Raw genomic sequence first — 70979 nt, forward strand, 5'->3', positions numbered from 1 at the left:
AAATAAAAGTAAATCTTTTTTTAAAAAAGAAATAAGTAAGGATACAAACAAATACCTCTTCAAAGATGAAAGAAAATGAATGGTTGGCAGGGTTGGAGCAAGGGGGATGGGTTTCATCACAGAATGGCTATAAAGCTTCCATTTTATACTACCTAACTCCCACAACTGACTCATTCTATAACTGCAACTCTGTACTCTTGGACCAGGGTCTCCCTAGTTCCTCCATCCCAGACCCCGGAAGCTAGCCTTTCACTTCTTGCTTATGTGACTATGACTTTTTTTAGCCTCCACATGAGACTGGAATCTGTGCTTTCCCAATATCAAGACCTTTTTATTTTATGTATTTAAGCTATAATGGGAATTAAGCCTGGGGCTATATACCCAGCCACTTTTTTTTAACATATAAAGATTTATTTTATGTGTATGAGTATTTTGCCTGCACGTATGAATGTGTGCGTGCTGGTGCATGAGAAGGTGAGAAGAGGGTTAGATTGCCTTGGAACTGGAGTTACAGAGGGTTGTGAGCCACCACGTGGCTACTGCAAACCAAACCTGTATCCTCTGCAAGAGCAGTAAATGCTCTTAATCACTGAGCCCCACCCTACCCCACCCCAGTTTTTCTACCATCCAGACTGGCCTTGAACTATGTATAACCCTTGACAAAGATGACCTTGAACTTCTATGGCTTCTATCTCCCAGGTACTGTAATTACAGGTAAGCAACAACACCCTGGGTTTTCTATGGTGCTGGATAGAGAAGCCAGAACTTGGCTTATAGAGAAGCCAGAACTTGGCTTCTGCCAGGCAAGTGCTCTACTACCTGAACTGCATCTCCAGCCTAGCACTTAGTTTTTGAACAACCATGTATGGTATGTCTTACTTAGGGTTTCTATTGCCGTGACAAAACACCAAGACCAAAAAGCAAGTTGGGGAGGAAAGGGTTTGTTCAACTTACACTTCTAGATCCTAGTGTGTCATTGAAGAAAGTCAGGACAAGAACTTGAGTAGGGCTGGACCCTGGAGGCAGCAGCTGAAGCAGAGGCCATGAAGGGTGCTGCTTACTGGCTTGTTCCCGTAGCTTGCTCAGCCTGCTTTCTTGGGACACCAGTCCAGGGATAGCACCACTCACCATGGGCTGGACCCTCCTGCATTGACCACTAATAGAGAAAATTGTCTTACAGCTGGATATCATGGAGGCATTTTTTTAACTGAGGCGCCTTCCTCTCTGATGACTTTAACTTGTGTCAAGTTAACACACAAAACCTTCCAGTACAATATGATCATTCGCAACCACTCATAGGCACTCAATTGGATCTGGGTAAGTTTAAGGCCAGCATGGTCTCCATAGTAAGTTTCAGGTCAGTTAGCATTACCTAGTGAGACCCTGTCTCAAAAAGGATGAAAAGCAACAAAACAAAAACCTGTATTATGAGTTGAACATTTTTGTATTATATAATTTCTATGAAAAAAATAGGACTTTTTCTTTGTTTTCTATAAATACTGAGATGTCATTGACACCAAAAGCATCAAAAGCATCGTGGTCCTTAATACTGTTCGCTAATAATTATTTTATGAAAATATCATAAGATTGTCATTGCTAGCTAGGTAGTGGCGCACGCCTTTAATCCCAGCACTTGGGAGGCAGAGGCAGGCAGATTTCTAAGTTCGAGGCCAGTCTGGTCTACAGAGTGAGTTCCAGGTCAGCCAAGGCTATACAGAGAAATCCTGTCTCCAAAAAACAAAAAACAAAAAACAATAATTAACAACAAAAAAAGAAAGTTGCACAAGTATTGTTTGTATGCAAACGACGTCTTACTTACAATACATATATATAGGTCAGGACAGCAGGAAAGAATGCTTGCCTTTTAAATCTGTGATCTGAGCTGGATTGCTGGGCACCATGGTGGAAAGTGAGAACCAACCTCCGAATTCATTCTCTGACTTCCTGTGGTGTGTGGTATGTGCCACCTGAAATAATAATTAATCGTAAAAAAAAAAGTTTTAAAATAAAACCATCAGCCTTTCCAGATACACACTTTCACTTGGTCAAGCGCCATTCCTGAAGCCTGGTTGTAAAATCTCATTATGGTGACAAAAATGCATATTTTACTCTCAGGATATGCAAGCATAAAAGCTATTTTTTAAAAAATAATTTCTTTCACCTCCCAAATCAATGTCGGTGTAATATTAAATACTAAATTTTCTGCCATGTTGAAGCAATGGGAAATTGCAACCGTTAATTTGAATCGGATCATAGTTTTTTGAGAGAAATGTGTTTATTCTGTCAGAAGGCGATGATAACCATTTATCAGGCTCACTGTCAAGCAAGCATTCTAACCTCAATTCTCACATTTAACTGCTGCTTTTATTAATGTGCTTACACTCTACACTTGTATGCTAATGGACAGATCAGGGCTGCATTTGGCTTTCTGGTTTATGAATCTCTTATGAAGATTTCTATTTTATTTTCCACAATGTTTGTTCAATATTTAAGTCCCCATTATAGTGAAGAGTGTAGGAGTCCACCTAGATTTCATCTGATCTTGTCCCCTTTTTTTAAGATTTATTTATTTGTTTTATGTATATGAGTACACTGCAGCTGTCTTCAGACACACCAGAAGAGGGTATCAGATCTATAATGATGGTTGTGAGCCACCATGTGGTAGCTGGGAATTGAACTCAGAACCTCTGGAAGAGCAGTCCATGCTGTTAACCACTGAGCCATCTCTCCAGACTCTCCAACCCCTCATCTTATGTTTTCAAACTGTGGGTTTGAAGGTTTGTTAATTTCCATAGGACTTGCGGTAACTGAAACTTCACTGGAGAATTTAGAAGACTCTGTTAAGCTAATATGACGTGGTTCAGACTCAGCAGTCGTCAGTCGCCTTTCACAGTTTCCAGGTTCTAGCAATGTAAACAGTTTGCTATTTTGGCTTCTGGTGTTTCAGGCTTCTTCCTCTCCTAGCCCTTCTTTCTTGTTTTCTCTCTCTAGGGTAATCTTTACTGATGATCGTTTTCAAAAGTATTCAAGCAAAGCTGAAAATTATATTTAAATTTTTGGAGAAAATGGCAATGTCATGTCATTGATGTTTTTATTAGCCCTTACAATTTCATTGTTGTTCCAAGAGCTGGGGAGGGAAGGGGAGGTGGAGAAAGGACGGTTCCTCAGAGCTACCGTTGGGTGGGACGGATAACTTCTAATGTTCTGTGGCACAGTCGGGTAGATAGGGCTGACACAATGAAGCATTTCAAAATAGCTGGGAGAAAGGAATGACAAATGTCTGAGTGGTGAGTTATGTTATTGACCGGTTTGATCAGTACACGGTACACAGACAGTTACACGTCACACTGAGCCCATAGACTCTCACACTTACAATATGTCAATTAAAAAATAAAAATATGGGCCAGCTGCCGTGGCACATTCGAGTAATCCCAGCACTCAGGAGGCAGAGACAGGTGGGTTTCTGTGAGTTCGAGGCCAGTCTGGTCTATATATCAAATTTCAGGACAGCCAGATCTTGTCTCAAGAATCGAGAGGTGGAGGGTAGGTGGGGGTGGACAAAATGCTTGCTGTGCAAGAATGGGGTCTTAAGTTCAGATCCCTAGCATCAACATAAAAAAGCCATGCACAGTGGCCCACATCTGTTACCCTATCACTGAGGAGGACAGACAGAGAGACAAATGGGTCCCAGGGACTTGCTGGCTAGTCAGTCTAGCTGAAATGGTAAACACCAGGCTCACTATGTAACCCAGTTCCAAAAACACACCCAACATTGACTTCTGACCTCTATATGTGTACACACACACACACACACACACACACACACACAGAGGAAATATATTTTCACCTCATTATTTGGCCTGGGATGTTTCTCAGTGGTAGAGAACTTGCCTGAGATAGACAAAAAAAAAAAAAAAAAAAAAAAAAAAAAAAAAAAAAAAAAAACCCAACTCTAGAGTTCAACGTGTATTTTACTGCTGTTGTGTCTGTCTGTCTGAGTTGCCAGTCCCGATCATACTTTGGAGTGGTGCCTCTAGACCGGTGTTATGCACAGACTTAACAGTAATATGAATTATTTATTTAATCTTACAAGTATTCCTCAGCTGTCTTTTGCAACAGTTGCAAATTCCAGAAGCATGCACCATAGAGAGATGACACTGTGTCACATAAGAGTCTATCACATTGCTGCTAGCTGGGAGGATTTGACAGGCTAATTACTATCCCCTCCCCCTTAAGTACCTCCTCCTCCCAGAGCTCGGAAGCAGTGGTTAGCTGTGTGTTAGCAACAGTACAACGTGGAACTCTTCCATAGCATCTTGGCTCATTCTCTCTCTGTCTCCAGGATGCAGGGCTAGAGACTGCAGGGAAGCAATTTCTTGGGATGGGAACAGTCTTAAGACTTGAGAGATGTGCGGTCTACAGCTTATAGAGTGTGGCATTGTCCTAGGAACTTTGACATTGCCTGATATGCAAATGCCATTCATAATCCCAATACTGGAGAGGTGAGAAAGGAAGATTGACAGGAATGTGAGGCCAGCCTTCATTACACAACAAATGTCAGGCCAGCCAGCGCGACATAGAAACCCTGTTTAAAATATGTAGCTAGCAGAAAAAGGTTCTTGTCTCAAGAGCCTGGAAACCTGAGCTTGATATCCAGGACCCACATGATGGAAGGAGAAAAAGAACTTCTTCAACTTGCTCTCTGATCACCACGTGTGCTGTAGCAGGCTCCCCCATCCCCAATAACAGATAAAGGCAACAAGTTTTAATAGATAATTATTCGTTGTATTTGTTATCTAGGGGGGGCTCTTAAGCTTGAGGGTCTTTCCTGTTTGCCAAGGTTGAGGTTAACTGCAGTGGCACTTTGAAGTTAGCGTTTCCAACATTTTTTTTTTTAAGTTTCTGTTATTTACTCTGTGTGTGTTTGCATGAATAATGCACAGATGAATGTATACACTCACTAGACATTTACACACGCATGAATGCAACACACACTCACACTTGAATGTAGAGACTCACACACATGATACACATATACACACACTAGACACACTCAAACACACTTAGACATACACAGAAATGTAGCACACTGACACATGCACATACATGAATGTACACACACAGGACACATTCATTAGACATACCTCTACACACACACACTAGACGCATACAGACAACACACACTCACACATGAATGTTTACACTTACACATACCACACACTCACACACTAGACACGGGCACTTGAACACAACACATTCACACATGAATGTGCATACACATGAATGTATACACACACACACACACACACACACACACACAAACATACACACACAAACATACACACACACACACACACACACGTGGATCATTATGTACCATTCATTACTTTGCTGTAGCTGGAACCAGAGACCTGACAGGAACAGTTTGAAGGAGGCCAGTTTTATTTTGGTGCAGCCTATCGTGACAACGTGGGCACAGCAGAGCAGAGGAGCTCATGCCACAGGCAGCAGAAAGAACTGCTCTACCCCCTTTCCCCTTACCCTCCTTTGATTCTACCTGGGTCCCCAGCCCATGGCACAATGGCACCTACATTCAGAGAAGATCTCCCCTTCCTAGTCAATCCTCTCTGGAAACACCCCCACATACACACCCACAGGCTCACCTCCCTAATCTCCTAGGTGATCTAAATCCAGCCAAGTTAACAAAGAAGATTCATCGTCTTGTGGGTGGGGCTGGCCCAGAGTCATCTGATCCATCAGGCTGCTTCCCCCAACCTCTCCTGCTGTTGGGGAATCTGTCACAGTTCTGGATTCTAGACTGAGCTTTTTCAGCCAAGATCATCTCCAGCCCAGGTTTTCAGACCCCTCCCACTGTCCTTTACACATGAAATCACAGAACATAGCCTGAGGCTAAACTCTCTCTTGGTGTGCTTAGTGGTAAAGAGTAGCTCATTTAACCAGTTAAATGGTTGTGGAGTAAAGAAATAAGGATAAAACTGAATGGTTCATATCTGCAATCTCTGCATTTGGAAATCTGAGGCAGGAGGATTTTGGCAAATTTCAGGCCAGCCTGGGATATATCTATCCATCGAGAGTACCAGGCCAGCCAAGGCTAACAGTTTGACTGTTTCAACTTCCTCTCTCCAAAAGAGAGGTTTGAAAGGCCAGTGAAATGGTTTAGGGGATAAAAGTGTTTGCCTTGTAACCTTGGCAACCTGAATTGGTTCACCAGAACCCCCATAAGGTAGATGGTGAGAACCAACTCTACAGAGTTATCTACTGACTTCCACCTCTCAACAATAACAACAACAACAATTTTAAAAGAAAATTGGGTAGAGTACTTGCCTAGCATGCACAAAGTCCTAAATTCTGTCCCCTGGATTACATAAGCCAAACATCATGGTTTAAGCTTGTTGTTACAGCATTGAGGAGGTGGAGGCAGGAGGATCAGAAATTCAAAGACATCCTTGACAAGTTTGAGACTAACCTGGCATACCTAAGATCCTGTCTAAACACACACACACACACACACACACACACACACACACACACACACACACACGGATAAAGAGAATGTGTACCATTAAGAATAACAAAATAAGTAAAGAAACCAAACCAAACAAACAAAAATACTGCATTCTCTTATAATAATCCTAGTGAAATCAGATAGCATCTCTGATCAAAAGACTGAGCACTGAACAAGCAAAAACTGCATTCTAACAAAAAAGATTGTAAAATCAACCATCACCTAAAAACAATAAAAGTCTGCTGATGCAACTTCCATTAAAGGCTTAAATGCACCGTGAACCATGATCACACAGAGTCCAATGAACCTTGGAACACAGAAAAGCCTCTTTGGGTTGCACACTGGAGTTAAACCCTGATTTGAAGGCCATAATGCAAATCAATAATAATCTTGCCTAACTTGTTAGCATTTCGCATGGCTCACAGGAGACGGATTAACGATCCAAAACTATCTCACTGGTACCTTTATTCTCTCTTAATAGGTCCTTAGAGCTAGGGGGTGTCTAAAAATGCCATGGCCATCATAGACCCCAGGCCAAGGGCACTGGAAACACACGGCTCTTGACTTGCTCACTGCTGTGAGATGCTCCCTGGGAAGACATCCGGTAGTGTGGGTGCTACTGGGTTGTCTGGTTTGACAAGCAGAGCTCAGAGTCTGAGAGAACCAGTTAACAGATGATGATTAATTCATTGTTTAGTAAACAGGAGGCACGAGACACATCTGCTGTAATGAGTTGACAGAGGGCAGGACAGACAGATCATCAGTTCTCAGCATCCAGGGCATAGCTGAGTGCCATAGTCACCTTTCAGAATGCCTTTGGATGAGCATGGTGGTACTCATCTTTAGTCAGAGCAGCCCAGGTTACTTACAAGCACCTGGCCCACTGTTTGAAAATGATAAAAAAAAAAAAAAAAAAAAAAACCTTTTGAAGGGTTGGGGAGATGACCTTCTGTGGAAGCATAAGGACCTACCTGAATTCTGATTCCTAGCTAGCACTCACGTAAAAAGCTGGGTGCAGCACATGCATGTAGCAGCACATGCATGTAACTCCAAAACTGGAGAGGCAAAGACATGGGGACGCCAGGGACTCCCTGGCCAGCCAGCTCACCAAGATGGTGAGTTCTGGGTTCATTGAGAAATGCTGTCTCAAAAAATAAAATAAAGAATGCCCAAGGAAGACCTAAAGTATGACAAGTGCATGTACCACTAGCATACACTCCTCTCTCCCACATAAACAGAAATTTTCTTTTCTTTTTTTTTTTTTTTTGGGGGGGGGGTTTGAGACAGGGTTTCTCTGTGTAGTCCTGGCTGTCCTGGAACTCACTCTGTAGACCAGGCTGGCCTCAAACTCAGAAATCCACCTGCCTCTGCCTCCCAAGTGCTGGAATTAAAGGCGTGGGCCACCACCGCCTGGCTAAACAGAAAGTTTCTAAATGAGGCCAAAGATCTAAGACTTGTGGCCATTTTTCATAACTGATCACACCACACTCTAGCCGTTTGTGATTCTGCCAAGACAAGTATGTGAACCCCCCGAGTATGTTGGAGCTAGTAAGCGGGTGACCAGTGTTCCATCTGTGTGTGACTGTGGGCTTTGGTTCATAACTGGGAATGCAGACACTCTTCTTTGAAATGGGGGGAGTAGCTAAAAGCATTTCCTACCAAGCCTGATGACTTGAGTTCAATCCCCAGGACCCATGTGGCAAAAAGAGAGACACAACCCCTGAAAGTTGTCTTATGACTTACACACACACACACTAAATAAATAAATGAAACATAATAAGAGTGAAATATAGGGAGAATATCAGGGGTTAGAAGGTTCAGGAGAATGTAATGAAGACAAAGCACATAATGAGTATGAAAAGGCTTTGGGAACACTACTTTGTAAGCTAATTAAAAAATGAGATTTTTTTTTTTTTAAGAAAGGAATTTGATGTCAGGAATGATGGTACATACCTTTAATCCCAGCACTTAGGAGGCAAAGATAGGTGAATCTTTGAGTACAAGGCCAGCCTGGCCTATATAGTGAATACCAGGCTAGTTGGCCAGCCCTACGAGGTGGGACTCTGTCTATAAGACAAAACAAAACAAAGCTCAGCAGTGGTGGCACACACCTTTAATCTCAGTGCTTGGGAGGCAGAGGCAGACAGATCTCAGGGTTCGAGACCAGCCTGGTCTACAGAGTGAGTTTCAGGACAGCCAGGGCTACTCAGAGAAACCCTGTTAAAAAAAAAAAAAAAACAAAAAAAAAAAAAAAAAAAAAAAAAAAAAAAAAAAAAAAAAACCAACAAACAAAACAAAAACCACGAAACAACAAGAACAAAAGGAACTTAACCCCCACATTATGCCCTACAATACATAGGGACATATCAAATGCCCAACAATGAAATTTTCATGGAATAGCTCATGTCTTCTGGAAGAAGCATGGTCTACCCATGTAGGGTAGCCACTCCCTTCAAATTGCCATGGTTGTTCACCATAACCGTATGGTAAGATTGTATTGCTAAAGATAGCACATTTGGGTTGCAGGACAAAGAAATCACAGTGGAATTGTCTTGAGATACCTGCTTCTTGCTGCCTAACTTTCATAGTGCTGGAAGGTGCCATGAAGGTCACTGGAGTGAAAGGCCATGAGTGTCCAGGAGACAGCATCTCTCAGTGCTTCTCCCATCTTTGGGCTCTTGCACACTTTCTGTCGCCTTCTCTGTGATGTTCCCTAAGCTCGGTGAAGGTTAATATAAATGTTCCATTTAGCCCAAGCACTCACAGTTATTACCCTCAGCTCTTTTCTAAACTCATTAATGGTTTTCTGTCATAATAGAAATTCTACACTACTAACCTGCAGACAAGACGTGCTCACTGGTGCAGTAGTGTCATGAAGGCAACGGGGGGAAAACAACCACTTTCTAGTTGGATTTGAGGCCCTGCTCTACAGGAAAGAATTCATACCTAGTACTGTAAACCTGGTCAAAATCCCCTGGTTCAGGAAAACATAGACCACAGGTGGGGACCTATTACTGTTGTTTTATTGAATGGACATGGTGTCAAATTGCCTTCTAAATGTATTTATTTTTAAACCCATAGCTTAATGTTGTTCACAGTCTTGGTCAGAAAAGCTTATGGTTAATGCAGAGACTCATAACTAGTCAAAGAGCTGAGAGTAATAATGTTTTAATCCCAATCTGAGGTTTCTATATTGCCTTTGATCATTCAGTTCCCAGATAAAACTTATTATTTGCAGTAAGCTTTAAGCAGCACAAGAGCTGGTCACATCTCTACTGTCTATGCTGTTAGAATCTACTTCCCTATCGATAACCCCAAGTTTTGCACTTACTATGTTTCATGTGGGCTGCTCTTCACTCCAATTGGCTGTCCCTCAGGGCCACTTTTCATGAACTTACCTAACCCATGGATGTTCCACCTTTCTCCTGCACCTTCTTCTCTCATGGTTCTCCTCTGATCCCAAGCTGGGGAATCCTAAACCAGACCTATGTGTCTTCTGCCCAACTATTAGCTATTGGCATCTTTATTTAACCAATCAGAAATAATCTGGGGGCAAGGTCAAATGTGTAGACTCTCTCATCTCTGGGGCAACCTGGTCTTGGGGGGGCCACACTTAGCATTACAATACACAGGAAAATACCAATCTTCAACAGCTATTAGCAATCTATGACTAATTGAAGAGGGGTGGTCATTTTTCTTTCATTATTTAGTTTGGTTTTTCCAGACAGGGTTTCTCAGTGTAGCCCTGGTTGTCTTAGAACTGAATATGTAGACCAGGTTGGCCTTGAACTCAGAGATCCACCTGCCTCTGCTTCTCAAATGCTGGGATTGAAGGTGTGTGCCATCACTGCCTGGCAGTAGTCATTTTTCTTTGGCAGTTGGTAGGTAACCCATGCTGGGGTAGATGTCCTCATAGCCACACACATGGAAGCAACACTAATCGGATTCAAAGGGTCATAAAAGAAATGGAGGTAGGAAGAAGATGTGTTGGGGGGAGTCTGGAGGGATGTGACCAAGATACACTGAATACATGTATGAAAAGAACAGAATAAGTAAAAGTTGCTCTGTCTCTGTCTCTCTCTGTCTCTCTCTGTCTCTCTGTCTCTCTCTGTCTCTCTCTCTCTCTCTCTGTGTATGTGTGTGTGCCTGTGTGCGTGTGTGCGTGTGTGCGTGTGTGCGTGTGTGTGTGTGTGTGTGTGTGTGTGTGTAAGAAATATTAGGGCTGAGGAGTGTAACTCGATGGTAGAGCATTTGTCTCGCATACACAATGTTCCGGCTCCCATTCTCAGCACTGACAAGATAAATACATACAATAACACTAACAGTGTTTTGGGGTGAGTCTTTTTTTTCTTCTTCTTACTTTGGGAAAGAAAATCAGCTGCTGACCTTGATATTAAACCGAAGGGAAGTTCATTGAGAAAATGAAATAATGAGAAAATGAATGTCAAATTTAGCTGTGCTGGGCTTGAAAGATTAGCAATCTTACTTGTAGTCTATATAAGAACAGAGGTGGGAGGGGTGGGGGGGGGGCTAGAGAGATTGCTCAGTGGTTAGAGACACATGCTGTTCTTGTAGTAGACCGGTGTCCAATCCCCAATACCCACCTGGCTGTTTACAGCCACTTTTAACTTCAGTTTCAAGGGCTCTGATACTCTCTTTTGGCCTCTGAGGGCACCTATACTCATGTGTTAACAGACATGCATACATGCAAACAAAACATAGATAAGAAAAAAGTCTTGGGGGCTGAAATGAGGGCTCAGGGGTTAAGAGCACTGGTTACTTGATTTCCAGGGCCCACGTGGCAACTCACAACCATCTATAACTCCAGTCCTAAGAGACCTGGGTGCCCTTCTGGCCTCTCTGGGCACTGCATGCATATGCTGCACATACAAGCACATAGGCAAAAACATCCATGCAAACAAAATAATCAACAAATTATCTTTTTAAAGATTTATTTATTTTTAAAATATATTTATTATATGTAAGTACATTGTAGCTGTCTTCAGACACCCATACGAGGGCATCAGATCTCATTACGGATGGATGGTTGTGAGCCACCATGTGGTTGCTGGGATTTGAATCCATGACCTCTGGAAGAGCAGTCAGTGCTCTTAACCGCTGAGCCATCTCACTAGCCTGATATATTTATTTTATTTATATCAGTACATTGTAGCTGCCTTCAGACACACCAGAAAAAGGTATCAGATACTATTACAGATAGTTGTGTGAGGTACCATGTGGTTGCTGGGACTTGAACTCAGATCTCTTCAAGAACAGCCAGTGCTCTTAACCACTGAGACATATCTCTAGTCTCAATTAACAAATTAAAAAAAAATCTTTAAAAGGTGGTGAGAGAGATGAGAAGTAGAGAGAGGGGGGAAGAAGGGAAGGAAGAAGAGGGAGATGGAGAGGGAGATTGAGAGGGGGAGGGAGAGGGGGAGGAAGAGGGAGGGGGAGGGGGATGGAGAGGGAGAGGGAGGGGGAGAGGGAAAGGGAGGGGGAGAGGGAGAGGGAGAGGGAGGGGGAGGGATGGGGGAGGGAGAGGGGAGGGGAAGGAGGGGAAGAAAAGGGAGAGGGAGAGGGAGAGGGAGAGGGAGAGGGAGAGGGAAAGGGAGGGGGAGAGGGAGAGGGAGGGGGAGGGATGGGGGAGGGAGAGGGGAAGGAGGGGAAGAAAAGGGAGAGGGAGAGGGAGGGGGAGGGAAGGGGGAGGGGAGAGGGAAGGGGGAGGGGGGAGGGAAGGGGGAGGGGGAGGGAGGGGGGAGGGGAGGGGGGAGAGGGAGAGGGAGAGGGAGAGGTTTGAACAACATTGCACAGACATCTGAGGAAAGTTACATTTCAGTGAGAGATGACTACAAGAAGCAGGTGACCTGTTGATTCTGGAGAACAAGAGCCTGTGCAAACAGTGTAGGAGGTGGGCACAGTTTGGGGAAGGGTTGCTCAAGCTTGTCATGTGTTTGTTTTCATGGAAAAGGAGCTTGCAGGGGCTGACGTTGGGCAAGCTTGTGAACAGGTGGCAGAACCATGGAGGGCTGCTGGATGAAATCTAGAGGCCAGACCTGGGCAGATGAAGGGGAAAAGGCTGATGGGAAGGGATGAAAGAAGGCAAGCCCTTGGTCTCAGAAGAGCTGAAGAAATGCTCAATGGATCATCACAGGACTTCAGCTTAAAGAGTGAGGTGGGAGTCAGCTAACAGAACATCAAAGATGACCCCATAGCAGACTAGTTAAGTATGGTGTTGCTAGAACATCAGGTCAAACAGACTTCTGGGTTTGCTTTGTTTTGATGTATAAGGGTGTTTATCCTGCATGCATGTCTGTGGATCATGTATGTTCCTGGTGCCTGAGAAGACCCAAAGAGGACATCAGATCTTGTGGAACTGGAGTTACAGATGAGAAGCTGCCATGTGGCTGCTGGGAATCAAACCTGAGCCCTCTGGAAGAGCAACCAGTTCTCTTAACCACTGAGCCATCTCTCTTGCTCTTGGTTCTTTCTTTTCTTTTCTTTTCTTTTCTTTTCTTTTCTTTTCTTTTTTTTTTAGACAAGCTCTCATAGATCCTAGGCTGGCCTCAAACATTTTATTTTATTTTATTTTATTTTTCTGTTTTTTTTCGAGACAGGGTTTCTCTGTGTAGCCCTGGCTGTCCTGGAACTCACTCTGTAAACCAGGCTGGCCTCGAACTCAGAAATCCGCCTGCCTCTGCCTCCCAAGTGCTGGGATTAAAGGCGTGTGCCACCACTGCCCGGCTCAAACATTTTATATAGCCAACGATGATTTGAATTTCAGAACCTCCTGCCTCTGGTTTCTGAGCGCTAAGACTATAAGCATGCACTGTCATACACAGCACTGGTGCTTTAGCCATGCTAGGGAGTGACAGCCTCAACGCTGATTCTGGAGACTTGGTATAACTATGGATCCCGGGCTGACTTGTTAGCATCTTCCTGCCTCAGTCTCTCAAGTGCTGGGATGACAGGCATGAATTGCCACCAAGTCCAGCTTGGTCTTGATACCCTTAAAGATCTTTTTTGAAAACAGAATCTCTCCTAAACAATGTAGCAGGGCTTCAGACCTGGGAGATCAAGAGGTTTCACAGATGGGGAAAAGGGGGTGGTGTGGGGGAAGGAGTCGCTGCAGAGTCTAGTATTCAGGAAGATGAAAGGTAGTTCTCTAACCTTCCTAATGCTGTGACCCTTTAATACAGTTCTTCATATTATGGTCACCGCAACCATAAAGTTATTTTTGTTGCTACTTCATAACTGTAATTTTGCTACTATTATGAATCCTAATGTAAATATCTGTGTTTTCTGATAGCATTAGGTGACCCTTGTGAAAGGGTCATTTGACCTCCCCAAAAGGGGTCCGAACCTACAGGTTGAGAACCCCTGAGGAAGAGGCAACTGTCTTTGTGGGTCCAGTTGCTGTAGGACCCCTGAGCAGAACATGTCTAAAGTCTGTCCTCTTTGAGTGGAAAATCTTCACATGATGTCTTCATCGGTGGCTGCTTGGCTTGGAAGTTGAGGACAATTTCTACCTTGAGTTGTAGAAGGTAGCGTCTTCACTTCTCAGAATCTTATGTCATTTTGTAACCATGTATTATGTGAAACTTCATCATTAGTTCTAGGAGTTTGACAGACTTGCTTCCTCCTTCCCTCCTTCCTTCCCTCCCTCCCTTCATTTCTCCTCCTCTCCTCTCCTCTCCTCTCCTCTCCTCTCCTCTCCTCTCCTCTCCTCTCCTCTCCTCTCCTCTCCTCTCCTCTTCTCTCCTTTTTGATGGAGTTTCTCTGTGTATCCCTGGCTGAGCTGGAACTCATGGAGATCAGGCTGGCTTCAAAGTCAGAGCTTGCCTGGTTGTCCCTCCTGAGTACCGCCACTGCCTGGCCTAAACTAATTTCTTTATGCTGAACACTGCTGTCAGCCTTCTGAGCTGTCATGAAAACTGATTAGTTACTACATTGTGAATTTGAGGCTAGTTTGACCTACATGAGACCTATCTCAACCCCGGGATTAGCTAATCCTAGACTTTGCTGAAAGTATCTACCATCAACTTTAAAATATTCTGAGAGGCTAAAGTGCATACTATTTCTTGCCTTTTTGTTTTTTTTGGTTTTTTTTTTTGTTTTGTTTTGTTTTTTTGTTTTTTTTTTTGTTTTTTTTGAGACAGAATCCAATGTAAGCCAAGGCTAGCCTTGAACTTCTGATCCTTCAGCCATTCTACCCCCCACGCCCCAAGTGTTAGGATTTCAGGCATGTACCTCACCCCCCTCCCTGCCTCTGTTTCTACTCTCAGCCTTCCTCTTTTTCCTTTTCCTCCATCTCTTTTCTTTCTTTCCTTTCTATCTTTCCCTTCTCTCCCTCTGTTTTCTCCTTCCTTCCTTCTATTTATATTTGAAGTCTGGGGGTTCAACCTAGGGCCATGTGCATGCTGAGCAAGCACTCTATCACTGAGCTATATCCCCAGGCAAACTCTGTTCTTCAGTCTTTAATGGCTGCCAACATCACAAGACATCCACAGATACATCCTTTTTTTTTTTTTTTTCAGTGCTGAAGATTTTGCACATACCAGGCATGTACTTTACTGAGCTAAACTCCTAATCCAATATAGACTAATTTTATGTATAAGTTAAATTTTAAAAATTTAAAAAGTTAACTTCCCTGATACCCTAATTTCTTCATTTCCAAAGAAAGTGAAAGAATATGCATCTTAGGGGCTGGAGAGATGGCTCAGCAGTTAAGAGCACTGACTGCCCTGCCAGAGGTCCTGAGTTCAATTCCCAGCAACCACATGGTGGCTCACAACCATCTGTAATGGGGTCTGATGCACTCTTCTGGTGTGTCTGAAGACAGCTACAGTGTACTCATGTAAATAAAAAATAAATTTAAAAAAAAATGCATCTTAGTGCTCCTGTACCTCAGGAGACGGAGGGCCACAGCTGCTCACAGTGGGAGGCAGGTTCATAATCCCCTCAGTACCATCAACTAAGATGGAAATGAGATTTTCTTTCTGCTTGTGCTTCTCCCGCTGAGCCCAGGCTGGCAGCTCTTACGCCAGGTTGTTTCCTTACATGGTACAGAACCACAAGTGCGTCTGGAAGGCTGTCCTGTCTGGTTCTGCATTATGTTATAGAAACCTACAAATCAGTCAGAACAGAGCAAATGAGATGTGTAAAATCTAGCTCTAGGAGTAAGCACAGGTTCTATTGGGGGTGGAGTTATGGTTATGTATGTTTTCCTTGCAGGGCAGTTTCTGACCAGAGTATTTACCCTGGAGATTATCTGAAGGGATTAAAGCTGAGTGTTTCCCTCATTAGATCTCACCCTGGAGTGCATCTGAGTGTGGAACTCTGAATAAATACAGGTTTGTCTCACCTGTCTCATCTGAGTCTACAGTGAGACGCTCAGATGTGGTTCTAACTGCTCTGCATGGAGCTCTGCACTCTGTAAGCCGCTCCACCAGCACTGGTTCTCTCCTTTGTCTTCTCTCCTTCCTTGCCCTCCCCTGTTTCTCCCAGGTCTCCTGTAACATAGGTTGAACTAAAGTTTTCTCTGTAGTTAAGAATTACCTTGAAATCCTTGCCCTCCTGCCTCTAGCTCTTAAGTGCTGAGATCACAGGTGTGTATCATCATGCCCAGTGTATGGGATGCTGGGGACCGACTCGGGACTTACTCGGGACTTCGTGCACTTGAGGTGAACGCTTACCAGCTAAGATCTACCCTAGATTTTTGGTTTTTCAAGACAAGCTTTCTCTGTGTAACACTGGCTGTCCTGGAACTCACTCTGTAGACCAGGCTGGCCTGGAAGTCACAGAGATCCATGGATCTCTGCTGCCTGAGTACTGGGATTAAAGATGTGACCCCACCCCACCCCCTTTAATAAGCCATTTTCTTCTCTCCCCCCCCCCCCCCCCCCCCGTGCTGGGGATCAATCATAGGCTAAGCAACCACTCTGAGCTGCAACCCTAGCCCCACTAAACCAGTTTTAAATATGCCCTTGCCTATTTTTTTTCTGACCTTTGTTTAAAAATAACAATAAAGAACGTCTAAAAAGGAAAACTAGTAATTCCAAATCAATTGTCCGAGTACTGACATATTATTTCTGTGGCTCTGGTCTTTCATTATGTGTAGAGACCTTTAAAATTTGACACTAAGCACTTTGATAGTTTAAATTTTTTTCATGCAACCGTATAGTGCCAGCAATTGCCTAATATTCCAGCAAGTGTATTTATCCATACTATAATTTAGCTAGCCAGCCCCCTATTGGTGGGCCTTTAAGCTGTGACTTTATTTTTCAGTTGCTGTAAAGAAAAACAGCAACAAGATGTTCAACATAAATGGATTTGGATTTTCTTTTGAGTCGGTTCCCTTGGGCAGTTTTGTGGAAAGCTGGTTATTGGGTCAAAGGATATGAACTTTTTTTTTTTTTTTTTTTTTTTTTTATGACTCTGGTTAATGATTACTAAATTGCTTCCCCAAAGATTGAACAGATTTATAGAGCACCAGCTCCTTGGCATAACCTCTGAGGTTTCAAGCACTAGTGGCCAGTATTACAGATCTAACCCATCATCCCATGACAGATGGAAGTGGCGGTTCCATTTTATCAGTCACATTAGCTTACCGAGAAGGCAAGAAACCTCACATGTACCTTAAACAATATCTAGATATCTCATAATATCTAATATAGCACAAATGTCTTAGAGTTAGTTGTTTTAGTACATTGGTTAGGGGATATGGTGAATAACAAGAAAAAAAGTTCATACAGGTTCAGAATAAATAATGTTTTTTTGAGACAGGGTCTCATGTATCCCTGGCTAGCCTAGGACTCCCTATGTAGATCAGGCTAGCGTTGAACTCATAGAGATCTGCATGCTTCTGCCTTCTGAGTGCTGGGATCAAAGGTGTGCATCACTATGCCAGGCCTGAGTTAATAATCTTCATGTATAGCCCAGCCTGGCTTTGAGTTTTACAATCCTTTTCTCTGCTTCAGTTGCCCAAGTGCTGGGATTCCAAATGTGCACTTCCTGAGTCTTGTCTATCCTCAGTGGATTAGACCCGGGAACATGGACCTTTGGGGACATGAAGGGTCAACTATGTATGTCAACTGCTTTCCTCCGTTGTATTGGATCTCAAGGCACCCATCAGCTGTAATTTGTTTACAAGCTCATACTTGTTTTTGTTATGTATATATGTATATATATACACACAGAGACACATTCATAAGCAATGTATTACATGTTTTAAAAATGTTATATATCTGAGTTCGAGGCCAGCCTGGTCTACAAAGTGAGTTCCAGGACAGCCAGGACTACACACACACACACACACACACACACACACACACACACACAAGAGATGGCTCAGTGGGTTAAAGTGCTTGTTTCATAAGCACAAGGACCTGAGTTCAGATTTCCCAGCATCCTTGTGGAAGCCAGGCATGGGGGCACACACCTGTAAAGCCAGTGCTAAGTGGCAGAGAAAGGTCAGTCCTAGGAGCTTGGGACCGGTCAGCTAGCTGAAAAAGAAGCTCCAGTTTCAGTGAGAGAACTCATTTAAGATAAATAGATTGATCCATCAATTGATTGATAGTATAAAGTTGAGGCCCATCAAGATAGCTAGGTTGGTAAAGGCACTCGTTGAGCAAGTCTGTCGACCTGGCAACCCTAGAACCCACCTAAAGGTGGAAGTAGAAAATAAACTCCATAAAATTGTCCTCCGACCTCCATGTAGGTATTGTAGTACCTTCCAGGAAGCGTTCCTGAATCCCGAAAGACCGATCAGGAACCAATCTGATGCAATCAATCACACAGGATCTTTATTCACAAGCGTGAGCTTGGACTTAACTCACCAAGGTCTACACAGCCAGATCATCTCTCCCAAACTCAGAGCTCCCACTTACAATGTTTCCAAACGTAGAGTACTAGCTACTATTAGAACCCTGGGAGGTCACAATGTTTTAATGCTGTGGGTGCATGTGCGTGTGTCCATATGCGTGTTCATGTGTGCCTGTGTTTGTTCTCTAGGCAGATCTACCACCATTTCCGAGAGGAGGCACTTTCTAGGCTGATGGTTTATGTATATTTTACTCCAATACATTTTGCCTGCCTTTCTTTCTTCCTTTTTTTCTTTGACAGTTTGACTATGTTGCCCTAGTTGACTTCCAACTCCCTATGTAGCCAAATTCAAGGATGATCTTGAACTTCTGTTTGTTTTCTGAGACAAGGTTTCACTGTGTAGCCCCCCCCCCCCCGACTGTCATGGAACTAACTCTGTTGGTCAGGTTGGCCTCTAAATCACAGAGCTCAGCTTGCCTTTGCCTCCTGAGTGCTGAGACTTAACAGTTTGTGCCATCATCGCCTGGCTAGCCTTGAACTTCTTATCCTCTGGCCTCTGCCAGTGCTATGATTACAGGCCTGTGTTATCACACCCAATTTGTGCAACGATGGGGATAAAATCTAGGGCTTTGTGTATAACAGGCAGACACTCTATCAACTGAGCAAATCCTAGCCAGACATCTGCCATGTTTTAGAATCCTAGCCCCAGAGATCTGCCATGCGTTAGAAAAAGGAGAGGCAGAAAGTGGTTCTGGAGAGATGACAGGGCAAAGCGTGGAGGCTGGGGACAATGGAAACTAGGCTGCAAGGTGCCAGTTTCTATATAGTATCCCCCACCTCTCCTGGGAATAGAACACCTCAGCTATCTCACCCACAAGGAAGCTCGGGTTTCCTTGAGTTAGTTGAGATTTCTGGTTTGCTGCAGTGGTGTATGGAGCAACTAATCAAACTACCCAGATATACACAGCACACTGGATGATCTAGATCCCAGTGTCCAAGCAACTGTGTACAGGCATCTAGCAAGCTTCTGTAGCCTCTGGGCGGGTCCTAACTGTCCTCTCTCAGATAAGAATCCAATGAAGTAGCTAACAGGCTCTCAAGACATGCTGGCTTTTCTACCTGTATGAGTTTTGCCATCATGGAAGGCTTTAGGTAGACTCCATCCTGCCAAGAGTGGTATAGATTTTCTCATGCTCCAGTTCCAAGCAGAAATGCCCAGTGAAGGAAGCTGGGAAGAGTGGAGGGGTGGGGCTCCAAGAAATGGCCCATCTTACCTAGGCCAGCTACACAGGGAACAGGAGGAGAGGAACTGAAACTGGGAGAAATGCCCAAGAAGTAGTTAGTGGTGGTGACTGGCCTGAGCTACGGCTACCTAAGCCCCCTTCATCAAAGCCATTTGCACAAGGGCCCTGCCCTGTGAGACCAAAGAGGTGGGAGGTAGCAGCTCCTGTTCACCACCCACTGGCATCAAGTTTCCTCTGATAAATTGGTCTCCAGGGCCTCAGGAGAGGAGGGCACTGCATTAGTTTATGAAGACAACAATGGCTGAGTTCAGTATGACAACTGACTTGCTCAAAACAACAGAAACGTAACCACCTCACACTTCTGAAGGCAAGTCTAAAATCACTGTATGACCAGATGGCTATAGAGGAATGAAATGGTTCCTGGTCTGTTCCAGATTCTGCTGGTTTGCTGGCAATCTTTGGCATTCCTCTGTCTCACCATTTATTTCTTCCTAAGGTTGGAGATCAAACTCAAAGGCTTTGTACGTGCTAGGCAAGTGCTCTACCACCAAGCTAGCTCCCTACCTTCTCTGGCACTCCACCCTCACATGATGTTCTCTCTGTCTGACTTTGTGGATCTACTTTTAAGACTGTTAGTCACTCCGAGTGGATGGATTGAATTAGGATTTCTTCTAATAACAGTGGTTCTCAACCTGTGGGTAACAACCCCTGGGGGGGTATCACATATCACATCTGCTGCATATCAGATATTTACGTTATGATTCATAACCGTAGCAACAAAAATGAAGGAGCAACAAAAATAATTTAATGGTGTGTGTGGGGGGGGGAGGGGGGGTCACCACAACCTGAGGATTGCTATTAAAGGATTGTAACATTAGGAAGGTTGAGAACCACTGTCTTATAAGACCCCTGGTCCTGTTGGAATAGAGGCATGGCCTTCACTCAGCACCTGCAACAGCCTGAAAATCAGGACACCCTTGGAGACAAAATGGTTTAAGGCTTCAGTGTGTCTTTTTTAGAAGACACCCCCCCTCCCCCATAACAGATGCACTTCTGTGTGTAAAACTGCCCCTGGGAGCCCTAGGTCTCTATTTGCAGTAAAGCCAGCCAGTTAGTCAATGGGTTCTGAGTCAGAAAGTTTGGGTTGAAATCTTGACTCTGTTGCTGTGTGTGACTAAGGGACATAAAACAGGAAGACATTAAAACAAGAGCATTTGAGATTGGAGGATTAGGGCAAAGAGCTTTGCTTCATGCTAGGGATTAATGTTGGGGGAGTTCTAGTTACTCATGTGCAGGTAGAATCTTTCCCCAACTCTTCTCATTGCCTTTTCTAGGAGTATCCGCTGCAGACACACAGGCCTGGGGCATAACTGAGTGCATTATCTTTGTAAGGGAATTGGATGTAGGGTGGCCAGTGGGAGGGGCTCCTTTATGTATACACATAAAGGATTGGATGTAGGGTGGCCAGTGGGAGGGGCTCCGTTATGTATACACATAAAGGATTGGATGTAGGATGGAGAGTGGGAGGGGCTCCCTTATGTATACACATAAAGGATTGGATGTAGGATGGAGAGTGGGAGGGGCTCTCTTATGTATACACATAAAAGATTGGATGTAGGGTGGAGAGTGGGAGGGGCTTCTTTATGTATACACATAAAGGAGACAGCTCATATTAATCATCCCTTGCAATACCTTTGTAGACTCTTCCAACAGAAATGAGAGGACATTTCTCAGAGATGTGTCCTTGAGACTGGAAGGATGGCTAAGAGAAGACAGAACCTCACAAGGAGCTTAGTTGGTAGAGTGCTTGTCTACCTGCAAGAGGCCCTGGGTTTGATCCCCTACCAAGGCCACATAAACCAGGATTGTCATGCACTTCTGTGACACCAGCATGCCAGAGGTAGAAATGTGAGGGGGAAAGAAGGTGGAGGGAAGAGGAGAAGAAAGAAGAGAAGGAAAAGAAAGGAGAAGACAAAGGAGGAGGAAGAGGAGGAAGGAGAGGAGGAGGAAGAGGAGGAAAAAGAAAAAGAGGAGGGCCAGGCAGTGGTGGTGCACGTCTTTGATCCCAGCACTTGGGAGGCAGAGGCAGGAGGATTTCTGAGTTCAAGGCCAGCCTGGTCTACAGAGTGGGTTCCAGGACAGCCAGGGCTACACAGAGAAACCCTGTCTGGAAAAAAAAAAAAGAAGAAGAAGAAAGAAAAAGAGGAGAAAGAAGAGGAAAAACAAAAAAAGGAGGAGGAAGAGGAGGAGGGAGAAGAGGAAGAGGAGGAGGGAGAAGAGGGAGAGGAGGAGGGAGAAGAGGAAGAGGAGGAGGAGGAGGTGGAAAACTTTTAGGATTTAGTTATATCTTCCAAGTGGGTCCTGGAAATCGAACTCAGGTCTTCCAGCTTTGCCTTACCCTGTGACTCACCTCATCCCACGCACCTAGTTTTTACCGTGGGAGCTGAGGATCTGAACTCGGGTCTTCATGTCTGTACAGCTTGTACTGCTTGTACCTTGAAGCTGTCTCTCCAACCCCCTAGCTCTTATCCCCACTCCTCTCTCTGCTTTTCTCCTTCTCTCTTCCCCCCCACCTCCCCCCAGTCAGGGTTTCTCTGTGTAGCCCTGGCTGTCCTGGAACTCACTCACTCTGTAGACCAGGCTGGCCTCAAACTCAGAAATCTGCCTGCCTCTGCCTCCCAAGTGCTGGGTCTCCTTCTCTTCTTAAAAATATCCCCCACTCTGAGCCAGGTATGTCGACCTGGAGCTGTAATCATAGCGCTAGGAAGACTAACATAAAAGAATCATAACTTTGAGGCCAGTCTGAGTTACTGGCAAAAACCTATCTAAAGCAAAGCAAAATCAAAACATTCTCAAATATGTGTGGAAATGTGTGTGTGTTCCCCTTTTACACACTTTTTACATATTTGTATTTCCTACCCATTCTCTTTTGATTTCCAGACTTGCACATCTAACTCAGTTGCTATTTGAAAAGGAAAGGAAAGGAAAGGAAAGGAAAGGAAAGGAAAGGAAAGGAAAGGAAAGGAAAGGAAAGGAAAGGAAAGGAAAGGAACCAAATAAAGTTAATGGGCCCCAAATAAATCAAATGCTGCTTGTCTACCGGGACTCCCCATCCTTGGTTCTCACAGTAACTCAAGCCAGAGGGATTATCATTCTCTGTTGCCCTTTCCTTAACTACAACAGTATGAGTGAGCCTCCCTCTCCCTTGACAGCCCCAGAGTCACTGAGTGAGTGATGGGTCATTAGTTCAGGACACTATCTAGTCTCAAGTGAATTAATTGCTGAAGCTTCTTTTTTGTTCTCTTCTGCCAGGGTCAGTCACTAATCCACTGTTATTTACAGAACAGGTATGGCTGGACTTAAATTTGGGTGGTGGGGTGGTGGTGGAGATGGCTCCCTGGAAAGAGCACTATCAAATGTTTCAGAGGTCCAGAGTTCGGTTCCCAGCCCCCACATGGAGGCTTTAAATTTGCCTGTAACTCCAATTCCAGAGGATCCAGAGATCCTCTTCTGGCCTTCACAGGCACCAGGCACCTACCCTTCCACCCCAGAGATAAAAGTACATGTTTACAGCAAACACTCATATGCATAAAAAAAAAATCTTTAAAAACAATTTGGAGGGGCTTACTTTGAGACCTCAACTCTGTAGCCCAGGGTGCTTTGAAATTGTGGCAATCTTCTTCCCTCAGCTTTCCAAGTGCTGGCTCATGAAATAAACAAGTTAGACGGTAGATACATGGAATTATATTTACCACTCAGTAAGCATAGATTTTTTTTTTTAATTTAACTTCACATTTGGTCATCAGTGAAGATTTTCCCAAGTAATCGTTGTTTCATAGTATGGTATCTTTTCTATATTTTTTTCAAAAAATGTGCATTGAAAATGCTATGAAATGCCAACTAACACATGGAGAGGTGGAGGCAGGAGGATCAGTTCAAGGTGAGCCTTGAACTTGCCAGTTTGAGGCTGGTGTAGGTTACATGAGACAGTTACAGAATATCAAAATAAGAAACTAAAAGTGCCTGGGTTTTAAGGCTGAGAGCAGGGCGTCGCAAGTGGAACCTCTGTCCTATCCAGTTGTCTGAGGGTAGTTTTCTCAAGTTGTTGGGGGAGGCAGTGACTCATGGTGGCCATTTCTTCGAAGGCAAACTTTGCAAAAACCCAGGTCATTTAGAGAAAAAGTTCCTTCGACATCACTAAAATTGCAAAAATGAGAAAGCAAGTTGCCCTCGAGGGCTACACAGTATCCATATTACTGATCAATTAATGGCCACCTATTATACTCGAAATGCTATGCTACAAGGTTACCGGAAAGCTAAATTCCTAGGCAAGGGGAACAATGTAGCCTCGTCCCTCACCAGCCTTTCCTGCCTTTTCCAGGGGGCGCACCATCCCAAGGCAGGAATCTGCCTGACACCTCTCCGTCCCCGGAGAAGAAGCAGAGCCCCGATGCGAGCCAAGTTCATTGTCCCGAGTACTCAGACACTGGTAACCCACCCAGCCCGAGTGTGGGTCGTAGGGCCATCTCCTACGCCTGCCGTGACTATAGTGACTCTCGCGAGAGCGCCAGTAAGGCGGGCCTGAGCGGCGCCGGGATGTTAGCGGAGTGCTCCAGACCGCGCCCCTCTTGGCGCAGCTGGGAGAGAGGCGCGCGCAAGTCGGGGGGAGGGAGCGGTCGGTGGCGCGCACGCGCAGGAGAGCGAGCGGGCAAGGGGGGCACGCCGGGGGGCGGAGGGCGAGGGGCGGGGCCTTGCGTCGCGCCGCGGGCACGTCGTTGCGCGTCCTCAGTATTTAATGTCTCTGTGTTCGCCCGGCCTGGGCTAGCACGTGGGGGAGCGGCCGAAGCGCGGTGCAGCGCTGCGGGGCAGGGCCGCTGGGCTAGGTGGGGGTCTAGGGGGCGGTGGCGGGAGGACTGTGCGTCTAGACGGTCGCCCGGGAGCAGGTAAGTGACGGCTGGCGCGGTTACCCGCCCGCCGGGCCCGGAGGGAGAGCGAATTGGGGTGATGGGGAGCCTGGGGTGCAGGTGCAGGGTGCGACGCGCGCGCCAGGTACTCCGGGAACGGAGAGCCGTGTGCACGGCGCCTGCTGTCAAACGGGCAGATCTGTGCTTTGGTGACCCGCGCGCTCCCCTGATCGTCCCCAGTCCGGCGGTCTGCCCGCGGGCTGCTGCTGACAGATCGCGTGCGCTGAGCTCGGGGAGCTGCTTTGAGCCGCTGCTTTCCCCTCCCATCCCCCTCACGTCACTGGCCTCTAGGATGAAGATGAGGGCGCAATTCCCCGGGCGCTCCGGTGCGCCTCAACTTTCCCTGTGCAGGCTCACCCTTCTGGGTAGAGAGCCCGAGCGCGTCCCACCCAAGGTCGTCCAGGCTCTCTAGCGTTTACTTTTCAAAGGTCGTGTGTACCCAGTTTGAGCGTGGAGAGGAGGCACCGGGGCGGTCTCTGCCTAGGACCCGGTGCCCAAGGCGGGAGAGGAGGTCCTTGGGGACCCCTTCCCTTCCTAACTTCCTAATTGCTGGGCCCAGTTGACTCACTCTGGGTTGGCCCGGCAGTGGTGGCAAACCGGAGAGCAGGTAGGCACAATTCCTGGAGTTCAGTGCCGCGAATTATTGGAGCGGACTCTGCGGTCGCAGCGGAGAGAATGGGATGCAAGACAGGTCCCAAACCTTTTGGCGGTGGAGGGACCATAAGACCAATTAGGATCGGGAGGTCGAGGACTTGGGTGTCCGAAAGGGGATTAGAGTTTGTGGAACCCATAAGCGTGTCCCAGGAGTTGGAAGACCTCTAGCTAGAGGTGCCCGCTGACTTCTGGCGGGGGTGGGGAGGCTCAGGGTCACGTGTCGCGCTCCACCTTTCTTCCCGTCTCAGGACAGTGATCTGGAGGGACTTTTGCAGGGGTCATGGAAGGGGACTTTGCCGGGGTAATAGGTTAAAAACCTGCGTAGAGAAACCTCCGTACGCGTCAAGGAGCCTACATTCTGGTGTCAACTACTCCTGTGTCCTATATTTTCCTGTTTCCTTTCTGCGGGAGGGAAGGCGCTGATAGTATTGGGCTGTGCGGAAGAGACCTCTGAGAAGCCCTGTGCTTGGGACCTTTCTTCTCCGGGAAATGCCTCGAGCGACTAGTATCTTTCCACCCTTGGGCTGTGGTTAACACCAACCCGGTGGACTTCGCTCCAGGTGAGAGTGGAAGCTTCTAAAACCGGTAAGGTCGGGTGTATGTGTAGGGCAATTAGTGAGGTTAGAACTGCCTATCTTTCTGCTACTGAAGTTAAGGCTGCTTGGGGTTTAAATTTAACGCCTGCCGTGAAATCAGGGTAGCTGGACCTAACTTAACCATCTCTGTTGGTGTGCTCTCTCTCTCTGTATCCGTGTATTGCAATTACAATTGCTATTGCTTCTGGAAATCAATAACCTTACACGTTCATTTAACTGCAAAATCCTTCCCAAATTAGTAACCGTGGGATTTTTGGTTTTGTTTTTAAATGAAATGCTTAACTTTAGAAAGCGGGGCTTAGAGTCTTAGGGCTTCCTACCCATTCCTCTCTTAAAGGCGCAAAGCATCTATAAACTCTATGAGAGAGTTGCTCTCATGTCAGAGTCTTTGGTTGGCATTTAAGTGGTTCACCTTCAGATTATTTAGGACTCCTTCAGAGCCCGAGGGACAAGTGAGGTTGTGTTTGGGGGAGCTTTTGGGACTTGATGTTGAGCCTTCTTTCACTTCTAACCTGTTTTGTAGGTTCTGGGTAATTCTGGGTGTTGTCTTGTGAAATATAAAGAATGGCCTTGGGTTAGAGGACATTCTCCTACCCCAGGGGTGTGTGTGCAAATCACTAAAGCTTCTGGTTAGTCTGCTAAATCAGAAGGCTTTGTTCTAGAGTGGGCCAGTAGCTATCCAACCCAGTGGGTGAGACCTGATGTAAATCTAGTGAGTTTGTGTCCGCATGGAGTTCTCCTCTCTCCCAGCTAATTGTAGGAATTGTGTTCACACTTAGCCACTGCAGGGTGACAGCCAAGATACAGGTATCAGTTGTACGATGCCTGCTCAGATGCTGAAAGCAATGTGTCAGGTTGCGGGGCATCAATACTTTAAAGCAATCTGTCTTGCTACCTGGTAACCCAGATTATATGGGCCCCAGGCTGGTCATAGCTAGAGTTGGTGGAAGAAGATAGTTTTAGCTTCCAGTTTTCCTTTTCTCATCCTAAATATGGATGGAGATGGTATTTAAGACTTGGAACTATCCCTGGTATATGCTAGGCATTTAAGTATGGTATCCTTCGCTCCCAAGGAATCCCTGTTTGACTCAGTCATTTGATTAAATATAAAAGCACTCCCTCCCCTAGCCTCTGACCTAGTAACTTGGTTAGAAGGAAAAGGAAGACAAATTGGTTTCTCCAGGCTTTGCCACCTAGCCTCCTGGGTCAACATGTCTTGGTCACACTGGCATTTTAAGGCATTGGAGCTCATGTGCCTGGGGAGCTGCCCTGTTTTCCCTGGCTACTCCTTCCTAATGTCCCTTGTGAGTTTGCCATGCCTGGGCCTCTCTGTGGCTCAGTCCTTTCCTGTGTGTGGGAAGTTTGTATCTGGCATTTGTCTCGTTGAATAGTCATCCTAGGAACTTTATTATGGGGAGATGCTTGGGTTCTATGGGCCCCATGTGCCACTGATACCATCTCATGTTTGAGAGTTGCTAATCTCTACAATGGGGTGTGTTAAGTCCTCAATCTTGCTTCATAGGGCAAATTCTGTTTCTCCTTCCTGGTGTAGTCAGTCTCTCTCGAGCACTTGGGATTGGACATAGGAGGCTTATGCATGGTAATTGTACTGTACAATTGAGCTTTAGGCCCAAGCACTCCCCCTCCCTTTTTTTGTGACAGGAGTCATGCAGTGTAACTGAGGCCTAAACACAGTCCTGCTCCCTCCAAGTGCTGCGATTACAAGTCACACCATCACTGCTCACCTTCTCCTCGTCAACTTTGTCGTCCTCCTCCTGATGGCGTATGACATGTGGCAGGTAGTGAGGACTGTTGCTGCCAGCACTGGGACGATTTGAGTTTTTTGGGTTCAGCAACATCATTCTGTCCAGGTCCTTGCCATTTGGATGCTCCTGCAGTTCAAGTTAGTAAACCTTCTGTCCCCTGTCCTATATACTGGTGGCTTGGGTTCACTTAGCCTTGTCATTGAGGCCCATTTGCATTGGGAGCAAAGCAAGGCAAGAGGTTAGTTCTGGAGGAAATCCTGCAGTGCTCAGGACAGAGGAACCTGTCACTGCTGGCCTTAGCTGGCAGGGGGTCAGGGCTTGCTGTAGTTCTCCAAGCTCCTACCAGCTGATTGGCCATCTAGGGTCTTTTTTTTTTTTTTTTTTCAATTGGTAAAGGCAAGTTGATGAACTAAAGGTGTTAAGTATTCTGATTATGGGCTGGAGAGAGCTGGTCTCAGGCTTATATCTATAAAGTATTCTGACTCTGTACCTGGGGCTGCTGGAGGAGTGATTGCCTGCCACCCTGGGGCCAACATTTCATCACCAGAGTTTTGGATGGTGCAGGTCTAGAATATTCTTTGTCCTACTCTAAAATCTTAACTGCCTCAACCTGTAAATGTCTAAAAAAGCACTACATATTTGGGGTTTATCGTTTATAGTTCCCAAACAGGACTACTTTGGTCACCAAGTTTTTCTTTCCACGGCATGCTAAGAAGCAAGTTCTGGTCTACAGTGAGGAGAGGGATAAGGGGAATGGATTCTTAAGAAACTTCCTGAGAGGCCTGTGGGACCCAAGCATGAAGCAGAGCAGCCAGACCTGAAGCCGCTCCAGAGCCACTTTGGTTTGAGAGGTTGCACATTACTGTAGAGGGCCTTCCTGGTTCTACACAGCCTGGTGTCTATGGTCATTGTTTTTGGTCTGCCAATGCCATATCACCAGACCCGAAAGCTTCCAAAGGACCTCAGTATGAAACCTCTCGGCTAAACCAGTTTGAATTTTCATTCTGTGTCGGTAACACTTTTTTTTGAGACAGGGTCTGCTTGTGTATCGTAGGTATGTGCTATATGGCCCCAGCTTGCCTCAGATCGTTCTGTCAGAACCTTCCAAGTGCTGGAGTGACAGACATGAGCTACTGTGTCTGATTTCCCAGCAGCCCATCTTAATGTTAGGAGGTGTCCTTTACAGAAGGCAGTGGGAAAAAGAGTAGCCACAATGTAGAGAGTGGACTGTATTTATAGATAGCCCTTTTCATCCATGTTATGTGACAAAACTTTTCCTGGGGAGATGCGACACTCGTCTACTCACCCCAGATAGGGATTACGTGACAGACCAATCGGTGCATACCACCGACGTCCAACTTGGTGAACCAACAAGTTTTGTGGGGGTTACTTAGAGGAGCAGAAATGACTCAAAGACGGCTGCATCACCACGGCTCACCCCAGCATGGATGACAGCTCACAGCTGGGAACCTGGAGCACACTGCACAGCCTGCAGGCAGCTCAACAGGTTGGAAAGTGTCCTTTCCAAGTGACTCTGGTCTAAACAAACCTCTTTGAGGCAGCATGGATGGTATTCTTCTAGGCAGCTGTTCTGGTCCCAATCTTAGCAGCTCTTCTCTGTCTTTTTTGGGGCTCAGCTTTTTTTCCCTTTGAGAGGGACTCTCAGCTTTTATAGTTTACTCTGGTACAGAGGAGCCTAGTGAATCTGTTCAGCTTCAGGGAGTTCTTAGCTAATTTTAGTTTACCTCTGTTTAAGTAGCTCCCCTGCAGGACAGAATGTTTTAATCTGGAAAATACAACAGTCTGGTCCTGGGTCTGCTTTGTTTGGACCTTGTGGAAGTAGCCTTGAACTTGATTCTGCAGCCTACATTTGATGATTGCCTATTATTATAGTCTACATTAATTAATTTTTTTTTTTTTTTTTATTGAAATGGCATCTTACTGTGTTGTCATGGCTGGTCTCAGACTCCTGGGCTCAAGGACCCTTCCTCAGCTTCCCAAGTAGCCAAGGGTACGGGTGCATACCGCTGTATCTGTATCTATCTAGCTGGGGTTTTATTTGTTTTGTTTTTTAAGCAACACTGTTTGGATCCTATACTGGCCTGTTCCTGAGACTGCTATTTACGGCTCCATTATCACCCCCTCTTCCATCTACAGTGTGAAATTGGGGTTTTCAAGAATTAAAAGTTTATCCTACAAGACTTAGTCTGTCTGTTAAGTGTTTTTGAGTTACTTAAGCCTCATTACAACCTGTGGAGCTATTTGGGTTGCATTTCACAGGATACTGAAGTTCAGATCTTACTCTTTTAACTCTTTACAGAGTCCTGTCATCATCAGGGAAGTGTACCTTTGAAATGCACAAGTAATTACCGAATAAGAAAGCCTCTGGGACTGGGAAACTGAGCAGTTGTAAGACAACCTTGAAGTCACTCATTCCTTGGCTAATAATAACATTGCCTGTCAGACCTCACATGGAGGTCATGAGACCATCCCCTGGCCTTCAGGCTGCTACCCAAGAGAGGAGGAGACTGTAAAGATTTGTCCAGGCAGCCCCCAGACCCTTCTCTTCTCTAGCCTTGGTCTGGCTATGCCTTCATGGGGATGAGAGAACACTCCATTTGGAAGCAGCTCTTAGCCTTTGTCTGCTGATCATCTCTTCCTTGTCACTGGAGCAGAGACCAGGCAGTGACTCTGGCTTGTCCAGCTGCCCTGGAGAGAGACCAGCTCTTGAGAATAACCTCCCAGCTTTGTCCTTTGGCTTTGGTGTCACCCACTCCACCAAGCTTGTGGTTATTTTTAGCAGGTGGCATCCTTCAGGAGGGTCAAGTGCGTGTGACTGTAAGTGTCCAGGACAGGTCCTTTGGGGGCCACTGCTATCTAACCAGGGGAAGGAGGAGACTAAAGCCACCTTAGAAACTGCTGTGGCCACTTTTGCTTAAGAGGACTCTGAGGTTGCCTTTTCTATTCTGGGTTCAGGACAGGGCCAGGCAGCCATGTGACAGAGACCAGCATTGAACTAGGGAGATGGACAAGGTATTATATCTTAGGAAATGAGGATCCCCTGTTACCCCATTAGCTAATTTTCTGGAAAAACATATTAACTTCCATTCCCCATCCCATCCCTGCCTTTTTGGTGAAGTTGCCCAAACCTAAGGGCTAGCCACAAAGTAGCACAAACGGTCTGAAACTATGTGTTGACTGGCAGTCCAGTTACTGGTGTCTTCTGGCTTTCATCAAAATACAAACACAGGAGAAGGCAAAGTGGCTCCGATAGGTAGGTAGGTAGGTAGGTAGGTAGGTAGGTAGGTAGGTAGGGGTGTGTGTGTGTGTGTGTGTGTGTCTGTCTGTCTGTCTGTCTGTCTGTCTAACTCGATAACTCTAACTCTGAGTTAATGTCTGCATCCCACACCTCCTACCCCCACTAGGGATTTTCGCTGGGGGGAAGCCAGTGAGGCGGAAGAGGGATGAAAAAGGAGTTTGACAAGTTTGCCTGTTCCTCATACTTTTCTCTCCACTCTCCCCCTTCCTCCTTCCCTCTAACTCAGCTGCCAACTCCAGCCCATCTATCTGTTTCTGATTAAGAAAGCTTCAAGCCATATAAGGCCCTCTGTGGCCTATGGTTTATGTTGGCTGGAGAGCAGGGTTGTTGTTGCAAGATCTGATTCAGAGGAGTAGCGAAGGCTTTTGTGAGGGTTGTGTACTGTGCATGGGTGCACCTTCCGCTAGGGACTGGACTCCTTAGTGGGCTAGATCCACTTTGAGGGATAGGAGTAAGGATATTGGTCCAGCAGTGGCTCTAAGCTAATATGCAGTGTGGTTTCAGGACTTCCTGGCAAACATATTTGCTGAGGTTCTAGGTAAAAAAATTTTCTGGTTTACCCATGAAACATACCCTATGTTTCTAGCCAGGGGTGTCATGATTCTGGAATAGATTCTGGAGGCAGTTTATGAGTTAAGAACAAAGCTCCTTGACACTTGAGAATAGTGCTCCCTCTGGAAGTATGTTCTAGTATGTTTCTGTGAGTCCCATGATTCCCGAAGTTTAGCTTCTGTGGGGGATGTGGAGCCAGCCAGCCCTCTGACCCCATCTTGGGCTTCCTTGTTGTCCCTTGAGTTAGCTGAACTTGTTGCTCCCGAGGGCTTGGGTAGTTTTCTCTGCCTGGGACTTTTCTCTCCCTCTCTGAACCACCTTGATCCTGGCATGGCTCCCAGTATTGAGCTCTGAGGTGCTGATGGCCCTTCAGGAGACATTCTCTCACACTTGCATAGCGCTTCCCATCCCATGTATTCTCCATAGCCTCTTTCATCTCAACCACGGGGCCAGAAAAGGTGAGAAAGCATTGTTAACCTTCCTGTTACTTTTACACGCATGGGGAATGTGCCAGGGGTGCCTCAAGGCTCTGTGCTCTCAACCAGTTCAGAGACTACAGGGATATTACATTAAGTTCTATATTGTATTGTCTTATTACCTGAAATTTGAGTCCCCAGCCTGCATGGAACTAGCTGGCAGTAGGTATTGATACCTTTATTAAATGATGGGTCCTGATGGGTTCTGCTACCTTAACGTTGGAGAGACGAGTGCCATGGTTCCCCAAAGCTCTGTCAGTGAGCATGTTCTCTTCTTGATTTTTACTGCTATGTTAGTTTTAGGAATACCTGAAGCAAGGTTGCTATCAGTTATGAGAAACGAGCATTACACGTTTGTATGAGTTGACACTACTGCATGTTTACCTTGGTTAGCAAGACATACTGTGTGGTAGTAGAGTATCCATTGCAGGAAGTTTTGGCTGGGCCTGGTGACATGTGCATGGAATCCCAGTGCTTGGGAAGCTGAGGCAGGAAGGTTTATGCTTTAAAGATTTAAAATCAGCTTGAGCTACATAGTGAAGACCTGTCTCAAAACCCAAACCCCAGATCAACAGTGTCAGAGCACTGCCTATGGAAAGAGATATTTATTTATCTGCTGTTCTGGGGCTTAAACCCAGTGCCTTGGCAGGCTACACTGAGTTTTTGATTATGTACAGGGTTTGAAAAGACAGTCCTTTGCTGGGGCTGTATGACTCAGTGGTACAGGGCTTGCCCAGAATGCACCTGACAGACCTGTGTTTGGTCCCCCAAGCAGTCCTTTGTCCTGTCAGAGCATCCTGGAAGCTACCTGGAGCCAGCCTGCCTGCCTGCCTGCCTGTCTTCCTTCCTCTCTCCCTCCCTCCCTCCCTCCCTCCCTCCCTCCCTCCCTCCCTCCCTCCCTCTCCCCCTCCCTCCCTCCCTCCCTTCCTTTTCCTATCTCTCTTTTTATAGAAATATATTTGTAATATCTTATTTATTTTTATTTTATATACGTTAGTGTTTTGCTTGAATGTTTGTCGTCATGAGAGTGTCTGATTCCCCTGGAACAGGAGTTATAGACAGTTGTGAGCTGCCATGTGGGTGCTGGGAATTGAACCTATGTCTTCTGGAAGAGCATACAGTACTCTTAACTGCTGAGTCATTTCTCCAGCCTCCTTATTTATTTATTTATATTATTATTATTATTATTATTATTATTATTATTATTATTATTAGTGTGTGTGTGTGTGTGTGTGTGCGCGCGTGTGTGCGTGTGCGCGCGCGTGCCTGTGCTTGCCTGCCATGCATGAAAGTACTTAAAGAGGACAGAGGAATTGTATTTCCTAGAGCTGGACTCACAGGTGGCTGTAAGCCACCTACTGGGGGGTGGGTGCTGAGACCTGAACTCAGGTCCTCTGTAAGAGCAGTACATGCTGGAAACTGCTTGAGCTTTCTAGCTGTCCTGTCGACTTTTATCTGTTTCTAGTCTATTTGCTTTTCTCTTTTTCTTCTCCCCCTCCCCCCTTCCCCCTCCCTCCCCCTCCTGCCTCTTCCTCCTCCTCCTCCTCTTCCTCTTCCTTCCGCTGCTGCTGCTGCTGCTGCTGCTGCTGCTGCTGCTGCTGCTTCAGAAAACACTATCTGGCTTTCTTCTGTGAAGGAGAGTGAATGTTTGGTTCATTCCTACACCACCTTCCTCAGTTTCTCAATATAGAAAGTAGCATAATTTGAAGGTTACTATTCATAAACATTATCTGTGGCTACAAAGCTCTAAGGGTTTTGTGGGTTGGTTTTTTTTTTTTTGTTTTTTTGTTTTTTTGTTTTTTTTTTTGTCTTTTTTCCCCCCACTGTGTAGCCCAGACTTGTCTGGTGTTCACCATCCTTGTACCTCAGACCCCCACCTCACCCCAAGTTCTGGGGGTGATATACGCCATCATGTGTAGCCTTATTTGCTTTCTATACTTTTCTGTGTCTTTACTAGCTTCCTGCTGCTTCCTAGCCTCTGTCACTGTGGCAGGCTTCATGCCATTGGTGGAGAGTCTTTTGTGGTTAAACATAGCAGCACCAGCTCCTCCTAAGAGTCCCACTTTGCTCTGGGGATATATCCCTTTCTGTTGGCTCTGCCTTCTCTTCCTCCTGGGAGTTTTCTCTGATGTGTTCCTTGGATGTGATACCTGTTGCAGTTTTCTTAACCCAGCTAGTTCCCAAATAATTGAGACTGTACTATTATATTTATTTAACAATCTTTAAGGGCACAAAAAGCTGAACAGCAGTATTACTTTATTTTAATCCTATAAACTGATTTGGCTACCTCCCAGCCAAAATCCCTGAGATATTTGCATTTTAGTACTGATCTGGCTCTCTGGGCGCCAGGTCTTTTCTCATGATGACTCCTGGACTCTCTCCCCCGAGGATCCCTCCTCCTCCTTTTCCTCCTCTTCTTCTTCCTTCCCTCCCTCCTTCCTCCCCTCCCCCCTCTTCTCCCTCAGCTGGGAGAAAGAGTCTAACCCTATTCACCCTGCTCAGTCATTGGCTGATCTAGCTTTATTGACCATTCAGAGAATAATTGGGGAGCAATGTTTGCACAACATTGAGACAGGAGATTCTTAGAAATCAGCATTTGAGTAATACAAGGATGATATTTACACAGTGCACAATAACATTATGCCTACAGATGTTCCCTCCTTTCTAGATTTCCTCCAGTGTCTGGGGAGTGCACATCCTCCGGTACCTTGCTGAGAAAGTGTATACATAGGTAGGCAGCTATCAAGAAGCATGCTGCTATGTGCAGGAGAGCAGGTACCTTTGAAAGTGTGCATGAGGGAGTGCGTGACTGAATACAGGACTGTTCAGCAGGGACAACCAAGCCAGGAGGTCCCTGCTACCAAGCTAACAGAAGGCTTTGCCTTTTAGAAGTTGTGAAGGAGAGGATCTGGATTTGAGCACCTAGGTGGTAGTGACAGCGGTCACTGAGTGCAGCCCAGCTGTGCTTGGCTCTTCAGCACTCAGTCTGAAGTCCTCTTATCCCTGCACAAAGAACTGGAACATCCCTTCCTGGGGAAATGGTACTCTGTTTTCTGCCCTTCCCCCCTCCCCCAGACATTTTTTTTCCTGCCCCTTGGACCAGTCATTGGCAGTGTGGGCAGCAGAGCAGCTCACTAGGGAAGGGGTCAGGGTTTTCACCTCCAAAAAAGTTGTGGAAGGTTCAGAGCTTCTCACTCATTTCTGCCTTACGCTGCCTAATACTTGGACTTGTCAATAAATATTTATTGGATAGAATTTCTCTCTTAGGCCTTTGTGATTTCTTGGTTGCTGGCATTGTTAGCCTCACAGCAACATCTTGTGAAGCCACATACCGTTTATTTGCTTGGTCTTGAGACAGGGCCTCTAACTCATGATCCTCCTGTCTCAGCTAGGATTATGACTTTAAGTAAGCTTGTTGTCAGATCACTGCTTACCTTTGGGGCGGCCTATGTGGTGCCTTCTGTGGTGAGGTGGGAACTCCATGTACCCAGGAGTACATTCCTGTATCTGCTTTGTCATCACCCCCTAGAGCCTGACAGAATTCACTTGTAAAGCCAGGCAATAATAGAGAGCCCAAGATGGGGGACTAGGAGGGACCGGACACAGCCTTCAAAGTTTTCAAAAACACACCCCTAGGCTAGGCATGGTGGGGGCATGCCTTTGGTCCTAGCATTGGAGAGGCAGGCAGGCAGATGTCTGAGTCCGAGGCCAGCGTGGTCTGTAGGACAGCCAGGGCTACACAGAGAGACACTGTCTTGATAAAAACAAAAACAAAAAGCCCCCAACAATAACAATAAAAGATTGTGTTTAAAACAAATAAACAAAAACCTCCGAAAAACCACACCCTTATCTGAGATGAAGTAACTGAGGAGACCACTGTAGGAAGGTTTGTTTTCTCGAATAGCTAGAGAGGACTGAGGCTGGGCCTGTCCGCAGAGGAGAGAGGTGAACACTCGGTTCCTGACTGGTTGCTTCCTTTGTATTACCAAGGATTTTTTATTTTATGTGTGTGGGTATTTTATCTGCGTGTGCACCATGTATATACAGTGCCTTCAGGAGACAGAAGAAGGCATCAGACCCCCTGGGACTCCAGTCTAAGAGGGTTTTTGAGCTATGGTGTGGGTAGTGAGAATTGAAGTCAGATCCTAAGTAAGGGCAGGGCAGCCAGAGCTCTCAACAGCTAAGCCCTTGTAATCAGATTCTTTAAACTGGAAGTTAGTTTACTAACTACTGATTAGGCTGGCAAGGAAGATCCATGCTTAGAATGGGAGTTTTGGCTTTCAGCTCTTCTTACCTGGGCCTCTTGGTTCTAGACCTTAGTTTTCCTTTTTGGCCAGAGAAGTTTCACCAAGCAGGTCTTCTGCTTAGATGCTATGTTGAGCTTCTGCCCTCCTACTGTGAAGTAGGCTGAGAAAAAGTGTTCCTTGGGGTTAGATAGATGGCCCACCTGTGCAAGGAGTTAAAGCTACCCTAGGATGAATCTGTCTGCTTTTTCTGCCTTGTCTGCCTGCCTGCGCTGGCTGGCTGGCTTGCTGCCCTGTAAGGTCATCACAATAGAGGGTGTAGGGCTAACCCTGGGCGGGCCGGCTAGCCCATTGTGAGCTAACACGGAATCCTGAGGGTGCTCCCTTGAGTCACAGCTTGCTCAGACCCCCAGGGATGAAGGGAACACCGGGGCTAGGCTAAGACCAGCAGGCCTGAGGCATGGCTCCATCTCTGTGACCCTGGACCTCAGCCATGCTGCCGTGGGATAGTGGCCCAGGCTCACCATCACCCCCAGCCTCAGTGGCAGAACTGCACTCTGCCAGCAAGGTATGCACTTGTCTCATAGCTTCAGTCAAGACCTCTCATATCCTGGGATTTTCTGGAAAAATCCTCTAGTACTTGCTGTCATCCAAGCTGTTGCCACTAGCATGTGGATATTTAAATTAACTATACATAAGATTAGAAATTGAGTTTTTCAGTCACATTTGTCATATTTCAAGGGCTCAGTAACCTCCTGTGGCTAAGTGTCTGGCTGCCAGTGTTGGCCAGAAATCACATGGGAATCGCCCCAGTGGTTACCCCTGGTGATCTGCCCCACTTGACCAGGCTGCCAGTGCCTTGACTATAAAGGTCAACTTATTTTGCCAGGCCTCCTCACCAGCTCTTTAGGTCAGTTCCTAGGACACCTTCAGGATCTGCCCAGGGACTTTGCTCTCCTCTCCTACCCTTAAGAACATCAGAACCATAAAAAGGTCACTTCTCCCTGTATTTATTGCAACCTATAGAAATCCTTGCCTTAAAGATAAGCTTATTTTTTATTTTATGTGTATGAGATGAGTGTTTTGCCTGCACATGTATATATGAACACTGCATGTGTGCCTGGCACCTAGGAAGGCCAGAAGAGGGGGTCAGATCCCTGGAACTGATGGTTATACACCTCCTTATGTGTCCTGGGAATTGAACCTATGTCCTCTGGAAGAAGAGAAGTGCCCTTAACTACTGAGCCATTTCTCCAGTCCTAATCCAGGTCTTTAAAGAAGCTTTCCTGGACTTCAGTGATATTTGTGCTGGGGTGTGTGCGTGAGTCTGAGGTAGTCTTCTGGTAGATTGACCTTGAGCTTGTGGTAGAAGAACCCCTGAGGAGCAGCAGAGCTGAGAGTCCAGAAAATGCTGTAGATGGAAACTAGAGGTTCCAGGCAGGGAACCACAGTTGTACGTTCTTCCTCCTCTCAACTTCCACTCCAAGGAACTTCCTATGGAGGCTAGCAGTCTGCTACTCTCCACACAGGAAGTACCGGAGAGCCTGTGGGGCTGCTTCTGATTGCCTGGCCAGGGGGAGACCCTTGAAGGGAAGGCACATTTATCAAGAGCGAGCTGTGCTTTGCTCCAGAGGTGGCATGGCTGGGGCACACACTTCCCTGGTGGTCACTACTAGGATAATGGGAGTGTTCTAGTTCCAATCAGGAGGGTGTGAGAACAGCTGTCCAGAACACAAAGTGGTGTGGATCCTCCCCCAATCAGGGCCAAGCCCAGAGTGGACTTGGGCTCTTGGCTCCTAAACTGTTGTTTTTATGATTGACTTTCCTGTCAATTACATGCAGCCCTTTTTCCCAGTAACTGTAGCCAAAACTGACTTAGTCACTAGGGCCAACACTGTTTCGTGCTGTTCCCAGGGATTATTTTCTTGTTTAGAAGGCTCTAGACTTCGGTTATAGGTTTGTCAGCTGGTTGGGAAGTGAGGCCATTAGTTCTCCAGAGGGCATTCTGAGAAGCCACAGGTACTTCTGGAAAGAGAAGGGGTCCTTTTAGAACCTGGGGTGAGCAGATGAATACAAAGGGCTGCAGGCTGTAGCACGTGCCTGCCTTCAGCTCTGTGTGACCGCTTGGCCACAAGCCAGTGTGCATCTATTCCTGGGCAAATGGACCTGCTAAAAATACGCAGGCAGGAGTTTAATTCCAGCAGATTCAAAATAGCTGAGTGTCCTCCTCACCAGCCTAGGGCAGGGCTGTGAAGCATCCTTGTGGGCGGCTTTCCCTTATCGCAGGCAGCTTGCTTCTGGAGGGTAGAAACTGATTTTGGAACAGTTTCCAGTTAGCTTCTGGGTGGAGAGTGTGGAGGCCTTTGGGACCTGTAGTGTTCAGTCCACTTGTACCTGGGGAATTCAGGTTTAAAAACCAAGTGCTTAGGACAAAGAACAACTAACAAGCTTTGCTAGGGGATGGAGGTAGTGGGAAGCCTTGTGAGGATGTGTGTGTGTGTGTGTGTGTGTGTGTGTGTGTGTGTAGGGGTGGGAAGAGGTGGGCTGTTTTGTTTCCTTGATTGGTAGGAAGTGGGGTGGAGGGGCATTATTTGCCTCAGAGAGGCCCCTGTGGTAGCCTCCTGGCACCAGATACCCTTAAGATGATACTGCTAGGCTTGATGAGTTGCATTCAAGTCCTTTGTGTGTGTAGCTGCTGATCCCAGGGGCTGCACTTTGGGTAGAGAATAGCTGCTTCCTCTAATCTCACCCATTGTCTTGGAAGCAGGGGACAGACAAATTCTGCCCTCTACAGGGCTGTTGAGGAAACTCCCTCACACACATCTTGGCTTTGCCTGGAAACAGCCCTGGAGAGGGGGGGGCTTTGTCTTGAGCCACTCACCTGCCTCAGCAGTGGGTCTCTGTGGGCTGTGGAGCAGTGGGCACTGTGAATCTCTTCTAGGTTCCTGTGTTGGCTGGTCCTGGGTTAGCAGTGTTCATCACCGCCTAGGAGGCAGGCCGATTGGCACAAGAGAGGAAGTCTGTCTAGGAAATGTCTCACCACTGTTTCCTTCTTCAACTGAAGTCGCTACACCAGACTGATTTGTACTGGGTAGGGTTGAGACTTGGAGCCTCAGTCTCTGGGAAACAAATCAGCAGGGAAGTGTAGGTGGGCAGTGGTGGTGATAAGCCAGTATGCTCGGAGTGGCAGGAAGCTGCTGGTTCTGAGCATTGTGTCTGAGCCGGGAGTGGGACAGCTGGTGAAGTGGTGGAAGGAGGTCATTGGCTTGGTTGGCCTGGGCCTCAGGGACATTGTGGATTGTCTGGGTCCTGGACTAAAGCAGACTGGAGGGCATGCTGTTGGGGCACTCCTTATTGCAGTATAGTAGGCTTCAGGGGTTTGGGGAGATAGAGTGGGATGGCCTGTAACTGAGGTAGAGGGTGGGACTTTGGGCATCAATTTAGCTTCAAAGGGCAGAACTCCTCACAGCTGGACTGGAAGCCGTTTTCGTCTTAGGTACCAAGCTGTCCACCACACACAAGGCTGTGGTCGTGGTCCTGGTGTATTAGAAGCGATAGCTGCTCTCTGTTGGAGAGATTGTGGGTTTTCTGTTTGTTTTGTTTTTTTGTCTACTCCATTCCACCAACTCCTTTTCCTGAGACCAGAGAACCTCTAGAATTCTCTAGGAATCACAGATTTGAGTCCTGCTGAGGAAGGGATTTCCTAGTTAGTCAGGAGTCTACAGAAACTTATGGCCACTTCCTGTAACCTTTTGCCTGCTGGGCAATGCTTTCCCGAACTCCAGGCTGTGGGTTCCCGCCCTGTTTCATGCAAACTTACTCCTTAACAGTCTCAAGTTGCTTTGTTCTTTTATATGAATGGCACTGAGCAGGACCCAGTGACCCTCATGAATGTTGTTGCTGTGTAGGAGGCTGCAGACCAGAGATTCTCAAGCCTGACTGAGTACTGGATCTCCTGGGTTTAAAACAAACCAAGCCTGCTGTTGATTCTTGCCTCTTGGGTTCTCATTTAATTGATTTGGGTGCTACCTTGGCCTTGGGTTCTCAAAAGCATCTGGGTGTGGTACAACCCCAGTGGCAATCACAGTATTTGAAAGTCTGAAGCAAGTCCAAGGCTAGCCTGGGGTGCCAATAAAACAAAATAAATCTTCCTCAGTGAGGAGCTGGTGAGATGGCTCAGTGGTTAGGAGCACTTGCTGCTCTTGTCGGAGGCCTGAACTTGATTCCTAACACCCACAGGTGACTCAACTAGCCATAAGTCCAGTTCCAAGGGATCTGATGCCTCCTTCTGGTCTCCAAGGGTATCAGGCATGCACACAACATATTTAGGCAAAACATAAAAAAAAAAAAAAAAAAATCTTAAAAAAGCTTCTTCAGTGATCTATGTAGATCCAAATTAGAAAACTACACATATAAGACAGTTTTCTGTTTATAGATAGACTCCACTAAAAGTCCACGCTAGTAATGAGTTCATAATTGCCTGCAAAATCAGTTTGCGGAAACTGCCCTTTTCCTCCAGCCGAGGGCTTAGTCCAAGTCAAATCTCCCCATATGGCTTTTGTTTTCTTCACTACAATAATTTCTGTCAGCACACAGTATCTGTAACACTAGTATAGTCTCAGCGTGCTGATTCTACAGTGTATTTACCAGTTATTGCTCTGAAAAAGGCTAATTCCAATTTTGTTTCAAACCATAACCTTGGTGGGGTTTTTAAGAGCCTTTGCCTAGGCACAGTTATTTTTGGTTTTGTGGAATTGCTGGATCATAGGCTATGCGTAAGGTCTCCTGGGTAGTATGGAACTCCCCCTTCCTGACTCGTCGCATCTTCCCTGATGGACCAGTCAACTAGCAGGTAGGATGGCAGCCAGGCTCCCCATTCCTCAGCTGCACTACATTGAGTTATTTAACCACCAAGGTAGTGATAGGTTCCAAACAAGGGTGAATGGGTGAGAATGAAATGATGCTGGTGGTCCTGCTTGAATCTGAAGCCACAGGTAGCATCATGGAAGGTTTCTACCTTCCATAGGGTATCTACAAGTCACCTGATCCCTGGCCACTGCTCAGCCCTGCCCTGCACTTAGTCACCTTGCTTCTTTGCCTTTGGATATTAGTGAAGGCTGTCCATCTTTATAGCTGCAAGGGCTTTCTGGAATGACCTCCTCCACCTACGCTCCTGTCATCCTGTTCATTTTGGGGTAGCTAGGTCTCTCCTAGTCTCAGGATTCCTCCTAACTGTAGTGTGCCTAAAGGTTTCCTGGGGATCTATCTTGTTAAAGAACCAGTGTGATTCAGTGGGGCTGCACTTGTAGCAGGTACTGGGGTGTGAGCAGCAGCTTTGGTCTGTAGACCACCCTTGGAGAAGTAGGAGTCCAACAGCAGAGTTCCTGACTTTGCTGAACCCTAAAACCAGCCAGGGAGTGCTGAGGTATTTACGTTGTGATTCTCTGCAGCACATGTAATGTACATGTAACGTACCATGTCAGTGTACAGTTCCTGTACCCCCAAGTTGGTTTTGTTTATACTGTTTTTGGAACAGAATCTCACTATGTAACCCTGGCTGGTCTGGAACCCAGTCTGCACACTAGGCTTACCATGACTTCATAGATCCACCCACTTCTGCTTCCCACATGCTGGGATTAAAGGGGAGGATCTCCGTGCCCAGCTTATTACACTCTTAATAATTGGCTTCTGTAATACCTCCTTTTCTCTCCTTACTTTCCTAGGTGTAGCTGCTTCATATCGCCTCCAAGATGGCAATCCAGTTCCGTTCACTCTTCCCCTTGGCATTGCCTGGAATGCTAGCACTCCTTGGCTGGTGGTGGTTTTTCTCTCGTAAAAAAGATCGGCTCAGCAGCAGTGATAAGCAGGTAGAGACACTGAAGGTTGGCCCTGTCATCAAGGACCGACTGCCTAGTGAAGAGGTCTGTCCTGGAGTCCTGTCTGTGGCCCCTAGTGTCACACAGCCTCCTGGAAAGGAAGAGCAGCGCTCGGTGGACAGGCCTTCGACAGAGCCCCCAGCCTTGCCACGGACTCGTCAAGTACGCCGAAGATCAGAGTCCTCAGGCAACCTCCCCAGCATTGCAGACACAAGGTCGCAGCCGGGACTCTGTAGAGATGAGAACTCAAAAGTGGAACTCTCCCTGATGGGGGACGAAGCCAAATCTATTCCTCTTGGATGTCCGCTTCTCCCAAAGGATGCGTCCTTCCCTTACGAAGCAGTGGAAGGGTGTAAGCAAGAGTCTGCACTGGGCAAAACTCCTGGAAGAGGCTGGCTAAGCCAGTATGCAGCCTCTGGAGAGAAAGTGAGAGAGACAGGTGGGACAGAGGGGACTGGAGATGCTGTGTTGGGGGAAAACGTACCTGAGGAAGGCCTGTTGTCCCAGGAGTGTGTCTCAAAAGTGGAGAAGAGTGAGTTTCCAGTCTTGGCCCCCGGGGGAGGTGGGGGAGAGGAGATGAGCAATGGCCCCCAACAGGTAGCTGAGCTTTTAAAGAAGGAAGAATATATTGTTGGGAAGTTGCCAAGTAGCTTTGTGGCGCCAGTTCACTCAGAGCTGGTTAAGGATGAGGATGCGTTGTTACCCCAGGTCAGAGGTAGCAATACTTCGGACAGAGACCTGGCTAAAGAACTGGACAAAGACGAGACCTTGCCTGAAAATGACCAGATTGAGCAGGCTGCCTTCCAGATCATCTCCCAGGTGATCTTGGAAGCGACTGAAGAGATTCGGGCCACCACAGTGGGCAACACTGTGGCACAAGCGCATCTAACTTCAGCCACTCAGCCTCGGGGGCAGGAGGAGAGCTGTGTCCCAGCCAGCCAGGAAACTGGCTTGGGACAAGACACCCCAGATCCTGCTTCCACCAGAACAGGTGCCACTGTCAGCCCTTCAGCAGAAGCCCTGCCACCAAAGACCTATGTAAGCTGTCTCAGCAGCCCTCTGTCAGGCCCCACCAAGGACCAGAAGCCAAAGAACTCTGCACACCACATCTCCTTGGCTCCCTGCCCACAGCCAGTTACCCCTCAGAAGCAGTCTCTGGATGGGGCAAGTAACCCGAGAGGTGATGACACCTTTGTCACCTGTACGGCCAACAACAGCCAGAGTGTCCTTTCAGTTACCTCCTTGGGGCAGTGCTCAGATTCTGTCAGTACTTCGGGGTTTGAAGACTCTAGCACAGAGACCATCTCAAGCTCCGGAGACAAAGCTGTCTCCCCACCACTGCCAAACAGTACTGAACCCTTCAGCAACGGGGTGCTAAAGGAGGAGCTGTCAGACTTAGGGACCGAGGATGGATGGACCGTGGATACAGAAGCAGACCACTCAGGAGGTAGGAAGGTCTTGGGTGCTTTCTTGTTGAATCTGGGAGGGTTCCCATGATTTGCCAGGCAGAAAGCTACTGGCCACCCTTCCCTTTTGCCACTGTGCAGTGAGATGCTGCTGCCCGTCTCTGTGTTATCCAGCCACCTGCACAGTTGGGTACCTGAGAAGTCAGGTGACCATATGAGACCCTCAGGCTATGAGAGTTGTCTATGGGTTCACTAGCCAGGGAACCTCCCCAGACCTTTAAAAGGGACCACGGCTGTTGGGTCTACCAGTCAGCCTTAGTGTCTCTTCTCCTTTGGACACCTACCCTCGGACGGGCCTTTGGGGCCTCCTTAGTGATCCCTCTCAAGTGCCAGGGATGGGTGAGCATCTCTTAATGGCTGACTTCCTTTACTTATGTGCTTGTTCCGTGTCTCCACCTGCTCTCCTCAGAAGCCCTCGAAGGGTAAGTTCCCCCAGGACAGCCGCAGCTTTGAGCGATGGTGGGAGGCTCGCGCTGTCCTGGGTTGTTGCTGTGATCGCCTCCTTTGCAGAGCCTCAGCCGTCCTTTTTCTATGCAGTTGCAGCTCCACCCCAGGAATGAGGGCACTTTGGTAACGGAGGGTGCACTGGGTTTTTCGAGTGCTGACCCCAGCGTAGACAGTTCAGACCGCTAACTTACAGGTCAGCAGCTCCTGACCCTGCTTTGCAGCTCCCCAGGGGTATGTTATCTCCCAGTGACTTCCAAGCAGCTCATGGCTTGTTTGTCCTGGAGTGTTCCCAACCAGTTTCGTCCAGGAAGCTTGGGGCATTTTTCTCGGGTGTTTTACTATTGTCATTAGAATCTGGGGCGGGGGTTATCACACATTGGAGTTTTATGTCCAAGATGCTGTTGCTTGAGACCATGATGACTTTAGATACCTCCAAAAGGTAGCACCTTCTGGAGGAGCTCATTGTAACTGGGCAGCCAGATAATGTATTAGCCTATGCTAGAGCGCTAAAAGGCTAAGATAAAAAAAGCTGCATCTTAAAATGGGCAAAGAGGAAAGGTTTTAAAAACATTTTAAGAATAAAGGAGTTTCTATTTGTCTGATGCCCATTATTGTAATGAATGAGCCCCTCAGTCTTGTGGCCTCTCTGGACGGATTGTGGGAGCTCTGCGGATGCCAGAGGCTTCTGAGCATCTACTCTAGAGTAGAGACTATAATCAATGGGTGGGGAGGCAGGGTAGCCCATCAATCACAGCCTGGGAATAGTGACTGGTGAGCACTCAGTGGGTGCCAAGCAACACTGTGTTTTCAGGTTAGCCTTAACCCTGCTGTGTGTGCTTCCCTTGACATTGAAGTTACTGGGGTTTGGGGTGGGAACGGGTTGAGGTTGCTGGATGTCAATGAATGCAGCCTGCTAAAGGCCTGGTATAGTTCTGGTTACTCTTAGGAACCACTGACAAGCAGGTATTGGCTAGTCCAGTTCGCTTGGACAGAGGTTAGGGGCTTTGTGGTAGTAAAACCCCACCAGTCTGTTTTGCTTCAAGATGGCTGCCCAAGCTTCTTTCTTAGGTGGGTGGGCTCCTCTGCTGTAAGCGTAAGTGTTGAGGAAGGTCACTTGAGGGAGATCACTTTGGAGGTCTCTTCCTTGCCTAGGGGTGGAGAGTACCATAGTCTTTTTATATCCAGACAGTACATGGATTGCTTGGAAAAGAATTATGTCCTGAGTTTGGGGAAACCAGGTGGAAAATAGCCTAATTAGTTGGCTTACAGGAATGATCTATTTCAGGCCATTAAGTTTGGTATTTCAGCCAGGGCCTGATCTCCTAATTTGCCCTGGATGGTCCCTGGTGCTTATTTGGTGGTCTCCTCCTCCTCCTCCTCTTTTTCTTCTTCCTCCACTTTTTCTTCCTCCTCTTCTTCCTCCTCCTCTTCCTCCTCCTCTTCCTTCTTTGTCCTCTTCTTCCTCCTCCCCTCTCCTTTTTTCCCCCTCTTCTCCTTTGCAATGGTCCTTTTGTCATGTCCTGGGGAAGAGTTGAATGGCCTAAGTTGGTTCCAGAGTCACATTCTCCACTGTTGTCTTGGAATAATAAGCTTTGGTTTTTCTCACCAAGGGCTGTTTGAACCATCCCATAGTCAAAGCTTCACGAGCCAGTCCCAAAGGGGAAGGGAGGAGGCCCACCTGCCTTTGTCCTTACCTGACAGAGAGCAGCAGGCCCTCCTCATCAGGCTTGAGAATGGGACCCTCAGAAGGCTAGCTTACTGTGATTGCCCACATACCCCAGAACATTCCCTCCCCAAAGCCTGACCTTGGAGACTAGAGATCTTTGGTCTGAGGGGCTGAGGCATTTGGAAAAGGGATCAAGGTGATCATGACAAGAAGGTCAAGGCCTGCTCCTGGAACTGTGTAGATCTGTGAGTCATCTTGTTGGCTCCCCTCCCCGATATATCCTGTATAAGCCCCTCCCTGGGTATAAAGTGTGCCTCCTCCTAGCTTACCACGTGTGTGTCTATCCCAGCAGCTGTGGCTAGGCACGGCTGCCAAATAAGCAAGCAGGACTGTTTAGTGACAGGCTAAAATTAGGTGTATGGGTACCCTAAGCCTCCTTTCATTGGATTTCCTGAGCCTTCTAGTCTGTGGTGTCTGCCAAGCTTGCAGAGGGGTGTATGTGTGCAGGGCCTCCCAGTATTGTAAATTTGGGAAGCTGTGATAGTTACGGCTGAGCTGGTGTCTGTGTGTGTGTATATATGTCGCTTCCTCCCCTGCAGGTTCTGACGGGAACAGTATGGATTCAGTGGATAGCTGTTGTGGGCTTACCAAGCCTGATAGCCCCCAGAGTGTCCAGGCAGGCTCCAACTCTAAGAAGGTTGATCTTATCATCTGGGAGATCGAGGTACCAAAGGTAAGGGCAGTGACCTTCCTTTAGTTAGGCTGGATTCTGTGGGAGCTCAAAGTTCCCTCAGTGCCAGGGTTAAAGGATGCCAGCAAATTACATTAGATGAACCAGGCTGGGAAGCTGCAGGCAGACCATCTTCTCACTCCCTTGTTCTGCTGGGTCCCCCAGGCTCCTCTGTAGGCTAGGGCTCGGGGCTTCTCTGAATGCTAGCAGATGTCAGTTGGAGGAGTGAGTGCCAGAGCCTCCCTCTGCACTGTAAAGTAGACTAGATAACTGAGCAGAGCGTTAGCTGCTGTATAGTACAGAAAGCCTGAGACAGAAGCAAGGGCAAGCAGGCCAGCCGTGAGCGGCTGTGAGCATGCTCGATCCCTCTCACCTCACACCCTCTGATTGTTAAACAAGCCAAGATTGTGGTGTCTTAATTAATACTTCTAAATCTTTAACAATTTAATTTTCCCTTGCTAGTCTTTGAAAACATTGTTTTAACAGTGTTGTTCATTGTATGAATGTCTGGTGCTTCACCAGTCCCGAGCGCCTGAGTAGTTTCTAGCCCCTTGCTGTTAGAACCTAACAACTATTAGTGTTTATTGCTGGGGTTCAGAAGTAATTGGCAGACTACTTAGTCCAGGGCACTTGGCTCCTGCTGAGCCGAGGATCAGGCTCAGTCTGAACTTTGGGTCAAGACCCTAGGCTGAACCTGAACTGCTGGCTCCTGTGGTAGTTTCCTTCCCTAGTGACCTTGTTATCAGTCCTGCCCTCAGTGGTCACAGAGGGCATGGTGAGGCAGGCTCTGGGTGAGTAGGGACCATGTCCCTTGCCACCCTCCAAGGCTGGGGTCATTAAGAATGTTTGTGGAGCTTGTCTCACATTATGCTCAAGTCTGGCGTCTTCTGTTTGCCTTGAACTCTGGTGCACTGGGCACTTGTACATGCTGAGGTGGGAGCCTTGTGTGTTCTTGGGCTTTCATTGTCCAACCAGCGCCTCTATCTGAGGCCCTAGTGGACTTGGAGGGCAGGGATATTCAGAATTAGAGTCAATCCTTACAGCAGTGGGTCATTCAGAGTGTGCGTGCATGTGTAGGAGGGGTACTGTAATATTTTGGGTCTGGGCCAGATGCTGAGTCCTGGGCCAGGCTGTCCCCTTCAGCTGCCTAGCAGCTGTGTGGTCTTGGGTGGGTTCTGGAGCTTGTCCTGGTTTGTTACTCTTCATGTAAGATGATAAAGTTGTCTGTCCATAGGTACTAAGAGTGAGCATAAGTGCTTAGAACAGTTCTGAAAAGTACATGCTGGCAGTTAACTGTGTGAGCCTGGGTCTCCAGGCAGCCAGGGGCTGGGTTCCTGTCACCCTCATCTCTCTTTTTCCCTGGAAGCACTTAGTCGGCCGACTGATTGGCAAGCAGGGACGGTATGTAAGCTTTCTGAAGCAGACATCTGGTGCCAAGATCTACATCTCCACCCTGCCTTACACACAGAACGTCCAGATCTGCCACATAGAAGGTCAGTGGCAGTGCCACCCTGTGCTTAGTTCCCTTCCCTGAAATGCAAGGCAGTCGCATCCTGGTTGCAGCTGTCCGTTTGGAAGTTTAGCCTCTAAATAGAAACTGTGGGTTTCTAGGTAGAGGGCATGCTGGGTGTCTTCCCCTCGGACACGTCCAGTTCAGGTGCTTGCGGGAGACTCTGCCCCTCTGCACCATGTCTTTGTCATGATGGGTGTTTAGTCACAGGGCCTGGGTCCCAGAGCCTGTCACTCACATTTCCCTCACAGTACACAGGTGCCTTCAGGCTGAGTCCACTTGCGCCTTTCCCACCTGCCAGCTCCTTTGTGTGTTCAAAGCATGGGTCAGCATGGCAAAGGTACCAAAGGGCAGTGGATTTAAGTGACTTCATTCCTAAAGCAAAACCACGCTTGGCACCTTAGAAACCCTTGCACATGAGAATCCCGAGGAGGCCTGAGGGTGGGTTTGTGTTTGCTGTCACTTTTCTTTTACCCACAGAGGCTGTGTGTCCTGTCCTTACCTGTAGGCTCTCAGCATCATGTAGACAAAGCTCTGAACTTGATTGGAAAGAAGTTTAAGGAACTGAACCTCACCAATATCTATGCGCCACCGCTGCCTTCGCTGGCACTGCCTTCCTTGCCGATGACGTCTTGGGTGAGCATGCTCTCTCTACAGGATCTCAGTTCTTGACCCTTTCCCTAAACTTATCCCTGTTGAGAGACTCCTGGCATGTAGGCCAAGCAGGCCAATGGGTGTGTGTGCTCTCTGCTCTGGCCTCCACTTAGTTCTGCCAGTGTGTTCTCTGAAGGCAGGATGAAGTACTGGCAAGAAGCCAGGGTCTCTTGACCCCATACTGGGAGGATTATACTTTCCTGCCTCCTGGGAATGCTTTCTTTGTTCTAGGCTTTTGACTATGGAGGACTGAGCTAGGTGACTGGGTGTGGGGCTTCTGAAACGCCAAGGCTGTACCTAGAGCCACTCACTCCCAGCACCGGAGGCCTGGGTAGAATCTGCCAATAAGGAATTGTGTGAGACAGGTGGACTGCTACATTCTTCTAGTCAGCAGGGCTGAATAGTGGCCCTGGCAAAGGAGTCCTTCCTCTCCCTTTCCTCAGGAACTGCCCGGATTTTAGTTGGTAAATGCAGAGTCTCTAGCCTGGAAGCCCAAGAGGTTAGCAGAAGAGAAGGTAATGTCTCCAGAGCAATGAGCAGGCATGCCTTTGGCACTCCTTGGGCCTTTTTGTTGCTGGGAGTAGATGCTCAGTTCTGTGGGCCACATACTGTTCTCTGCATTTCAGATGGGCTGAGCAAGCTGCTTCAGGAAAATTGTCTCTTTAAGTTTTGTTTAGGATGGTAGGTGTTTCAGCTCTGTCTTCCCCAACCAGAGACCCTTGTGCTATAGGGGGCGGAGGTAGGGTTCTTTCACTGTGGACATTAGGGAATGGGGTGGGCTCCACTCCAGGCTTTATTCTGAAACAGAGGTTTTCCCAGAAGGCTTGGCTGTAGCCTCTCTTCTTAAATAATAGAATAGCTGGTGTGGGTGGTTTCCTTCCCTTGTGCTCTGCTTGCTCAGTGGGACTGGGAGGAGACTTCAGGTGCTCTGAAGTCCACAGGGCTGCAGGGACACATAGAAGTCAAAGGATGTTCTTGGCCCACCAGGTTTGAAGGCACAACCCAAATCTTCCTGTGTGCAGAGCCCTGCTTTGTTGCCTATAGTTTAGTGTCAGGGAAAAGGGTGTCTGGGTATGGGGCTTTTAGAAACCTGCTAGGACCTGTTTCACAGCGCCTTAGCAGACGAGCACGCCTATAGAGCCCACCCCAAAGAGAAGAGAGGTGGAGGCAGAGGTGGATACAATACAATCGATCTGGGGCCAAGTAGAAGGCACGGAGGAATAAATAGGACACCAGGGGACCCGGCTTGAGGCTGCCGCTTCTCTTCTGAGACAGGGAAATTCTTCCAAGCTTTAGAGTAACTGCAGGTCCAAAGAGGGCTAAGACAGCCCACTTTTTCCCCCCTCAGGCATGTTGTTCTGAGCAATCTGCCCACTCCCATATTTGCTTTCCTTGACTTAGAGACTCATCAAAAGAAGTGGCTGGAGAAATGGTCCAGCAGTTAGGAGCACTTGCTTGTTCCTCTAGAGGACCTGGGTTCAATTCCCAATACCCACACAGCAGCCCACAACTGTCTATAACTACAGTTCCAGGGAATCCATGGCAGTGGCATGTGCATGGTGCATGCATTGCGTGTGTGCGTGCGTGCATGCGTGCGTAGGCAAAATACCCATACACATAAATCTTTTAAAAAGAAAGAGTCAAGGGAACTCAGTGAGCATAAACTAAAAACTCTGACTCAAAAGGAATGAGAGGGAGGGAGAGAGGGATGGACAGACAGACTGACTGACTGACTGACTGACTGACTGACTGACTGATTGATTGATTGCATGCTCTGGGAGATGGACCCTTGCCCAGCCTGTGCAAGGGAGTCAGTACTGTATATACAGTTGGCCTCTGGCTGCCTAGTTTGGGCTAGGGGTCCCCACTATCTTATCCTGAGGTGAGGCTGCCTCTAATGGCAGGTCTTGGTATTACAATACAACAGCCCACAGACCTCTGCTATCTGGGTGCCATGTTACAGATGGTTGTGCCAGTTTGTGGACTTGCCCCAGGGCCTTGGGACATATCCCAAACATGACAGTAACTGATACGGTGTTGGCTGCCTCTTCCTCCTCTAGCTCATGCTGCCTGATGGTATCACTGTGGAAGTCATCGTGGTCAACCAGGTCAATGCTGGGCACCTATTTGTACAGCAACACACACACCCCACCTTCCATGCACTGCGCAGTCTGGACCAGCAGATGTACCTCTGTTACTCTCAGCCTGGAATCCCTACCTTGCCCACCCCAGTGGAAAGTAAGTGCTACCTGGAGAGTCAGGGAGAATCCTGGCTCCTGGTCAGGCCAAGGCATGTAGGCAAGGAGGGTTGCCCATGTTACCCTTAGGAAAAGAGTGTTTGGAACTCCCTTGTGTGACAGCATCCTTAAGTTCTTGCATTGTTATGGAATTATACTGGTTGAGTTTTCTGGCTAGCCAGTGCTACCTTGTGTTTCGCTGACTGGCCAAAGCAGTAGGATTGGAGTGGTGTTTTGACGAGTGGACTCATAGCCCTGATACTTTATTTCTTCTTTTAAATATTTTTTTAAGATTAGATTTATTTATTTTATGTTATGTGTGAGTATTTTTTGCCTGTATGTATGTATGTGTAGCACATGTGTGCTTGGTGCTCAAGGAGGTCAGAAAGGGCTTCATGTCCCCTGGAACTGTAGTTACAGATGGTTGTGAACCACCATGTTGGTACCAGGAATCAAACCCAGGTCTTCCTCAAGAACGACATGTGCTCCTAACCACAGAGCCACCTCTCCAGACTGGGCTTTATGTCTTCTTAGTGGGGTGATACCAAGTGGTACCCAGGCTTGCCCTCCAGGAAGTAGAGCAGATATGCTGTCTGTGTCATGTAGAGGGACTTGATCAGGCAGCACTTGAGCAGGGGCCGGGGTGTCGCTGCTACCTTTGTTGCTTTTATCAGTGAGTAGGGGACTAAATGCAAAACACTCCTCCCATCTCCTCGTGGGCTTTGCAGTTATCTGTAGCAGTTCCAGTACCCCTTTTTGGAAGAATGGGGTTTTAATTTTCATCAGATTCTCCAATGATCTAGCTGGAAGTCAAGTTCAAACTGGAGTGGAAGGGAAGCTAGCTGCACTGGGGCTTTGCCGTCCAGATCAGGAGCCAGTGTAGTCAGCTACTGGGGATGCTACAGGTGCTGTTGTGAGCCTTACCTGATCCTGCCCAGCTCATCTGCCTGGGGGCACTCTGTACTTCCCAAGGCAGAGGCTAGATGGTGTGAGCTATAGACCTAGGCTGCCCTTCTGCTCAGGTCAGAGTTGTGGAGTCCAGTAGACCAGATCCTAGGTGCTGGGCCACTGAGCTTGGCAGTGCTTGGTTCTCCCAGGGACTTTTCCTTAGGCCCAGGGGCTGGGAGGTAATTCGCTGAAATGCTTGTCACGGGAAGAAAGAAAGAAAGAGAGAGAGAGAGAGAGAGAGAGAGAGAGAGAGAGAGAGAGAGAAAGAAAGAACAGCTGTGTGTAGTGGTATATGCTGTGATCCCAGCACTGGGGAGGCAGAATCCTGGAATTCACTGGCCAGCCAGCTTTTTTTTTTTTTTTTTTTTTTTTTTTTTTTTTTTTTTTTAATTTAAAAAAAAAAAAAAAAAAAAAGGACCAATATCTGGGGAATGACACAATATCTGGGGAAGGACAGCTAAGGTCATACCTGGCCTCCGTATCTTTGCACACACACATAAGGCAGGCCCTAACTTCTGCTTGCTGAGTTATGTATTATACTAGTTTTAGGCTACATTTCAGCGTCATGAATCCAGACTGAAGGCCCTTCAGGATTGGGTAGCTTTGGAGATGCACTGAGCTGGATTTCCCATGTTCTGTGTTTTCCCTTGCTTGTCTTGGGCTCTGGGAGAGGTTTTATGGAGGATTTGTGTTGTCTCTGTTCCCTCCTCGTGGAAATGCATGCCTCTGACCATACGGGACGGTGGGGAGCAATGACCAGGGTAGCCCTCACAGCCCTGCCCTAGGCCAGCCGTGTTCCACACACTTGTCCTCCCACCCTGCAGTAACGGTTATCTGCGCTGCCCCTGGTGCGGACGGGGCCTGGTGGCGAGCCCAAGTAGTGGCCTCCTATGAGGAGACCAATGAGGTGGAGATTCGCTACGTGGACTATGGTGGATATAAGAGGGTGAAAGTCGACGTGCTCCGGCAAATTAGGTGAGTGGGACTCCTTGGCTAGTCACAAGTCACCCCTGCATGGCATGGGGTGCATGGCTCAGTTCTACCCAGCTTCAGGTGTGGCTGCGGTCTTCCCTCCTGCTGCCAGCTTTGTGTTCAGTCAGATGTAGACAAACTTGATGACCTGCCTCCACTACACAGAACTAGAAAGCAGCTCTGTGGGAGAAGCCCCAAGTGCCAGGCATCAACAGTGTGAGAGACACTCGAGTTTGGTGAAGGACTCCTGAGGCAGGCTTAGCAGTTGTCCACCTGCATTCAGGTGTGCTCGTCAACCTGGATTGTGGGTGTCGCTGTGCTGAGTGGAAATTAAGTTCAGAGACCATCGGCCCATCCCTTTTCTTGCCTTTCCAGGTCTGACTTTGTGACCCTGCCATTCCAAGGAGCAGAAGTTCTTCTGGACAGTGTGGTTCCTCTGTCAGGTAACAGGCGAGCCCCCAACTGCTGGAAGTGAGGGGTGAGGAACACTGGGGCATGGTACTCTCACCTATATATAGCCTGTGTAGACATAGTTGCTGTCACTGGTAGCTTCTGGTTGAATAGTCTAGACTGAGGCCCAGGATCTCAGATGCCTAGCAAGTCCCCAGGTGAGGCCGGTGCTGCTGTGGCCTCGTTCAGGGTCTGCTGCCTGCACCTTCCCCAGCTGACAGCCTGAGAGGCTCCAGGGAGGACAGGCTCGTGGTCAGCACACTGCTCGGCACCATCTCCACTCCTTAGGGGGGTGAGGACTATGCCAACCTGCGTGTCTGAGACCGAGGGCATGGCTAGAGAAAGGGTGCTGGCCTCCCTTAGCCACGTCCTCTGGCACCTCAGGGTGGCTGTGAGAGTCACATGTACTGCTGTAGAAAGTGGTCAGACCGCAGCTTCTCACGCTGCCGTAGGTAAGTTTGTTTAACTGTGGCCCTCTCCCAGGCAAGCCTCTTTGGATCCTGTGGTGTCCAGAGCAGTTTAAGTGCTTGACTTACTACAGTGCAACCAGGTGTGGCGCTGCACACTTGAGATCCTTGATTCAGGAGGCCAAAGCAGGGGGATTGCCATGAGTTTGAGGCCAGCATGAGCTACATGCTTTTTTGTAAGACAGAAAACAGAAGCTGAAGTCTAGCTGAGGTCCTGCCAGGGTACTCTGAGGTCCTGCCAGGGTACTCTGAGGTACTGGCGGCTCACTCTTTCTTTCCCTTTTCCTTTCTCTCTGTTCTGTCCATCTACCAGTCTGGCCAGACCCACGGAAACAGGCCTTGCTTTATCACAAGACTCGCCCACCACACCTTCTAAGTCCTCGCCTTCCTCCTTACTACTTCCTGCCTTGGCATGTTCGTTTCTTACACATCACTTTTATAAGCCAGCCACCCGGAGTCCTGTCTATTGGAGGGCATCCACCCTTACTGAGCCTGCTGCTGGGACCAGAACGCTGCATGATTCTAATCCAAGCACGGTGGGAGCCCGTTGGCCTGTGGAATCAGGCTTTGCCCATAAAGTAGACATGCCCTCCTGTCCTGGGGCATTGCTGGTTTGATTGGAAGTACACAAACCTGTTCAGCACAGCTGGCCCCATCTGTGTGCCCTATGCCTTGGGGGACACATGCAGCCAGGGCAGGCCTCCCCTGTGTTTACCCACTCGAGTCACAGAGGCTCAGCTGGCAAGGTGGCTATCCTAGACACAGTCCTGCAGTCTGCAGCATCTCGAGCAGCTTACAGGTGACAAGAGTGTTTTGCCCCAGAGGACATCTGAACTGTTTTGTCTTTTTTGTCTCTTTAGATGATGATCACTTTTCACCTGAGGCAGATGCAGCCATGAGTGAGATGACAGGCAATACAGCACTGTTGGCCCAGGTATGTGTGTGCTTGGGGGGGGTATGGGGGGGCAGGATGCTGGCCCAGGTGTGTGGGGGGGGTTTGGGGAGGAGGCTGGCCCAGGTGTGGGAGGGGGGTTGGGGAGGAGGCTGGTCCAGGTGGGGGGGGCGGATTGGGGAGGAGGCTGGCCCAGGTGTGTGTGTGTGGGGAGATCAGCCAGGGGCTGTCAGTGGAGGCTCTTGCCTAGTGCAACTTAAGTGTCCAGACTTCTTGATATCCAACACTTAAATTCCTTCTGACCTGTGGTCATGAGCCTGGAGTGACCAGCAAGCTTGAAGAAGTGCATAAGCCAGGCCTGACACACTCCTATAATCGAGCACTCTGTAGGCTGAGGCAGGAAGATTCTGAGTTTGAGGCTTGTTTGGGTTACATCGTACAACTTGTCTCAAGTTTGAAGTGTATATAGCCAAAGATGCTTTCTATGCCCCATTTCTCTCCAGGTGACAAGCTACAGTGCAACAGGCCTGCCTCTGATTCAGCTCTGGAGTGTGGTAGGAGATGAGGTGAGTCTGCTCCGTTCTACCCAAGCTGCTGTGAGCAGCAGGAGGCTGACTGGGAACCAGTTGTGCCACTGTTGGACAACATGATTGTGGACCAGTGCCACTCAGGACACTGAGCATCATGGTTGGGAGTGATGACATTAGTGTCATGTAGTGTCATGAAGCTGGATGTGTTGTTGAACATGTAACTTCTGGGACAGTCTCTCCCAACACAAAGTACCCTCAGTGCCAATCGAGACACCCTGTTCTAGACCTTCCAGGACCTCTGTCCATTGCTCCTATCCTTACAGTCAAGGCTCGGGTTTCTTCAGGATGTTAGAAGCCTGTGCTAAAAGGCACAACATTTGAGTAAAAACCCTGTTGGGGTTTTATGTTCCAGGTCTGCCCCTGTTCCCTGGCTGATGACTAGAGACTTGGGTAGAAGGACCCACACTGACTTGAGACCTAGTCCCTAGGTGCCATGCAGAATTCTCAAGAAAACTCTCTTTTCCAGGTGGTATTGATAAACCGGTCGCTGGTGGAGCGAGGCCTTGCACAGTGGGTGGACAGCTACTATGCCAGCCTTTGACCTTGGCTCCTGAGCGGCTTTGTTCGGTCTTCTTTGCACTGTTGAGATTGGGTTTGGCACCCAGGACAGAGATTTAATAGCAGAGTAACAAACACTGTTCTCACTGAGTCTTCTTTCCCCATTCTGTAGTCCTGTGGAGAAGGAGTCCTCCCAGGAGGAGCTGTGTGTTCCTTTCAAAGCCTTAGAATGGCACTTCACCAGCCAGCTGGCTTCGCCTGGCTGGAGGCTGTGTGCAGGAAAGTCTCTTAGCCAGGCTGTCCTGTTCCATTCCATCCGCTCCCCTCTCCCCACCCAAACCCCACACACTGCAGCAGGCAGGCCAGGGCGGGTGTGGGGCTGGCCGAGAGGGTCAACTTCAGAGTCTTTGTTCGGGGAGCGAGCCGTGGACTGACTGGCATCGACTCCCTGTGGCTCACTCGGATGAACTGACGGTGTTCAGCAGTTTTATATAAAATACTTCCTCCAGGTCTCTAGGAACTCAGACTTTTTTAAACATAGATGTAAATAAGGAGCAATTGTCACACCTGACCCCAGTGAGTGGGGAGAGGGAAGCTGTTATCTTGCCAAGCCTGGTTGTAATTTGTAACCATTTTCTATTTGTGCAAACTCTGTAAATATATGTTTAAAAATGTAATATTTTGTACAAGACACACTGGAGAACAAAGGGAACTCAAAACTCTTCCACATTCTTCACCAGGAAATAAAAGTCCATCCATCCCAAGGAGTGGGACTGACTTCCCCTGCTGCTCCAACCAGGGGCCTCTGCACTTCCTGTGCAGACAGGAAGCTGTATGGGGAACTGTCATTTGGGGATTTGATTTTTTTTGTCCTGTATGAATTTAAAAAAAAAACTTCATTGAATTAACCTTGCAGTGGTGTGTTTGACTCTTTTATAGACTGTCTTTAGCATTGTGCAATTTAAGAATAACTTAAGTATCTTGGACTTTACATAAATCTTGAATTGTATAAACTATAACCTTGAGTGCATGTTTTCTTCCGTGGTGGCAGAGATTTGGGGCTGGGACCAAGGGTGGTTGAGTGGTGCGGTCTATAGAGGATCCAGCTGTGACTCTCCAAGGGCCACGATAAGAGAGAAGACCCAAGACCTTAGACGTTTTGGCCTGCGCTTCTCCCTGCCCCCACCAGGTGGCAGCCCAGCTTCCTCTGGCTTGTGCATTCAGAGAACAGGGTATGGTGTGAAGAGGATGTGGAGGTAAAGGGTAGAGCACCAGGCCTCTGCAGTCCTGATGACACCGGAGTGCTTCCCTTGGGGAGGACTAGCTGTTGAGACAGGCTCCTCTGGCCAAAGCCATAGGGTCTGGGGAGATAAAATAGATTCTTGGTCTCTCAGATCCTTGGAGAATGATTCCATGGGGCATGATTGGGAATTGGGGAGGAAAAGCAGGTTGGAGGGCCAATCATGAAGGCATGAACTCTTGAAACAGATGCTCATCCCAGGAGCAGGTTCTGGAGTTTCCAAATACAGCTCTGGCTATAGTTCCCAGGGTCAGCATCCAGCTCCTGGGAACTGAAGTCACTCACAGGCATCAAAGGTTTAAGGTAAGACAAGATTGGGCGTAACGGTCTAGAGCACTTTCCACAGCCAGCTGTGCCATGCTATGGTGATGCAGAATCCACGGCCAATGAGGCAGGAACTCTCCCTGGCTGAGCTACTTAGAGCAGTGCCAAGTCGCAAAGCCAGCCACTCCCCAGCGCAAGTGCGGTAAACCACTTCTCTAAGTAGCAAGGAGCTACCTTGCTCACCTAGGTTCATGTCCCCTGACAAGCGCCAGTATTTAAGTGGTCGGCCGGGGGATAGTTTTAGATCGTAAGAGAACAAGGAGGAATACAAGGCCGATGGTTTTGCTTCTGTGAAAGACTTAAGTCAAACATGAATCAAGCTAGGAGAAGTTTGTAATGTCTGCTCCAAAGGGTGAATGCTTTTCACGTAATGACCTAGAAGGGAAAAATCAACTTCATTGACAATGTCTTGGGTAGTCTGGTGAAATACAGTAGAAATACAACCTGATTTGGGGGTGTGGGTTCAATTTCCTGCACCCACATGGCAGCTCACAACTGTAACTCTTGGCCCAGGGGACCAACACCCTCACACAGACTTACAAGTAGGCAAAACACCAATGTACATAGAACAATAAATTATATAAAAAATAAAACCTGACTGTGACAGTTTTCCAAACGCTGCAATTAAGAAGAAAAAGGAAAATTTAATATTGTTCACTTAAGGCATATAAGGAAAACCTTGCGGAAGTCCACAGTTTGATATCTGGTGTGGACTTTCTATGGCAGTCTTCCTATGTTTCTGGAGTCCACAGCAGCAACTGGCTTGTCTACTGTCTTGGACAGCAATACTGAACTATCCACCAGTGCCAACACCCTTACATAGACTGTTTCTTACTGTACACTATAGAGTGGCCAGGAGTTACCATACAAACAGTACTTGGGAGGCAGAGGCAGGACTGAGGCCAGCCTGGGCTATATGGTGGTAATATGTCAAGAACAAGATGGTGGGCTGGGGAAATGGCTCCTTAGACCAGGTAAAGACATTAGCTGTGCAGGCCTGATGACCTGAGTTCAAAGTCCAAGGTGACCGTAGAAAAACCACTTCCCAAAGTCCTCTGACCCCCACTTGCATGTCAGCTTGTGTGCCCGCGTTGTACACACTTGGTAGTAGTTTAAAAGCATGTTTGCAGGAAGTGTGTTTTAAAAGTGTGTGTGAGGTTTTTGCTATGTAGGCCAAGCAGGTGTCAAGCTTCAATCCTGTCTCTGCTTCCTGGGTGTTAGAATTCCAGGTGTGTGCCCCTGGCTTGCCTTCAGGCTTCTGAATCGTGATATTAAACCAGTCAACATTATAAAACACATTTTGATCCAACTGTCTGCCATCTTCACTGCACACCTCTGTCTTCCACAGCACCCGTGCTTTTCATTTTGACTGACCTTCCCTTTGGACTATGTCTGATTTGTTATGATCAGGGCATGTGAACCCCTTAGTATGAGGAGTGTGTGTGTCTTGACCTGACAGGCACCATTATTTGGCTGGGCATCTCCGGTTAATTGGGTGTCCCCTTTGCTAAGAATCCTGGCTATTCCACAACCCAAATGTGACCATCAGCCCTGTTGGACTTAAATGTGGACCTAGGCTCCTGATTCTGGGGAAGAGGTGGCATGTGTCACCGGGCAGCAGTTAGGAGAGCAGTCATGCTTTCCCTCATCCTCTACCCAGTGTTAGCCATGTTTCAGAGTAAAGAGGACACAGAAGAGCTTTAGCTAACCCTTGATGGAGGTAGGGATGAGGCAGAGTTATCATAAGCCCCCAGGATGAGGTTCGTGGGTTGACTAGGACCTGCTTGGTGATGTCACTTTAGGCACCTGTCTTAGCCAGTGTTCTATTGCTGTGAAGAGACACCTTATAAAGGAAAATCATTCATTGGGGCCAGCTTACAGTTTTAGAGGTTTAGTACATCGTTGACATGGTGAGAAGCATGGTGGCATGCAGTCAGACATGGTGCAGGAGAGGTTGCTGAGAGTCACACACATCTGGATAGGCAGGCAGCAGGAAGAGAGAGAGAGCCACTGGGGCCTAGCTTGGGCAGCTGAAACTCTGAAACCCTCTTCCAGCACACAATTCTTCCGACAAGGCCACATCAAATCCCCATCAAGTACTGCATTCCCTAATGACTGACCATTCTAGGGGGCCTTCCTGTTCAAACCACCACAGCCCCAACCTTTACTCTGAAGTCAGCACTTTGGCCCCAGGGCCACCTGTGCACCATATTCTGTTTGACTTGGCACAAGTCTTTTGCTCTCTGTCCGAATAACCCTCACTTTGTAGATAAATAAAAAGACAAAAGGTGTTTCTGATGGGCGAGTGCTAGTATGAGGACCCAGGTTTGGATCCTCAGATCCCACAGAAAGCTGGATGCTGTAGTGTGCATCTGTAGTCCCAGTGTGCTGGGGAGGGGAGGAGGAGACAGAAAATCGCCAGAAAGCCCCCAGGGGAGCTAGCCTGGTGTGGCTATGTGCAAACCTACTTGTCTCGGGGTGGAAGATGAAGACCAATGCTTGAAAGTGGTTCTCTGACCTCTCTTCGTGTGCTCCTGTGAACGCGCATACAAACATGACTGTATGTCATGAACGCACACACCATCCGATGGCTACATGTTTTTAAGTGAAGGTGAATTTCAACAGGCTTGCCAGGTTTGATTTGGGGGGGGGGGTATCTGTTTGGCAAAGGGGCCAAATGAAGATTTCTCTTAAGGGGGTTGACTTGTATCTTTACAAAGAAAATAATCTCAGTGAGATCTTGGCTTGTTTGTTTAGAGATGCAGGCCCAGCTGACATCTGTTGGAGACAGACGGGCGTTGGAGAAACCCCCGGTGCTCTGGGCAAGGACGGCTGATACTTCCTCCCTGAGCTGGGATGGAGCTCTTGTCTTTTCTCTGGTCTTCCTGGCAAAATGACGATTTCTGCACCGAGTGCCTGTGTACATATGCCAAGCCTGCTAAGGGCTACAAAGCTGAGACAGACCCAGAGCCTTCAGGAAGTGTGCCAATGAGTCTATAGCAGATGGCACATGTCTAAGTGGGGGCCTTTCTTCACTTTTCTGTGGGGTCTTAGAACCTTTGGGGAGGTAGGGACTAGACTCACAATAAGCTGAGCCTGGCCTGGAACCTGTGTCTTCTGGTTTCCAGAGTCTGTTCTCTCTGGGTGCTTGGGTGTCCAAATTCCCAAGTAACTTGGCCCACATAAGCACAATCCCCTGCACCCAGATATTTATCTTCATTTTAACAACTCAGAGTCTATTCCTTTGCTCATCAAAGGTTGAGAACTTCCCCCAGGGCTTGGATGGTCCATACTGGCTGCATATTGCACTTACTTGAAACCTGCCGCATGAGTAGATTTAACTGGTCTGAGATGAGGCTACTCATTAAGAGATGATTAACTGTTGTTACCCTTTGGGGGCTGGAGAGGTTGTTCAGCAGTTAAAACTAGAGTCAGGCTCCTAGCACCTACACCAGGCAGCTGCTAACTGCTTGTAACCTCAACTACAGGAGGTTTGACAACCCTCTTCTAGCCTCTGTGGCTACTCACATACACATGCACATATAAATACAGACACACATAATAAAATATGTATTTTAAAAGATTATTATTTGGGGGCTTCTACATAGATAGTAAAGTGATGGCTACTCATGCACGTGCAGTGTACATATACATAATAAATGTATTTTAAAAGATTATTTGGGGGTGCTATTATTTGGGGGTGTAGCTCAGTAAAGTGGTTGCTTGTACAAGCACGAGAGTTTCAACCTCAGAATCCACATAAAAAATCTGGGGTGGGAGTTAAGAGATGTCTCAGTGGTTATGATCATGTACTGCACTTGTAGAGGTCCTGGGTTCAGTTCCCAGGTCTCACATCAGGTGGCTCATAACCACCTGTAACTCCAGTTCCAGGGGATCTGATGCCTCTGAGGACACAGTGAAAGGGTTAAAAATTTTCAAAAACTCCTAGCAGGCTGAACAGAACCAAGAGTGCAGGTCAGCTTGGTCGTGAGCTCTGTGTTTCAGGAACTTGGCTGACCACAAGATGGTTGAGTATGAATAGACTCTTGAGAATAGCCTATACAAAATGTTCCCCATGACTGTTCCTTGGACCCTGTTACAAACTGAATAATGGGCTGAGACTTTCCACAGGTACTTTCCAATAACCCCCCTTCAATTCCCCTGGGTTGTGGTTTTTTTTCCTTGTGGTTTTTGCCTTTAAATTTTCTCTGCCTCCAAAGCCTGGGGTCAGACCCCACTGCCCCTGCGTGGGCTGCAGGTCTTGACCTCAGCATGCTGATCAAAATATACCCTTTGCTGATTACATCGAGTTTGGTGTTTTGTGAGTTATTGGGTGGCTGAGAATTCCTGAGGCTTGGGTGAGGTCCTCCCTTCATGGGGGCCTTACAACAGCACTCGTATGCACTATTGCCTTTAGAATATTACCTCCCCATGGTTACCTTTAAAACATAATAAGTGCATGGGAGTCTGGAGTATAGAATGTGAAGCCTTGAATATGCACATGCCCCAGATGAGTTCTCTCGTGCCCAGTTCAGTGCCCTGTTCAGCCAGTCTAATTTAGTTTTCAATATAAGATCTCTGGCCAGGCAGTGGTGGCACACGCCTTTCGTCCCAGCACTTGGGAGGCAGAGGTGGCCTTGAATTTCTTATGTCAGTGAAGGGCGATCTTGAACTTCTGATGTTTCCACCTTCACAATGCCTGGTTATGCAGTACCCGGAGTCAAATGTAGGACTTCGTTCATGGTAGGCAAGCACTCCTGTGAATCACATGCCTGCCTGGTGCTTTGAAGAAGTCAAAAAAAAAGAGGGTGTCAGAGCCCCTGGAACTAGAGTTACAGATGCTCGGGAGCTGCCATGTAGGTTCTGAGAACTCAAACCTGGTACCCTTGGAAGAACAGCCAGCGACGCTCTGAACCAGTGCAGTGCCTTTCCAGCCCTGCCCCTGACCCTTTGATGTTTAATGGGAGGCTAATGAATGCACATAGTCATGAGTTCTAGGGCGACTCAGACCGCTTCTGTTGGACTGTGCTAGGTGGGGAATGTGGTTTTGAGGTCACCGCCCTGCAGACTGTCTCACATTAGAGACTCGAGCATTTGCTTCAATTTACCTTTAACGCTTGCAGGTTGACTGGACACAGGCCCACTGAAACAGAGACTCTTAAGAATGGGACTTTGAAACCTACATTGTTTTTTTCTGTACTAGGGTGGAGCAAATACAGGTCTTCACATGTGTTCTATCATTTGGCTACATTGTCAGCCCTTTTTACATTTTTATTTTTTTTATTTTATTTTTTTTTAGCTATTTATTTATTATATGTAAGCACACTGTTGCTGTCGTCAGACACCCCATAAGAGGGCATCAGATCTCACTACAGATGGTTGTGAGCCACCATGTGGTTGCTGGGATTTGAACTCATGACCTCCGGAAGAGCAGTCAGTGCTCTTAACCACTGAGCCATCTCACCAGCCCTACATTTTTATTTTGAGACAGTTGTCCAAGCTGGCCTTGAACTCACTCCATAGTCCAGGTAGCTGAGGCAGGCCTTGAACTTGTGACCCTGTCTTTTCCTTTTTCTTTGAGTCTTAAACTAGAAGGATAACCTTGAACAACTTCCTTCTTTTTTTCTTCCTCCCCTTCCTCCTCTTCCTCTTCCCTCCTGGATCTTTTTGGTTTTTTGAGATAGGGTTTTTTTTTTTTTTTTTTCTGTGTATTCTGGAACTTGCTCTGTAGACCAGGCTAGTCTGAAACTCACAGAGATTCACCTGCCTCTGCCTCCCAGGTGCTGGGATTAAAGTTATCAGCTGACCTTGAACTTCCAACCTTCCCACCTCTATCTCCCAGCTGCCAGGGTTGGGATTACAGTGTGACCACTATACCCAATTTAGGCCGTGCTGGAGAATGAACCTAGGGTTTCGAGCATGCTCTGGTAAGTTCTTTCCAACAGCCATGTCCCCAGGCTTGAGTTTTTTCTAAAGTGATATATGCTTCCCCACTGGATTGAGACAGCATGGAATCCTTGGTTCCTGTGCTGACTTGGCTCGGAGTTAGAGCTAATTACTGTGTAATCTGGACGATGTTCTGTTGTCTGCCATGTGTCCAGTGTTGTGCCTTAGGTCAGATGTATTAGGTTGGGGGCAGTTATCAAAATCAGGGCGTGCAGTTTAGTTTCTACCCTCAAAACACCCTGTTTCCTGTTTCGTTTCATCCACATTGAGCAGTGCATAGTTTGTAATGGTCCTATTCAGATGATGGAAAGAGCATTTAAACAGTAAAAGGCCAACCTGAAAAAGTAGGGCCGTAAAAGAGAATGTGTTTTTGAAGTGTTTAAAGCGAGTAAGTCTTGTGTACTACACAGGGCAGACTGCTGCAATTGTGGTCTCCTTCCACTAGATGGCGCCATAGCACAAGCTACTATAGGTGTCCCCTCCCTTTGCCTCATCACCGAGAAACAGGTTCGCCAAGCACTGTCTCAGTATTAAACTTAATAAGAATGCAAATTCCCAGCTCGTACCCCAGACTTACTGAACGAGAATTGTATAGCACTCTGTCCACGTAGTTTAGATGCAGACTTAAGTTTAAGAGCTACTGTCCTAGAATCAACCTTGGGGTAGCTTGGGAAGATGCCTGTAGGAAGAAGCCAAGAGCACTTGTTGGGGAGGGGTGGGAAGCTGGGGTGGGGAAAAGTGGGGAAGGAGGGTGAAAAGGGGTGGATGGAGGGTGGAAGAAGGTTATTGGTGCAGGTATAATTAATGCCAAGGAGCTGGTCCAAAATCAGAAAGGTGTTGTGGACTGTGTGTGTGTGTGTACAGGACTGTTTTTCTCCCAAGTCGGATAAGGGGAAGTAGAGGAGAGAAAAGAGGGCTCTTCAAAGACATCCCCTCCTTTAGGGTGAGAGAGATCGTGGGCTAGGAGCTGAATCATAGGCTGTCTGAATTCTGCCGGGAGCCCCAGGGCAGCTTGTGTCCTCGTTGTGGCTGTTCGTCTCAGCCTGTTCTGAAATTTCACCAGCCTACTACTGTGTTAATGGATTGAAATCTTGCAACCCTCCCAAGACGACTCAAGAAAATGGATGCTCAGAATCAAAAAGAAGCTTGAGACAGGGTGGGAAAAATCACTAGTGAATTAAAACCTTATTTTTGTCTTTTCGATCCCATCTGTATCCTCAGGGAAGGCCAGTGCAGAATGAATTCATATCTCTCTCTCTCTCTCTCTCTCTCTCTCTCTCTCTCTCTCTCTCTCTCTCTCTAACTCTTTCTCTCTCTTTAACACTGACAAAAATCCCTTTTGCAGGCTTCACAGGGGCGACATACCATGCAAATATTTTTTCCAATTATGATGTATACAGATTTTAGTTTGATTTATTTTTGATGTCAGAAACAAAATGGAAGTTAGCTCTTTAAAAATGAGTGTGGCTCGCTGAATAAATAAATAATATGCTCTTGGCCAGAACCTGCCAGTACCTCCTTAATTGCCCATTGATTCTTTAATTCTCTGCACTTCACCATCTTCGAAATTAAGAGGCCACAGAGCATGGAGATGTCTTTTGCCAAACAACTAAAAGAATCAGGGATTTTCAAAGGGATGGTCCTTCCTGGGGGCTTTGACTCAGCATTAAAAAGCAGAAGCTACTTAAGGATGGAAGCCTGGTGTCCTGCATGGATTTTTCCCCAGAGCTTATGTACCATCACTTGGCTTTCCAGCCACGAACATGTGTATTGTGTCCAGCAGCTGAGAATGTGTACTCTGGCGGGCTACCAGTAGCAGCAGGGACCTGGTTGTCCCTCCTAGTGGTCTCTGGAGGTTGGGTGGTCTGACATGGTCTGCCTCCAGCAAATGCTGCTGTTCAGATCTTTCAGAGTAGTCCGATAGCCCCAACCACAGGTCCTGGGAGCTGCTTCCTTTCTGCCAGAGGATCTGTTTCAGGAAGCTCCCTTTAATCCCATTTTTGGAATGACCCACCGGTTTCCCCTCCCTCAAAAGTCCCCCGGTGTCATCTAGCTAGCCTCCCCAGTCTCAGGACTCCACGTCTCCCTTCCCTTCAAGGCACAGATGCCTGTTTTCTCATCTCAGGCTGTCCCCTAGGACCCTTCTCCAGAATACACTGTTCCCCAGGATTCTGCCCTGAAGCGCCCTCCTCCAGGGTATGGCTCTGAGCAATCATATTCCTCTGAAAGCTGCCACAAGGGGTGGGGTAAGGACAGACCGTGCCAATTTGTTCTCTGTAGAAGCCTCTTAAATGGGTCTGCTTCCATGGGCCTAGGGTGGGGCTCTCCCCGTTTCTCTGGGTCCATAGGGTGCATCATTTTTTCCACTCCAGAGACACATTGCCAGTTGCCATGGCCTTTCCTTCTATCCCAGAGTCTCCATGCATGCCTGCTTGGCTACTGTTAGTGTCCCCATGAGAACGTCTACTCTGGGCTGGGAGCCCAGGCAAGGATGCCCAGCCAGGATCATGGGGATCCTGCCATTTGCCTTTGGACCCTTCAGCCGAGGCTGCTCCTCTCTGTTCCCATGTCCCTCTCTATCTGCATCTCCCTTGAATTAGAATTCCCACTCTTCCACTTATCAAGTCAGCCTCTCACCCGCCTGTCTCTGCCACTGTCAACATCCCTGCTCCCAAGTCTCCAGCAGCCTGAGCTCAGGGCCACCTCTCTCTCCCTGGCAATTACGATTCCTTCCCTGGCTCACGTCGGAAGTCTTTGTTCTTCTCCCTGAACGTTCAAGTTAATTTCTACTGACTGTTTATTCAGCCTTTGTACTGGCTGGCTTGCTACTTAGTCAGGAAACGGGGCCCTCCGAGGCAAAAGCACGGGGATGTGTGGGGACTCAGAGCAACAGTTTAGGACAGGAAGTAAGACACTTAAGAGGAGGAGGACGCTAGACCAGAATTCTCTGGGCCATGGGACCAGGACTGGGATCATGAGCTTAGGGAGGGGAGTGGGTGGGGAAGAAGAGTAGGGGAAAGGAGGGGGGGGGGGAGCAGGGAAGGAGAGCAGGGGAGGGGAGAGGTGAGGAAGGGAAGCAGGGGAGGGGACAAGAGAGTTACCCTCAACTCAGGGCCTGCTTCTTGTGTCTGGGGGCAAGTGTGCATGTAAATTCACTTGGAGACAGGTGCACTCCACTTACTTAGAGACCTGCTGTGTGGGAGACAACTAAACCAAGCAGCATTTGCAGTCCTGGCTTTGCCTTCCAGCTAGCCTTTTGTTCTGCCAAGCATTTGAGAGTTTAGGAGGGGGTCTTGGGTCTGTAAAACACCCTGTACTGGAGGGACAAAAGAATGGATCCCATAGGGAGGAGTGGCGAGGGGGAGGGGACAGGACGGGGTGTAGGAAAGGAGAAGGCTGGGATGGGTGGTGGGTAGGGAGAGGTCTCTGGACCAAGGGCTGTGTAGCTGCTGGCTGGCGGGAGCAGCCACAGCCCAGTGGTTTTTAGCTTTTTTTTTTTTTTTTTAAATGTTGAGAAACATTGTTGCTAAATTACCCAGACTGTTCTCAAACAAAGAATCTCCTGCTCAGTCTACTGAGTAGATGGTATTACAGGTGCTTTCAGCTGGCCTGGCTGCAGTCTCTGTCTCTGTGTCTCTGTCTCTGTCTCTGTGTCTCTGTCTCTGTCTCTGTCTCTGTCTCTGTCTCTGTCTCTGACTCTGACTCTGACTCTGACTCTGACTCTGACTCTGACTCTGACTCTGTCTCTGTCTGTCTCTGTCTCTGTCTCTGTCTCTGTCTCTGTCTGTCTCTCTGTTTCCTTGTGTAGTTGATATAGATAGATATAGGTGATAAAGATGATTTAGATATATATGATATAGATATATAAAGATATAGATACATAAAAATATAAAATGATATATAGTTATAATAGGTATAGATGTAGCTGTAGATATAGATATAGGTAGATATAGTTATGGTTATACTATATAGTCCTGGCTAGGCTAGAACTTGCTATGTAGACCAGAATGGCGGTGAACTTGCCCTCCTGCTTCTGATTCCTGACTACCTGAATTACCGGAGTGTGCTACCATGCCTGGCAGCCATCTCTTGTAAATCCAGTGGAAGGTGTTTGCAGCTTTGGCTGCCCTTGAACTTTTAATCTTCCTGCCTCAGCCTCAGGAGTCCTGGGACTCCAGGTGTTTGCCACCAAACCCTAGGTTCTGATCCCAGCACTGCAAAAGAGAATGGATGGATGATTGTTGTCTTAGGGAGACCATTGTTGTGATGAAGCACCATGACCAAAAACAACCTGGGGCACAAAGGGCTTATTTGGCTTGTACTTTCAGATCACTGTTCATCCCTGGAGGAAGTCAGGACAGGAACTCAAGCAGGGCAGGAACCTGGAGGCAGAAACAGATGGAGAGACCATGGAGGAGGGCTGCTTACTGGCCTGCTGCCCATGACTTACTCAGCCTGCTTTCTTATAGAACCCAGGGCCACCAGTGTGGGGATGACACCGCCCACAAGGAGCTGAGCCCGCCCTCATCAGTCTTAGCAGCGATCCTATCTGGTGGCTCTCAGTCCTGAGGGCTGGGCTGTGCTTACCTTCAGTGGGGAAGCTCACTTAGAAGCTGCCACTTTTCTGCAAATAGAAATTACTACCAAGAAAAGCTTTCTCTCCAAGCCTTTATGGCATCCATGAATAGAATTCACAAATGGACAAAGAAAGATCCAAGCCCGGGCTCCGGACGCCAGGGAGCTCCTTCAACCAACAAATTACTGCTACCCTTCGCTTTGATTTCACAATATTGAGAGAAATCTTGCCTCTCCTAACCACGACGTTGAAAATGGCAGCAGATTTGAGCAGCTTCTTGCCTGTGGTCTCAGGCCCCTTGAGTTCCAAGAGCAAAGGGCGGTAGATGCTGCTACATTAGGACAGTACAAGTCTGCAGGCTGATATTTGTTAAGGACATGGGGGCACACAGGCTTGTGTGTACACATGCACTCTGTGTGTGTTAACAGTTTTAAAGTTGTTTACTTGTTTTTAAAGTTGTTTATTTGTTGTTTTTTTTTCAAGACAGGGTTTCTCTGTGTAGCCTAGCTGTTGTGGAACTCACCCTGTAGACCAGGCTGGCCTTGAACTCATAAATCCGCCTGCCTCTGCCTCCTGTGCTGGGATTAAAGGCATGTACCACCAGTACCACCTGGCTAAAGTATTTTTAAAATATGACGTGTTTTGTTTTGAGACAGTCTTACATGGCCCAGGCTACATAGCTGAGGATGACCTTGAACTCCTGAGGTTACTATTCCATCTTCTGAGTGCTGAGATTATAAGTGTCTGACACCCCACTCTAAGTTGTACCCCTAGCCCCTCTTTAATTTTTTTTAATTAAAGCGTTATTATTGGGGGTGAACCATACAGCTGAGTGGGAGAGCTAGGGAAATAGATGACCTGTAAAGTGCTTGCACAGGGGCCTGGGTCTGGTCCCCAGAGAGCATCTAACATGCTGGGTGCACACATGCAGTCCCAGTGGAGTTCAGGGAAACCCCAAGGGCCAGCCAGGCTAGCTCCAGATCCAGTGAGAGACCCTGACTCCAAAACCAAGGTGCACAGCCAGGTATGGTGGTGCATTCCTTTAGTTCCAACACTCATCAAGCAGAGACAGGTAGATCTCTCTGAGTTCAAGTCCAGCCTGGTTTACATAGTGGATTCCATGTACTGAGACTGATCTCAATACAACCATAGCAATAATAAAAATATGGAGAGCAGGGGCTGGAGAGATGGCTCAGAGGTTGAGAACACCGGTTGCTCTTTCAGAGGTCCTGAGTTCAATTCCCAGCCACCACATGGTGGCTCACAACCATCTATACTGGGATCTGATGCCATCTCCTGGCACGCAGGCAGAATACTGTATACATAATAAATAATTAAATAAATCTTTTAAAAAAGTTTAAAAAATATGGAGAACAATTGAGGAAGATACCAGATGTCTTCCACATACATGCACACACATGTTGATGCACAAATACACACAATACATATGTGTATACACACACACACACACACACACACACACACAAGACAACGGGTTTGCATCCTGGGAGTGGCAGATGCTACGAAGTGGCTGCTCCCAGGCTCCCAGTTTCTTCCATCCTAGACATGTGCTTTTCTGGTGTCTGGAGCTCAGAGCGTTCTGTTCTTGCATCCCTTTGCAATAGATTCTGTACTTCAGAGCATGTGACTGCGACCTAGCTCTTAATAAATCAGCCAGGAGCCTGCGCCTGGGAAAGAGCTTTTGCCGTACATCATCTTTGTTTTCCTCTTGGGGAGAACAACCATGCTACACCAATAACCTGCCACGTATATGTCTCAAAGCCCTATTTATATAGCCATATGGATAAACATATATAAATAGGACTCTGGGATAATAGATTAAGGGGGCTGCTCATCCATTGAAGACTTATGAGGCTTTCAGGACCAAATGGCGGCCTGATTCAGTAAGAAAAATGGATCTCTTGGTAGCACGTGGCCAAGAGTCTGATGAGCCTGTAACCTGGGAGAAAGTCCATCAGTGCAGAAGACGAAGGGGGTGTAGCAGGAACGGGAAGACAGAGCTGTACAAAGCCAAGAACCCCGAGCTGTCTTCTTAGCTCAGCTCTTGTTTTGCTGTGTGACCTTGGGCAGGTCACTTGCCTTCACTGAGTTTCCACCATATCAGTGCAATTAGGACTCACGGTTCATTGACTTTTTTTTTTTTTTTTTTTTTTTTTTTTTGTAGTTCTTGACTTCTCACTGGTGCGGCTCATGGATCTCCAACTTCTGGAAGCTTCTATAGAAGCATAGAAGGGGTCTGCATCCACTATGCAGTCCCTGGGGTGGACTAAGTCACAACAGCTAGTACTGTTGCTCTTTTGGGTCTGAGATACCTGGGCATGGTGCTTGTTGTGTGGATTCTCTGGCAGTGTCTCCTGAACCTGTTAAGAGCCAGGCACTGTCCTGTGATCACCACAGATGCCATCTCAGTTTGTCCCTGAGGTGAGGACCATTGTCCTTAGTTACAGATGATGCCAAATTCTAGAGTGGACCAGACTACTGTTCCAGGTCATTGGTGTGTGTGTGTGTGTGTGTTGTGTGTGTGTGTGTGTGTGTGTGTGTGTGTATGTATGTTCCCAGGACACTGGTGCATTTGTGTGTGTATTTGTGTGTGTGTGCGCGTGCGCGTGCGTGTGTATCTGTGTATGCACACACACACACACACACACACACATATATATATGTTTGTGCACATGGGGTTGGGTACTTGCAAGCAGAGTTTGCACCACTCCCCCTCTCCCCTCGCCCCCTCCCATTCCAGGTCTATACCCCAACCCATGGTTGGGTGTAGGGGCTGAACTTCCGGTTTGGTTTGTAGGAGCACACACTGGGGCTCCCAAAGGTGAGCTCAAGAGGGAGCTCACCACAGGAGCCACCAGGCTGCTCCTGGGCATTTCCCAGCCCATCCATGTTTTGGGGAAGGGCTACAGAGAAGATGCATTCCTGCGGTAGTGAGATTTCTTTCAGTTTTCCCAAGACAGGTCTTTTTTTTTTTTTCCCCCAAAAGTCTATTTACCAGAGAGCCTTACAGGACCCAAGATAACCAAGCATCGGCCATGCTTCAGTGAGCCCCAAATCAAAGATGGACGAGATAACTCTAGCTGATGTATTACCTTCTAGCACTTCAGGCTCTCTCTGCTGACTGAGGCCAGGCTCTCACGAGCTGATGCCACATTTCTCCTGGGGTGTAAGGATGCAGCTAGTGTCAGATTGGGCACTGAGGAGGGAGTGAGCAGGATGTGGGGCACTAATCCCAGGGCCCCTTG

At 47.5% G+C, this 70979-nt stretch overlaps 1 protein-coding gene across 5 annotated transcripts; it reads left to right on the plus strand.

Moving 5' to 3' along the window:
- Positions 1 to 24351: 24351 nt before the first annotated feature.
- On the plus strand, positions 24352 to 56586 carry Akap1 (A-kinase anchoring protein 1). Of its 5 annotated transcripts, XM_076936042.1 has the most exons (12): positions 25470 to 25771; positions 27470 to 27710; positions 41888 to 43487; positions 46219 to 46352; positions 47716 to 47842; positions 48368 to 48495; positions 50574 to 50751; positions 52523 to 52673; positions 53046 to 53113; positions 54448 to 54521; positions 54983 to 55045; positions 55536 to 56586. In XM_076936042.1, exons 3-12 carry the CDS (start codon positions 41915 to 41917, stop codon positions 55608 to 55610), a joined length of 2571 nt encoding a protein of 856 aa, XP_076792157.1. In that variant the 5' UTR covers positions 25470 to 25771; positions 27470 to 27710; positions 41888 to 41914; the 3' UTR covers positions 55611 to 56586. The 5 variants fall into 5 exon arrangements, with proteins under 5 accessions (XP_034362002.1, XP_034362004.1, XP_076792157.1 ...); XM_034506111.2 differs by lacking the exons at positions 25470 to 25771; positions 27470 to 27710 and adding an exon at positions 24352 to 24536; XM_034506113.2 differs by lacking the exons at positions 25470 to 25771; positions 27470 to 27710 and adding an exon at positions 24977 to 25164.
- The last annotated feature ends 14393 nt before the right edge of the window (positions 56587 to 70979 follow it).

The sequence above is a fragment of the Arvicanthis niloticus genome, chromosome 6 (genome assembly GCF_011762505.2).
Source record: "Arvicanthis niloticus isolate mArvNil1 chromosome 6, mArvNil1.pat.X, whole genome shotgun sequence".
NCBI classification, from domain to species: domain Eukaryota; kingdom Metazoa; phylum Chordata; class Mammalia; order Rodentia; family Muridae; genus Arvicanthis; species Arvicanthis niloticus.

Coding starts and splice junctions, on each gene's coding strand:
- Akap1 (XM_034506111.2), top strand. CDS start 41,915: ATGGCAATCCAGTTCCGTTCACTCTTCCCCTTGGCATTGCCTGGAATG. Junction 43,488..46,218: donor AGAAGCAGACCACTCAGGAG/GTAGGAAGGTCT, acceptor CCTCCCCTGCAG/GTTCTGACGGGAACAGTATG. Junction 52,674..53,045: donor GACGTGCTCCGGCAAATTAG/GTGAGTGGGACT, acceptor TTGCCTTTCCAG/GTCTGACTTTGTGACCCTGC.